This window comes from Copadichromis virginalis, linkage group LG3 (genome assembly GCF_057382275.1).
Source record: "Copadichromis virginalis isolate Kocher_CV1m ecotype Utaka linkage group LG3, C_Virginalis_male_GT1.1, whole genome shotgun sequence".
NCBI lineage: Eukaryota > Metazoa > Chordata > Actinopteri > Cichliformes > Cichlidae > Copadichromis > Copadichromis virginalis.
Genome location: NC_140620.1, coordinates 8,256,000 through 8,327,219, shown reverse-complemented (window position 1 = coordinate 8,327,219; position 71,220 = coordinate 8,256,000). Strand labels below are relative to the sequence as shown.

The following is a 71,220-nucleotide window of genomic DNA, read 5'->3' as shown; positions in this document are numbered from 1 at the left end:
GACACAAACATACATCCGCACCCTCATTAACACTTATACAAATACTCAGCACTCGCCCAATGTGGAGACAAACATAAATGGACACTGTACACACAATCACACTCCCCAAACAAACTCTATACCTCAGGTCCAGGCACAACCACCCCCAGAAGGGTGATGGTACCCAGACCTAGGAGATGTTCCCTTTTCCCTGGGGTGGAGACAGACTGCCCTGGTCCTGTAGCTGTTTTTTAAAATAATAAAAGCACCGCATTAAAAATATCACTTTATAAAATACCCTCCCGCATCCCTCTTTTAATCTCCGTATAAGTCTCAGTTAGTTTAATCTCAGAATAAATGGATTCTTCTCTGTTTATCTCAGAGTTATTCCCTTGCAGGTGCAGCTCTCATGCCCTATGACCTCTGTATGACCTCTGTTCCTGACGTTTGTCAGTGTGTTACGTCCCCAGGCTAGTCTAGGGGTTACAAGGAACTACCATAAATTTAAATACTGAAGGAGGAACCGAGATGGTAAGTTAAAAGGTTTATTTCTTGCTAGAAATTCTGGTTGAGTTCTAGTTCAGACTAAGGATTAACTTTAGGGAGAGCCAAGGCCAACATAACAAACCAAACATCCCTGATATGAAAATAAAAGGAACTTACCTAACACTAAGAAAACAAAATATACAACCTATAACCATAACCAACCAAGGTTTAAGAAAACCAACATCCTCCTGGGGGATGTAACACAGTGTTTCAGCAGGTGTCTGTCTCTGAGTAAACCTGTGGTGGGAACAAAGATAGCTCCTGTGACAGAATCCAGTGATTCTGCCGCAGATGCCTGAAAGCTCACCATTTCAATATTCAAATACAGCAAAAATATACTGTATGCAAAAACCACTCAAACAGAACTTTATTTATATAACACATTGCAGCTCAAAGTGCTTTACAGGAAAACAACAACAACATATGCCACATGGTTCTAGGTCCAGTCTGAGTTCTGGATTTTGTTTTTCTCTTTATTTCATTCATATTTGTGACGCAAGGTTTGTTTAATGTTTTATGTTATGTATTCTTTGGGGTGTTTAGTTTTGCTTCCTGTTCTCAGTTGTGTTACAGTTAATTCATTCCTTAGTGATCGGTCCTCTCATGTCAAGTCCTCCGTTTGTAGTCCATTCATATTTTCCTTCTTTTGACTTGTCTGCCATCATTTTGCCCACCTGTGTCTCATTCTCCCCTCCAGCTGTCTCCACTTCCCCTAATTGCCCTTCTCTGTGTATGTAGTTGTGGTCTCCTCATGCTTTGTGTTAGAGTGTGAGCAAACAATCCACCAGGGTCTTTTATTCCTCGTATGGTTCAAGTTTGAGGTTTTCCATCCTTTTTATGTTGCATGTCTGTATCTTTGCAGTCAGCAACTAAAACGTTATCTTTTTTATCCCCTCGGTCAGCCTCTGCATATCTGCATGTGGCTATTCACATGTGACACAACCATTGTCTCTCTCTCGCAATCACTCAAACACACACACACACCACTAATGAGCTCACCATATGAAACATTAAATTGGTTTTTAACTGAAGAAACACTATTTGGACTAGATTTGGACAGCCAAGTTTCAGAAACAACAATTACATCAGCACCTGTGGAGTGGGCCCCCCTTCCAGTCATATCCATGTTAGGAAGCACACTTAAGGATGTGTAACCTATGAAATACCAGCTATGTGTTAATAATTTCATAAATTAAGCATCTGCATTTTAATAGAGCAGAAATGAGAAATAAGGAAAGTTTTTCCTGTTGAAATGGCTGCTGTGACACGTTGGTGCTCGGATGTAGTCATTAAAATGAGCCGGCTCTCGTGCGTGGTTGTCTCTGCTGTTGGTCATATCTAATGTTTGTTTCCTCAAAACAGCACAGATATGCGATTGATTCAATCTATTTTGCATCAACAAACAAATTATCAAGGTGCTGAAAGCAGAAACACTGAAATCTGCATGACTCACTGACTTCTCACGCTCACCTTCCATTCATTTCATACTTGCAAAGGTCAAGTCTTTATTAGTGTTACATGAGCTTTGTTCACATAAAATGGAAACTTTTTACAGTGTAAACAGGAACACTTTGACTGGCTCAGACACTGAGTGTGAGCAGCGTCACTGATTCATACGGTGAGACAGTAAAGTGGTCTGAATAAAGTTTTATTTTAGGTTTGTGAGAACAGCAGGGTGATGTGTAGAATGTATTCACATTTTTCTTCTTCTTTTTTGACGGATTTTGGCTGGAGGGGAAACCTGAACTAAGCATTGCTCACAAACTAAATTAAATGATCTTAAAATGATAACTTATGTGAGCGATGTTTGAAACATCACCTTTAATACAGAAACATTTAATACAGAAAAAATGCTGTTTGCGAGCTGAACTGGTGGTCGGCGGTGCTGACGGTCCGGGCCGACTCCCTCTCTCACAGAGAAGGCTGATGCACCTGCGCGACATATGCAATTACGCCCGCCGACTTAAATAAGGGGAATTAGGGTTGTGGGGAGTTGTTGTGGTGTGAAGTATGTGTGGCTGGTAGCTCGTTACCTGCCACCGCGTCAAATAAAATGGTTCTGAAATCCGACATGTGGACCGGCCATGCCTCATTCATGCCACACTGACTTTTTTTTTTTTAAATTATCTCCTTATATGGTTACATTAAATAGTATTTTAAATGTTCTGGACATGCTATATAGCTCAACGTGTTCAGTGAAAAGGTGTTTATAGCCTTTAAACTTGTACATATTGATTATGTTACCACCACAACCTTAATTGTGTTTAAATGTGTGATAGACCATCATAAATTATCTCAGGATTGTGAAGTGGAAGGAAAATTATCCATGGTGTTCAAAGGGTTTTACAAATAAAAGTCTGAAATGTTTGGCATGCATTTGCAGTCACCCTCCTTTACTCTGCAGAAGATGGTCTGGTCAAACCATAACTGAACTTCATGGCCTATATGCAAAACACTACGAGTGGTGGAAACCTAACACTCCACAGGAACCTGACCTCACTATCCCCACAGTGGAGCATGGTGGTGGCAGCATTTCTTCAGCAGGGACAGGGCTGGTGCTCAGAGCTGATGGGAGGAAGGATGGAGATAAATATACTGAGAACAAACCTGTAGAGGCTGAAAAAGACTGCAGACTGTGGTAGAGGTTCACCTTCCAACAGGAAAATGACCCTAATAGAACTAGAACTCCAATGGAGTGCTTTCAGATCAGAGTATATTCATGTGTTAGAACAGCCCAGTCAAAGTCCAGATTATAATACTGCTGAAAAACTGTGGGAAGACCAACACTCTCCATCCGAACTGACTGAACTGGAGAGGTTATGTAAAGAAGAATGGCCAGAAACTTCAGTCTGTAGCTCTGAAAAGGTGGAAAACAAATCACAAAGACCTGCTGTTACGGCCCTGGGTCAGTTAGCCAGGTTTATGTTTTGGACTGTCTGTTAATGATATTCTCAGTTTGGTTAGATTCTTTGAGAGGTTTATGTCTGATTTTAGTGTACATAGGACTTCTTATGGGATCGTTTAGTTTCCAGCTCTGAGGTTCTTAGTTCTTTCATGAAGTTTAATACCCTTCAGTTCTGAGTGATCGTAGTTTGTCCCTACCTCGGTGTCTAATCTTCTCCTGTGTTTACTCTACCGTGATCATAATCTTTCTTTTAGTTAACTAAAACTAAATGTAAGATGATGGCAGAGCAATCAACCGCAGCCCAAACTGTGAACCTGCAAATTGATTTAGTATTTTTGGCTTTTTCTCTGTTCATTGTTGCCATACTAGACGATTAATTAAGGAGGATTTGGGGTTACATCACACTTGCTTTCCTGTTGGGTGACTATCATCAACTAGTCAAATATCATCGACACAGAGATAAGAACATCCTTGGATCCTGTTGTGCTTTATCTTCTTCAGCCTTCCTCCTCCATAAATGAACAAAATCAACATCAGCTCAAAGTAGATTAAGTTGATTAGTGTAATTCAGGTGATTTATTAAACTGTGACTTTTATTTATTTGCTTTTTCTTTTGCTTTGCTCGTCCTAAATGGCTTGAATAAAATATCCTGCAGCTAAAGTCTAAATCATCATCACTTTTAACCCTTTGAGAAACAGTAAAGGTAAAAACCAGAGTATTAATCCATTTTAGTGTAAATAACAGACGTCCAGTCTCAGGGTCCTGGGACCTGACAATCAAAACCTGTGTTTCTGCAAGGCTTTACTGTGAACCATCAGAAATAAATTTACCCGAAAGGTTGCAGGGTCCATAGAAACGTCATCTGATGAGAGGTGAAACATCTTCAAGAAACTCAAAGAGGTCCTTTCCAAGCTTCTTTAAATTTGTATGAGTGGGTTTTAAACCGAAAGCATGCTGTGCCAAAAACTGGTCCACCCCAAGGATAGGGGGTCCTCAGACACAGACAGAGTAATGCAGTGTTAAGTGCCAGGACTCTGCAGTCTAGTTACACCTACAGGTGTAAGACTGGAGACTCTTTCAATGATGTAATATAAAGTTAGAAGGAAAGGTTGATAATTTAATTATTTCTTCAGAATTTACTGAAAACCAAATGTGATATTGACATGTACTTTCATACATGCTTAATTTTCAAATGTAGGGACTGGTATTTAAAACCTGAGATGTAAAATCGAGTCATAGGCTGCTGTCACATCTCACTTGGTGGCGCTGTCACTTGGTGTTCGGTCGCTCTGTGGTAGAGTATCACTTCCTGTTCCTGCTGAAACACAGCGGTGTTTCTGAGTAGCTTATTTGCTTAGCAATTTAATTAACAACTTTTAAATACATTCTTCTTTCATGGTATAATCTTCACGTGCTTCATCCGAAGCACACTTTCTGTGTACTCACTACCTAATTTATAGCCAAAGTATTCACTCACTGTCTCTGTACTGTTTCGCTAGCTTAGCTTAGCTCGTAGCCGACTCGTTAGCACCATGGCTACTTAACCTGTCCCTCCTGCACTTTCTTGCTCATTGTGTCAGATGTTTAGTTACTCCTCGGCCTCCTTTGGCAGTAATGATACCTGTAACAAATTTAAAAAAACATATTTGCAGCTCTGGAGGCCAGGATTACTGAATTGGAGACTCGGCTTCGCACCCTTCATTCACCCGTAGCTAGGCAGGCCCCTGTAGCTGGTGCAGCCGAAGATAGCGTAGGCCCCGCTAGCTGTTCCCCGGCAGACCCCAAGCAGCTGGGGAAAGAGGGCGGCTGGGTCACGGTGAGGAGGAAGCATAGTCCTAAACAGAAGCCCCAGGTACACCACCAACCCGTTCATGTGTCTAACCGTTTTTCCCCACTCGGCGACACACCCGCCGAGGGTCAAACTCTGGTAATTGGCGATTCTGTTCTCAGACATGTGAAGCTAGAGACACCGGCAACCATAGTCAATTGTCTTCCAGGGGCCAGAGCAGGTGACATTGAAGGAAATTTAAAACTGCTGGCTAAGGGTAAACGTAAATTCAGTAAAATCATAATTCACGTCGGCAGTAATGACACCCGGTTACGCCAATCGGAGGTCACTAAAATCAATATTGAATCAGTGTGCAACTTGTCGGACTCTGTAGTTTTCTCTGGTCCCCTCCCCAATCAGACCAGGAGTGACATGTTTAGCCGCATGTTCTCCTTAAATTGCTGGCTGTCTGAGTGGTGTCCCAGAAACGATGTGGGCTTCATAGATAATTGGCAAACCTTCTGGAGGAAACCTGGTCTTGTTAGGAGAGACGGCATCCATCCCACTTTGGATGGAGCAGCTCTCATTTCTAGAAATATGGACAAATTTATTAAACCCCCCAAAATATGACTATCCAGAGTTGGGACCAGGAAGCAGAGTTGCAGTCTTACACGCCTCTCTGCAGCTTCTCTCCTCCTGCTACCCCCCAAAAACCCATCTCCATAGAGACTGTGTCAGCTCCCAAACAGACAAAAAACAAACTAAAAACCAGCAACAAACAACTTAAACATAAAAAATCACAAAGAAAGAACAATACAGTATCCACATCTGAACCAAAGAGTAAAACAGTGAAATGTGGATTATTAAATATTAGGTCTCTCTCCTCCAAGTCTCTGTTAGTACATGACTTAATAATTGATCAACAAATTGATTTACTCTGCCTTACAGAAACCTGGTTGCAGCAGGATGATTATGTTAGTTTAAATGAATCAACACCTCCGAGTCATTCTAACTACCAGAAATCTCGAAGCACAGGCCGAGGGGGTGGTGTGGCAGCAATTTTTCACACCAGCCTATTAATTAATGAAAGACCAAGACAGACTTTTAATTCATTTGAAAGCCTGATGCTTAACATTGTCCACCCCAGCTGTGAAACTCAGAAACCAGTCTTACTTGTTATCATATATCGTCCACCTGGGCCTTACACAGAGTTTCTGTCTGATTTCTCAGACTTTATATCTAATTTAGTTCTGAGCTCAGATAAAATAATTATTGTGGGTGATTTTAACATCCATGTAGATGCTAAAAATGACAGCCTCAACATGGCATTTAGTCTGTTATTAGACTCAATTGGTTTCTCTCAAAATGTAAAAGAACCCACCCACCACTTTAATCACACTCTAGATCTTGTTTTAACATATGGCATCGAACCTGAACATTTAACAGTGTTTCCTGAAAACCCTCTCCTGTCTGATCATTTCCTGATAACATTTACATTTACAATAATTGATTACACAGCGGTGGAGAGCAGACTTTATCACAGTAGATGTCTTAATGAAAGCGCTGTAACTAAGTTTAAGAATATAATCCACCCACTGTTATCATCTCCAATGCCCTGTACCAACACAGAGCAGAGCAGCTATCTGAACACTACCCCAACAGAGGTCGATTATCTTGTTAATAATTTCACCTCCTCACTACGTACGACTCTGGATACTGTAGCTCCTGTGAAAACTAAGGTCTCTAATCAGAAGTACCTGACTCCGTGGTATAATTCTCAAACACGTACCCTAAAGCAGATGACTCGTAAGCTGGAGAGGAAATGACGTGTCACAAATTTAGAGGATCATTATTTAGCCTGGAGAAATAGTTTGTTGCTTTATAAGAAAGCCCTCCGCAAAGCCAGAACATCTTACTATTCATCACTGATTGAAGAAAATAAGAACAACCCCAGGTTTCTCTTCAGCACTGTAGCCAGGCTGACAAACAGTCAGAGCTCTTTTGAGCCAACCATCCCTTTAACATTAACTAGTAATGACTTCATGAACTTCTTCACAAATAAAATTTTTATCATTAGAGAAGAAATTACCAATAATCATCCCACAGATGTAATATTATCTACAGCTACTCTTAGTACCATTGATGTTAAGTTAGACTCTTTTTCTCCAATTGATCTTTCTGAGTGAACTTCAATAATTACTTCCTCCAAACCATCAACGTGTCTTTTAGACCACATTCCTACAGTATCATTAGAAGACATAGCATACATTTTCACTGCTATGCAGATGACACCCAGCTCTATCTGTCCATGAAGCCAGATAACACACACCAATTAGTTAAACTGCAGGAATGTCTTAAAGACATAAAGACCTGGATGGCCGCTAACTTTCTGCTTCTTAATTCAGATAAAACTGAGGTTATTGTACTCGGCCCTGAAAAGCTTAGAAATATGGTATCTAACCAGATTCTTACTCTGGATGGCATTACCTTGGCCTCCAGTAACGCTGTGAGGAACCTTGGAGTCATTTTTGACCAGGACATGTCCTTCAACGCACATATTAAACAAATATGTAAGACTGCTTTCTTCCATTTGCGCAACATCTCTAAAATTAGAAATATCCTGTCTCAGAGTGACGCTGAAAAACTAGTTCATGCATTTATTACTTCCAGGCTGGACTACTGTAATTCTTTATTATCAGGATGTCCAAAAAACTCCCTGAAAAGCCTTCAGCTAATCCAAAATGCTGCAGCAAGAGTCCTGACAGGGACTAGAAAGAGAGAGCATATTTCTCCTGTTTTGGCTTCCCTTCATTGGCTTCCTGTTAAGTCCAGAATTGAATTCAAAATCCTGCTCCTCACATACAAGGTCTTAAATAATCAGGACCCATCTTATCTTAATGACCTTGTAGTACCATATCACCCTATTAGAGCACTTCGCTCTCGCTCTGCAGGCCTACTTGTTGTTCCTAGAGTATTTAAAAGTAGAATGGGAGGCAGAGCCTTCAGTTTTCAGGCCCCTCTTCTGTGGAACCAGCTTCCAGTTTGGATTCAGGAGACAGACACTATCTCTACTTTTAAGATTAGGCTTCAAACTTTCCTTTTTGCTAAAGCATATAGTTAGGGCTGGACCAGGTGACCCTGAATCCTCCCTTAGTTATGCTGCAATAGACGTAGGCTGCCGGGGGATTCCCATGATGCATTGAGTTTTTCCTTTCCAGTCACCTTTCTCACTCACTATGTATATAAACAAGTCCTTTCATAACCCCATATCTACACTGTGTCTTTGTGTCATGGGGGGGAAGTCTGTATCTTAATATTGAAATACTGTGATAATAATAATAATAATAATAATAATAATAATAATGTGGAAAAGTTCAAGAGGGCCGAATACTTTTGCAAGCCACTGTATTAAAAACAATTGCATATCCAGAGGAAATATTTTTGACAATGAATGAGTCACGTTTTAAACACAGTTTGAATAATCAGCACTGACAGACATTTATTGAGCTCTACAAACTCATCGATGGACGACAACCTGATGATGGGTGAATTTGGAGGGCGAGCTTGAACAGGATTGACTGCTGCGTCAGTACATGCAAAAAGTCTTTGATAGGTTTATAAGATCATGTCAGCGTCAGAGCGATCCAGCAATATTGATCAGTACAGGCAGCGTTATGTTTATATTCTCAAAAATCAACAGACTCATATTCATGTTTCTGTCACAGAGTGGTGACCTGTTCAGGTGCACCTCTGCTGTCACAGCCCTCCCCTGCACCTGCTCCACTCCTTCTTCTTTCTCCTTTCCGTAGCAATATGTAAATGAGTCTGTATATAACTCATATTAACAGTGTGTCTTTGAGTCAGGGGTAAAAACTGTATGTTCATATTGAAATACTCAGTACAAAGAGAGAGTGTGTTAGTACAGATGGTTATTTACTGCACAGCTGTCTGCATGAACACCAGAGAAGAACCAGATGTAAGTTTCAAACCTGCAGGCTCATTTCATGTCTGTGTACAGAGGTGCTGTGTGGACCACATTTGAACTGTTGCTTTTTTCTTCATGGACAATTTTAAACAGATGATCATTTATTAAGAACAATCATATATTTCTTACAGCAGTGTGTGACAAACTAGATATCTGAGTTTAATATAAAGTGCTGCATGTCCATCAAACACTGAAGAGCTGCTGGATTCATTGTTTCCTCCAAATGACAGAAAAGTCATTTTCATGTGACAGAGCGACGATGCAGTGGAGTCTGTTTCTGCTTCTTCTGATGGGTGAGTGATCATTTTACCAGGGCTCCTGATTGTTTCCACCTGAAATCCTTTAGTTTGATCAGGACTCATTAAACAAATGAACCCTTACTGAGAAAATCAAGGATTGACCTGTAAACTGGACAGTTTGATGGGAACATGCGTTTCCTGCTTGTATCAGCAGATATTCAACAGTATTTCTTCTGTTTCAGGTCAGTGTGTCTTCATCACATGTCAGCTGTATGAGTACCACTTTATTAAAGAAGAGATGAGCTGGGATGAAGCACGGGCATACTGCAGAGAGAAGTACACAGACCTGGCCAAAGTGTTTGACCTGACAGACATGAGAAGACTTCAAGACTCTGCACAGAATCAAACACAAGCCTGGATTGGACTGTACAGCGAGCCAGGAAGAGACAACAGGAGGTGGCACTGGTCTCTGCCGGGGGAGGAATACACTGAAAATAAGACCTGTTGGGCAGCTGGAGAGCCAAATGATTATGGTGGCACCCCTGAGAACTGTGTGATAATAGAAGACAAATGGGCTGATTACCCATGTACTCACACATCTCAGTTCATCTGCTATGACGGTGAGGATATGTGGACAGTGATATAATAAAATATTTAATAATGTTATAATTTAGTTTATAATCTGTGTTGTATCATATGTTCCTGAAAGAGACAGTTTGAAGAATGAGGCAAATTAGCTATCCACAAACTTCCAGAAGCTTGTGTTATAACTAAGGATGTACAATCATCAGTGTTTCCACTGCAAAGAGCTACGAGGCAGGGTTGTCCTCTGTCCCATCTCCTCTTTGCATTAGCACTTGAACCTCTAGCTGAGGCCATTCGGCAGCACCAAGATGTGCACAGTACAACAGTGGGTGAAACAAATCATAAGATAGCATTGCTGATGTTATTCTGTTGTTCTTTTCAAAACCAGAACTACCAATACCAGCCATTATGCCCATTATATATGAGTTCAGCTCATTCTCTGGTTACAGAATTAATTTTGGGAAATCAGAAGTCTTGCCGCTGGGTGATCAGATTAACTCTTTGCCAGATATTTCTAATCCCTTTCAATGTTCCCCCAGTGGCTTCACATACCTTGGGCTAAACATTACACCAGTTCTTAAAGAATTATGGAAACTGAACTTATGGCCTCTTTCTCTTATGGGGCGTTTGAGCCTAATAAAAAGGAATATTGTCCCGCGTTTATTATATCCCCTACAAAGGTTACCTCTATGGATAACCCAGAAGGTTTCTTGTGATATAGAAGAAGTCTTTTTAAAATGTATCTGGGATGGCAAGAAACCTAGATTAAGAATTAGAATTTTACAACTGCCTACTGATAGGGGAGGCTAATGGTCAATGGTCAATGGTAACTTTATTGTCCCTGACGGGAAATTGATTCGCAGTATGTCAAAACGAACAACAAACATACAACCAACACATCACATACACTCAATAGAAATATAATATAATATAATATAAGCCTGATAAAACAACCTAGATTATCCATCGGAAAAAAGTGCAATGTGCAATGGCTTAGGGTTACCAAATTAAAGTTTTTATAATTGGGCATGTCATGGCTGTGTTTTATGGGAGTGGCTACATGCTTATCTAAATTCTCATTCCCACCTAGACTCTTGGTCTACTTCACCTTCTTCCCTTTGGAGCTTAGCTGTCTGTGACAAAACAAATTACAAACTGAGATTAAGAGTGTTCCCAATTATTTATGATACAATAAGGGTTTGGATGGAAATGCATAACAGGTTGGGTAGAGAAGACTGCACTTCATTCGTGACTCCTTTATTGAGAAACAAAGACTTTGTTCCATGAATGTCTTGCAGTATGTTCGATGCATGGTGTAGAATATATATACTGGAAGTGCTGGGTATACAAGTCTGGCCTAAGTCTTCGGTCTGAAAGACTGCAGCAGTGCAGGACTTTAACCCTTTAAGACCTACCATAGAACCAAGTCCGCCAGAGCTTATATTATATTTTTACATGCTGTGGAGCCATTTTTTGGAGCATTTCAAGTTGCTATACATCAATACAACCATTATAGCCCAAATTTTAATAATATGTCTGCATTAAGTGCATAGTAATTACATAAATTGCAAAAAAGTGCAATAAACTACAAAAAAATTGAAAATCGTTTTTGATTTTTTAACATATATTTCTAGTTAGAGAAATTTAAGAGGCTTATCCCTCAAAACTGTAAACACAAAAAAGTTGCACAAACTAGTTTCAGGAAATTTATTTTAAGTGTCTTCATAGTTTTATTTTTGAGATACACCAATTTTCATATACTGCAGGAAAAATGAAAAAATATATTATAGTGGAAATTTGCAAAATAACAGCATATGCATCAAAATAAAATATTTCCAGCAGTGCAATATGAGTCCTAAGCATCCCAGAAACGACACAGAAAGTCATAAAGTCAAACATAACTTTTAAAAACACAAGTATAGGCTCATAAGGTCACGATGGTAAAAAACTACATTTCCGCAAAATGACGTCACTTCCGGTTTCGGGCAGATCGTGCAGTCATGTGATAGTTCACGCTGATGGACGTAGGAAGTGTTACAAACAGCTGATCAGATCGGCAATGCGTGTTTCTGGAATATTATGTTTTTGTTGCTGCAAGTGCTTTTTATGCAGTTTTTGCAAAGCTTTATGTGGAAGGAAACTGTGACTGAGGACAAGCTGATGGCATAAGATGTAAGTACAACTCCTCCGGTTTCATATGCAAAAAAAATTATTGCGCTAGCTTACGTGGTTGCAGTGCTACCGGGATTTAAAAATAGTTATGCAAAATGGAGCGTGTCTGCTCCGACCGGCTTTAAAGGGTTAATTAAGCTCCATAGAGGAAGTTACATCAGAGCTTAACATGTTTAAACCAAATGTGATGCAGCCAGATGTGAACTTATAGTTGTAGCAGATGCAGTATATATATGAGAAACAGGTAATACTATAATCAGTGTTGGGTAAGTTACTTTAAAATAGTAACTTAGTTACATTACTAGTTACTTCTCTCAAAAGTAACTCAGTTACTTCAAGTTACTCGTTACTTTCAAAGTAACTAGTTACTAGGGAAAGTAACTTTGGTTTTACTCAGAATTCTCTTGTTAATGTGTTGCTTCCATAACTTTGCAGTCTTCTAGCTTGCTTTCTTGCCACAAGTGCACTGTGCCACCTACCAATAGAAAGGAAAAGATAATGTGCATATTTCCACGAGAGAAATCCCACGCCTGGACTGTCATTGACTACTGCCATGATTCTAGCCTACGTCACAGTGTCATGTGCGCCTTTTACATCCAACACAAAAACTGCAGTCGTGGTGCTTTCGATTGTACTCAGAACTCGGAAATTCTGCCTTCTGAATAGGAAGATGTAGGTAACACCAGACTGCAGATGAGCTGCATACAGGGCTGGACTGGGACAAATAAATCGTCCCGGGCATTTTGACTAGAGACCGGCCCACCATTATAGGAAAAATCAAAGCCTTTGAATGAAAACAAACGCTGTTGTGACAGTGATGTGCACTGTTTTGATGGTATATATGCATCAGTCTATCAATCGTTTGTTGTAAGATTCAGATAATTATTTATTAAAAGCGAGATATTTTAAATGAGAATAAGAAAGAAAAGTATTTCTTTGTGCCCCCCTCTCCCTGTTAATGCCCTACCTGGCCCCCTGGCAACACTTTGCTAGACCCGCCCCTGCACAGTTACCAGCTGTCAGCTACTTAGAAAAGCATCCTGGTGTTATTTGTCTCTCAGAAACAGTTCATAACTTCAACTCATTCATGTCACCTAAAAGGTAAACCTGTTTCTCCATCACAGCTCTGATGATCCAGTAAGGACATCTCCTGGTTTCATCTTCATGTTTCCCTCTCACCAGATATACAAACCGACATCATGACCAGCAGCTTTTTTGCAGCTGTGGCTCCAGCAAACATCAGCTGATACTAGAAATTAATATTAAATAAATTCTAACAACAGCTGATCAAGCTTAAACATGCTGCTGTTTTTTAGCGCGACATCCGCTGGTTTCCTCTTTCGGCGCAAAGTGAGTGATAAACAAACAAGAGAGCCGATCAGCTGATCACTGATCAGTTTTCATGATTGAAGTAGAAACGGGAGAGGGAGGGGGGAGAATGAGAGAAGAAGAGGCAGCTGTGCAGCGTAAAGACAAAGAATAACTCCAGCTTTGTGTCTTTTCCATTGTAGCTGAATTACGGGACAAACTGTTCCTTTTCACCTCAATAAGAAACGCGTAATATTTTCTCTGAATACCAGACGGGACGGTTGGCAACTCTAATAACTTATGAACAAAATAAAGTTCAACATCAGTAACATAGCACCCACCCAGCTGTATAGAAACTCCATCATGCTAGCTAGCACGCAGTATGAAAAAGTCAGCACAACGAAAATAAACTCCACCTAAACTTTGTTTATATCTGACCCAGAGAGACTGCAGGTCATAACTTCTTACCTGAAGTTCAGTTCACACTTGGACCGGCGGCTGCCTCGGGTCTCTTTTCCTTCTGCGTCCCCTTTCCTTCATCCACCTGCTGGCCTCCACCACTTGCTAATGTTACTGAATCTGTGGAAGCTCCACCATAGCCACCACACGAAGTAACGAATAACGACCCTATCTAAATCCCAGTAACGACTAACGCGTTCCTGATTTTGGCATAATAACTAGTTACCGTGCTCGTTACCACAATAATAACGTAGTTACTGTAATGCGTTACTTAATAACGCGTTAGTCCCAACACTGACTATAATTAGTAGGGCCAAAGATAACTAAGAAACAATCATAACCCATCATCTACTACGACACAGCAACATTTTACAATGTCCACAAGGGGTCATTGTAAAATCATAAGTTGGCTAAATAGCTTTAACAGGCACAATCTGTGGCACAAACAACTACAGCTATTATCATACCAGTTAACTTGTCAAACATAATAACACTTACAGGTTCATTAACGCTCACGTAATCACGCGTTACAACTAATAATGATAATGGACTGCATTTATATAGCGCTTTTCAAGGCACCTTACAATTCCACTATTCATTCACTGGTGAAGGCTACAGTTGTAGCCACAGCTGCCCTGGGGCAGACTTACAGAAGCCAGGCTGCCATATCGCGCCATCGGCCCCTCTGGCCAACACCAGTAGGCGGTAGGTGAAGTGTTTTGACCAAGGACACAACGACCGAGACGGTCCGAGCTGGGGCTCGAACCGGCAACCTTCCGACTACAAGACAAACTGCCAACTCTTGAGCCACGACCGTCCTGCCATGCTCTGCCGCCTTTTGCCTCTCACTCTGCCTCTGCGTGATGCGCACATGACCACTGATGCGCTTCCCTTTGGGTGCGCTTTATTCTTGCCTTTGGACATCCTGAGGCTGAGTCAGCAGGGAATTTGCATATGTGGCATAAAAACGGATGAAGGGTAACTGGCGACTTGTTTCAAAACAACACACTGATGAACTTTGAGCAATTACAGTCAGATTTTAATATTCCTAGAGACCATTTTCATTTTATATGATGATAAGGAGACATTTCTCATTAAGTGAAAAGACAGAACCCATTTCATTTCCGCTTTTTATTCTCTTCTATAGACTCTCAGTAGCAGCACACTGAGCGCTATTCATAAATGGGAGAGAGATCTTAATATTCAAGATACCAAAGAGGAGTGGAAAGGATCCATTAACATAGTTAGATCCACTTTTACTTGCAACTGCTTGCAAGAAACCCAATACAAAATCCTATTCTGCCTATACATAGATGCCATGTTTTCCATAAAATCACACCTCATATTTCCCCCTTCTGTAGTCAATGTCAGAAATAAACTTTTTTTCATTACTTTTGGGAATGCCAAACTCATCAAAAGATTTTCGAGATCCAAGAACTAACTAATATTTTTAAGAATCAGATCCAAGGGGACCCCTCCTATTTTCTTCTCGGCTTACCCTCTTGCTTTTAAGATGTCCTCAATAGGACAATAGGTAAATAGGAAGTGAGCGTAAAGAACAACAGTTCACTGTTTTTTCTAAATCTGTGGGTAAATGGATGAAAAATATATTTTTTATTTTTCTCTTCTTTTTTTAAATTTTCTTTTCTTTCCTCCCCTCCCCCTATTTTCATTTGTAAAGGTATCTAATCACTTTAATGTATGTAATTTCCTTTGGGTGTTTTTTCATTTCTTGTTTGTCTGTGTTGTTATGTTTTTATGCTTTTCGTAATAATGAATAAAAACTGTTAAAAGATAAAGTTTGAATAGATATAGAGACAAGAAAATGTTTGTTTTTGCTGAGAAAGAAAAAGACAAATTAGTTGATAAAGATGTTTTTTTGTTTTTCTGTTGACAGCAACAATGAAAGACAACAAAACCTTTCATTTGATTATTATGGCGATTATGGCGAAGAAGACCTGGACTCAGGCTCAGAGCTACTGCAGACAGCATCACACTGACCTGGCCAGTGGACTCGATCAGATATACAGTGAAGAGTTTAAGACGCTGCTGAACTCTAAAGCCCCTAAGGTGAACTCGTGGATCGGCCTGTTCAGAGACAGCTGGAGGTGGTCAGATGGGAGTAACTTCTCTTTCAGATACTGGGACATGGACTCATTTAATGATGGACTAAACAACAGGACATGTGCTACGACTCTGTTAGAGAGATCAGGAAGATGGAGCTCTGCTGGATGTGACCAAAGAAAGCCTTTCTTCTGCTATGATGGTGAGTTTACACAGATTTATCTCAGCTGTTTCTCCAATAGATGAACTGCTGGAGTCTCTGAGAGGATTTAGGTCAGTATGTTTCTTCAGCCACTTATTTCTGCAGGTGAAGATGTTTAGCTGATGGTTGGAACAGAGATTTCTCTGTAGAGCGACTGATTCATCTGAAGAATCACTGAAATGTTTTCTTTTGTTCTTCCAGTGAAACTAGACCAAACATCCAGAGACTCGAAGTCCAGATTCAACTGATTTCATGTTTTCTTTGATTTTATGGCAGATAAACTGATTCTGATCAGGGAAAACAAAACCTGGGAGGAAGCCTTGAATTACTGCAGACAGACACATCATGACCTGGTTTCAATCAGCAACCCTCATCAGCAGCGATGGGTCCAGGAAAGAGCCAAAAACGCCTCGACTCCTTTCGTGTGGCTGGGACTGCAGTACGGCTGTGCTGCACGTTTGTGGCTTTGGGTCACTGATTATGTAGTGTGCTATGAGAGGTGGGCTTCAGGGGGAAGGACTGAAGCCTGTGGCATGTCTGCAGCCATGACCACAGGAGGGCAGCACGAGTGGGTCAGTCAGAGGAAAAATGAGACATTTAATTTTATTTGTATAAAACACTAAAGTTTAAACCTAAAGTCACTTCTTAGCTGCACATGTAGATTTTCTGGGGTGAACTCTGTGTTTCTGCTCAGTGTTTACAGTCTCTGGGTTTGAAAATGACCAACAGATTTTTACCTGCAGCTTAGACATTTGCAGAGAGCAGTCTGTGTTTCATGTCCTCTCCTTTACCAGAGTCAGGAGCATCTTGGTTTCTTCCTTCATTGTTGCTGGATTGGTTCATTATTAAACTGTAGCAGGATGTTTGTTGTATTTAGTTCAGATAAGATGATGGTTTTAATGTTTCTGCTTCATGTGCTGTAAATCTTTGCATCGCTCCATTGTATCCTCAGCTTGAATTACAAAGCCTGTCACTAAAAGCAGGTAAAACCATGTTTGTGTCATGACTCCATATGAGCTCCATAATCTGATCATGTTTGTTAATGTAGCCAAATAAACCTTCTGTGGCGGAGGTGTGGTCCCGGGCTCGGCTGCAGGGGAGGAGTGGTGCAGCAAGCTCAACGGGAGGGTGCTGGAGAGGCAGGTGAGAGCACAGCTGATGGCGTTTGGCCTGATGACGGTTTCCTTTTTTAGTGAGACAGGAGAGGAGCAAAGGGGAAGCTGGGAACAGCTGAGACCGGAGCTGTCCAGACTGTGGACTGTCACAACAAACGAAAACTCAAAATAAATGTGGCATCTGGCTATAAAGAACTCTGTGTGTGTGTGTGTGTGAAGTGAATTTCACACCTTCATCTAACCAAGTCAATCACTTTTACAGCTTTCACAGGAACAAATACAAACAGCACCACCTAATGATAACATAAGTTAACATCAAACTAACATGTATTTCCACAGATGATACCGAGCCAGTCCCTGACTGTCCACAGCAAACCATACACTACATGTCACACTAAAACCACTTTACAGGTACGCACAACACATACCACAAATATATGGAAGTATCTGCAGTTCGTGTAATGACAGTATTAATCAGAATCAGAATTCTGATTCTGATGAGAAAACTGTGCTGCACTGCAATCTGCACACTGGAGAGTTTCTCCAACACACTAACCACTATTTGATATAAAGCTGGAACATCTGCTTAGCAGACATATTAAAATACATCCCAGTACTTAGATTTGAAATTATTTTGATGAATTATCTAAACGTCAAAAGTCAACAGGACAAAAAAAAATTGATGTTCAGAGTATTCACCCAAATCCCCGCTAAGAACGTGACTTTAAAAGCTTTTCCCCTGATAGTTCAACCTCCACCACGACCTTTATGTCTAAAAAAAATAGTGCCATCTCTGTCTCCTTCAATGCTTCTGCTGCTACACAGGAACGTACCCCGTTTAGCCTGCACTTACTGCCCAGTGTTAACTTTGAATAATATACAATTATTGCGTCAGAGCTCTGTCTACATTTCCAGGGCATGAGTATAATCTCTATGAAGAGTTAAGATGTGGTGCCCAAATAGCCTGTGTGGGTTCAGGAAGGTGTGTCCAGAACAAAAGGAGTCTCTCGTGTGCTTCTGAGTGGGTGAGTGCGATGAAGGCACACACACAAAAAAAAAGCCAGCCATATGTGGAGCAGCTTCCGTATGTTAGCATTTAGCAGCTGGCTACTGACAAAAAAGCAGTTCTATCCAACTGAAGAGCAAACTTAAGAGTTCAGCTGCCTGAAAATCTGTGACTGTAGGATCTTTTGGCCCTATGGTAGTGTCAGGTCTTTACCTTACAATATAAAGCACACTGAAAAAAACTGTGGTTGTGATTTGGTTCTCTAAAAATGAACTGAATTGAGTAAATGGGGAATATTGATGCAGCTGCTTCTGTTGCACTAACATACATTTGAAGATTGTTTATGGAGTTTTCTCAGAAGTCTGAAGAGATTTTTCCAATTTATTGTGATTCAGTGTTTTATTATGAAGGGAAATCCTTTGAAATCTATATGAGTGACAAACAGGACGTGTGCTCTGTGAATGGTGTGATAGAATCAGAGGTTTTCTCAGGCTGCACTCATTCATATAGAAACAAATCTGAAAGCACAAACCTCCAACAGTTGATTCTGTTCATCTGGACGTAGCGTTTTCAGTGGGAGAAACATTTCGTCATTCATCCAAGTGACGTCTTCAGTCTCAGCTGACTGCAGGTTTCCACAATCTTATAAACAGTACATTTGCATTATGACCTCCCAGCCCACTGATGGAACAATGGGCTGGGAGGTCAGTTCCTTAATCTTAATTATACAAATTCTCATGACCATTGATCAACAACCCTTAGGCCCCCTCCTCGACTCAGAGATGGTCTTTCCCTTTTCACGTAAACGTAAACCAGCGTTCCTCCCTGTCCTGGACAGGGAGGAACGCTGGTTTGAGCGCGGAGTCAAGGAGGCCACTGTCATCGGTGCAACAAATCATAATTTGACAGGCGCAAATCAACAGAAGAAAAATAAAGGCTAGGTTTGTACTAAGTTAGAATATTTCTTTACTGATGATGTTAGACATTTAATGACTTAAATAACCTACAGGACTGAACTTTTGATAAGTTGACAGATCAGCTCTCAACGACTAAAGGCTGCTGTTGTTCTTCTTCTCTTGGATTCATTCATTAACCTGCATCACGGCCAGACATTCCACTGATTAGCTCCCCCTGCTGGTTCAAATATCTGTCCTTTCATAAATGGTAAATGGTCTGTATTTGTATAGCACTTTACTTGGTCCTAAGTACCCCAAAGCGCTTTACACTATACACAATCATCCACCCATTCACACATACATTCACACACTGGTGATAGCAAGCTACAGTGTAAAGGACGCTCCAGCTTCTCCTCAGCTAAAGGAGACATTAAAGGGAGCACTGAAGCTCCTTTCCCTCATGTTGGCAGATTGCACTGGCCCTGATTTTGGCTGCAGACACTCAGACACTTCCTGTCACATCTGTCACTGTGGAGCTCTCCTAAGCAACACCATCCAACCTCCACCCGCAGCAGCTTGCACTGTAAGCAGGAGAAGCTGGACAAAGTGTTACAGAGGGGCTGTGAACGCAGCAGCAGCTCTTCATTCTGCCTGCACATGTATCTGCTCCTGCTGGATTCCTCTTGATTTTATGATAAACATATATTTCTGAAATATTTCCTCATATCCTAACATGCTGACGCTCGTCCTCTGTGAGCGGTTGGTGTCTTGGCTCAGGTGATCAGTTTCTGTTTCAGGTCACTTTCTACATGCTGATCATAACATGCAGGTGACCTCAATCAGAAGGATGATCCAGGTGTTGTGTTTACCTGTCTGCTGTGGTTTCTTACAGATACCAGACTGTATCCGCTTGGAGCTTTTCTCCACAGCTGTTGGCTGGACACTCAGATAAACACTAACTCAAAACTACACTCAGATGTTATGTTTGACCTTTGTAGTAAAGCCCCAGAACTCTCTTGCTCTTCCTCACTTTGCAGAAGACCAATTAGTGATCAGAGTGCATCACACCTGTAGTCTTCACATGCCTGAAGCAGAGGAAGGGCCATGATGAGACAAATCACTGTTTCTGGATCCTTTATTCCTTTTCATTAGGACTGGATCTGTGTGTGCAGATGAAACATGTAGTTCCTGCTTTTCCTTATTTGTCATGGATTTGCAGTGTTAGTGAGTGATGGTTGTACTTGTAAGCTCAGGTCTGCAGGTTTCTGCAGGTGTTAGCATGTCTGGTGCTGGCAGTCACGCTTTGCTTCATAAGCTGAGGCTAAGTTGTTGTTTCTTGCTGTTTGTTATGATCTACTTTATTCATCACTTTTCCAGAACCACAAGCAACTCCATGTCCCTGTGTGACCTCAGTCAACACTCCTGCCATTAGAATCAGACATCATGTTCTGGTCAGTCATCCTGCTCCTGCTGGTTTCTTCTTGATATTAAAATAAACATACGCTACAAAAAAAGAGGGGAACACTTGAACAACACAATGTAACTCCAACACAAACACACCTCTGTGAAATCAAACTTCCATTACACAACATCAGTTGTGTAGCTGTGTTGGTCACATTTGATCAGTGATTTCACTCTAGTGGTGGCATGAGACGGAGTCTACACAAGTGGCTCAGGTAGTGCAGCTCATCCAGGATGGCACATCAATGTGAGCTGTGTCAAGAAGGTTTGCTGTGTCTGTCTGTATAGTGTCCAGATCATGGATGCACTACCAGGAGACAGACCAGTACATCAGCATACGTGGAGGGGGCCGTAGGCGAGGAACAACCCAGCAACTAGACCGCTACCTGCACCTTTGTGCAGGAGGAGCACTGCCAGAGCCCTGCACAATGACCTCCAGCAGGCCACAAATGAGCAGGTGTCTTCTCAAACAGTCAGAAACAGACTCCATGAGGTTGGCATGAGAGCCTGACATCCACAGGTGGGGCTGTGCTTACAGCCCAACACTGTGCAGGACACAAGATTGGCAACTTCGCCACTGGTGCCTTGTGCTCTTCATAGATGAAAGTAGGTTCACGTTGAGTAGATGTGACAGACGTGACAGTCTGGAGATGCCATGGAGAACGTTCTGCTGCCTGCAACATCCTCCAGCATGGCCAGTTAGGCAGTGGGTCAGTAATGGTGTGGGGTGGCATTTCTTTGGGGGGGCGCACAGCCCTCCATGTGCTTGCCAGAGGTAGCCTGATGCCCATTAGGTACCAAGCTGAGATTCTCAGACCCTCAGTGAGACCGTGTTTGGTACAGTTGGCCCTGGGTTCCTCCTAATGCAAGACAATGCTAGACCTCATGTGGCTGGAGTGGAGACATCTTGTCTTGTTCCATCCACCTACAACACGTTGCACCACAGACTGCTGAGGGGTTGGTGAATGCTTTAGTCCAGGTCTGGGAGGACATCACTCAGGAGACTATCTGCCACCTCATCAGGAGCATGCCCAGGCGTTGTAGGGAGGTCATACAGGCACATGGAGGCCACACACACTGAGCCTAATTTTGACTGGACATTGGACATTACATCAAAGTTGGATCAGCCTGTGTTTTTTTTTTTACTTTAATTTTGAATGTGTCTCCAAATCCATATCTTCATGTGTTTGATTTCTGTCGATAATTCTTGTGTGTTGTTTTTTGGTTTTTGTCAGCACATTCAACTATGTACGAACAAAGTATTAAGATTATTTCATTCATTCAGATCTGGGATGTCTTATTTTTGTGTTCCCTTTATTTTTCTTGAGCAGTGTATGTTTCTGACATATGCTGACTTATTTCCTCAGATACTAACGTTGTTAGATTTTGTATTGTTGATTGTCATTTATGCTTAGAAATATTTAACCATATATGCTTAGAGGTGTATAATCAATTGTGTAGTGATAGGACTGTGATCTTTAACAGGCTACAAAGCCTTGGTGTGTATTCCACACTAGAATGCACACCCACAGCCTAGGAACATAAGAGAGGTCCTATCTTCTCTTTATTGATATATGGTATAGCAAACACACGTATATCTCTTTAAGTATAAGAGCCTTTTGTTCAGATGGACCTGCTAGACTCCTGGCACCAGCTTTGGGGAGTCTTCACAGGGTCACATCTTGACCTCACACAAATCATACCACACACACACACACACACACACACACACAAAGGCAAGGTACTCTTTGTTTGTATGTAGACATCGTATGTTAATGAACCTATGCATATTCATGTAACCTCAATAAAAGAGCAGTGTTACGGGGGAACGGTCGAGAGCAACTGGGGCCAAGCGAAGGAACGGCGTTTGTCCGGTTCTCTCCCGTGCACGAGAAACATGAAGAACTTTGCCTACTTCGTGTCTTGCTTGTGGTGTAATTATATTGTCTTCAACGTTCCAGCGAATAGGTTCAAGCTACAAACCTATCAAACGTGCTTCAGCTCGTCCTCTGTGAGCAGTTGGTGTCTTGGCTCAGGTGATCAGTTTCTGTTTCAGGTCACTTTCTACATGCTGATCATAACATGCAGGTGACCTCAGTCAGGAGGATTATCCAAGTGTTCTGTTTACCTGTCTGCTGTGGTTTCTTACAGATACCAGACTGCATCAGCTTGGAGCCTCTGTCCAGAGCTGTTGGCTGGTCACACAGATGAATAAGAAAAGTTCAAGGTAAAATGAGGAGAGAACTATCCCTGCAGTAGACAGCTCTGTGGCGATGTGTTTCAGTACAGTAGTTAACTTATAGGTTATAACAGTCTTCCCTGGGTTAATGCACAGTTTTCACTATTCAACATCTGACTAAAAATAGTTGATGTTGTGCTTTGATGATGAAGGTCCAAGAAAAGGAAAATCAACAAGTCCTGTACAGCGTAACACCCGCCTGTACACACGGCATCAAAAATAATAATCTGTTTGTGTTTTTTTTTTAAGCCAAATAACTGTTTAAAGTGCAAACAAGAATAAACATGACATACAAGAACCAGTAGACTAAACACGTGGCCCCTCTACAGCAAACGTACATCACACACTTTATATGTCACAATAAATGGAAAGAACTGCAGTTCATAATGCTGTGACAAAGGATTCACATCTTTTCTCTTTTCTCATTTTTTCATGTTTCAGATCATCAAACAAATGTTAATATTAGACAACGATCACCTGGATTTCCAATTTTTAGTGACTTTTATTCCGTGACGGAGCCACTGGATGTTTAATGTGTTGTTTTAATGAATTTTTTTGTGTTGTTCCCCCTGGCCAGGGTTGTTTTAATTCATTTTATATTTTTAACTGTTTAAGTATAATAAATTATATTTCAGTCACACAGTTTTTTAATTCGGTGCATTCCCTTGGCTGCTTCACTGCTCCGTCCATTTTTGAGGAGGGTTTCCCTCCTTCAATAACACCTGTGTTAAATCAAAATCACATTCCCACCGTTACATAACTGGCGTTGTCGACAGAATATGGAGTTAAGAGCAGTTGGTGGTAGCTGGGGGAATAACAAATATGATGATGTATGTGTATTCCAGTGCCCCAGTATTGCTGTGGTTTAAAGGGATAGGCCAAATAAGAAGATGGAGGATTAACTGTTTGGAGTTTTAGCCAAGGGCCCCCTGACAGTGTGCGCAGACATGAGTGTTTGGCCACAAGAAGAGGAAATGAGGAACGTCTCGCCTATGTTGTCGTTGCGGGATGTGGGGGAATGATTTGCTGCTAGTGCTTGGGATTAAGCACAAAGCCAGGAAGGCTGGAAGTATCCCCACAGTAGCAGCTAGGTGCAGCTTAGGACCTTAAGGCTTCTGGGTAGCTATGCTATGGTAAATGGCCTGTATTTGTATAGCGTTTTACTAGTCCCGCCTAGGGACCCCAAAGCGCTTTACACACCCAGTCATCCACCCATTCACACACACATTCACTGGTGGACGCAGCTACAGTTGTAGCCACAGCCACCCTGGGGCAGACTGACAGAAGCGAGGCTGCCATATCGTGCCATCAGCCCTTCTGGCCAACACCAGTAGGCGGTAGGTGAAGTGTCTTGCTAAAGCTGTCCGAGCCGGGGATCAAACCGGCAACCTTCCAATTACAAGGCAAACTCCCAACTCTTGAGCCACGGTCGCTCCAATAACATAAGTGCTGCATCAGCAAGGCCTCCTGCATCGTGCTTGACCCTTCTCTCCTTCCATGTGGCAGACGGTATCACAGCATCGGGGCCCAATCCTTCAGACTGCAGATAGCTTTTCCAACAAGCCATCAGACTCTTGAACTCATTATCTGCTCTCCCACTCCCCCTCACCATACGTACCCACACAGACTGTTAACTGACTCTATTACACTCAATACCACTGCATTTATAATGCAGATGCTGCTCTATCGACAATTCTCATTCTAAAGAATTCTACTCATGTTTACAATCTGCTCTGTTTCCCGGTCACTTTAAATCACTTCAAAATGAATGTAACATTCATAGTCATAGTTTGGTCCCACCTTCGCTGTTGTGATTGGTGTGGGGATAGGGACAGGCTTAGGGCGTCGGGGGGTTCCCCAGGAGCATCTTCCTTGGAGGATTCAACCCGGGTTAGCGGTCATGGCCTATTAAATTAAGGGCTCTGTTCACTCTTAGGTGACGGTTTCCTTGTGGCTGCGTGCAGCGGGGCTAGGGGAGGGTCTGTGCTGATGGACGTGGGTTACTGACCTGGTAGCCTGGCTGCCCCGGGGTGGGTCCGGGATGGGCGTGGGGTTGTGGGAGTGATCCGTCTCCGGGCTGGGGCCCTGGCTGGGGCCTGGGTCCTAGTTGGTGTGTTGCCAGGGTTGTGGGTGTATGGGGCCCAGCCCTGGCGCAGGGTGCTGCCAGTGCATCGAGCCACCTGGGGGGCTCTTCGACTGGTGGGGGAGGTTGTTACATCTTGCAGGAGCTTTCCTCTCTTCAGCAACTCACTCTGCAGGAGGGGGAGATACAGGAGAGGTGGAGGAAGATCTCAGCCTGGGCATCTATTGTCTCGTGTAGTCTGGAAGACGAGTGGATGATGGGGTGGGTGCAGTTTTCTCTGTGGTGGGGTCGGGTGGGCTGTCCCGGGCTCTGTGGGGCCGGGCGGCGCTGCTGTTCTGCGCCCCGGTCCGGATGGGTCTGGGCCCCCTTTCCCTGGCAGGTTGCGGAGTATGGGGGTACCTAATAGGGTCAGCGGGGGAGCTGGCCCCAGGGAGGGGTCACTTGCCCCTCCCTTCCTTCCCTCCCCATCTCCAGCTGCGTCCCTCATCTCGCTCCACCACAATCACCCACACATGGAGGGCCTTGGAGTAGGGGTATGTCACCAGGGTGCAGAGGAGGCTACCCCCCCCCCCCCTCTGTCCCCTTCTGGCTGCCTCTGCCTCAATTTTATCTCACAACTTAGACATTCACATTACTCACACCCTCATTACACATACATATAGGATCTTGGGGTTGGGCACGCTACACGGACTCCAAATTACCATCAGGGTGTACAACCTCACCCCTCGCGTCGTTGCCCACCTCTCAATTTTAAATACACGTAGACATTGAGGGCTAGCAGGAGGGGCTATGCGCTTACCTGCTGCTCTCTGGCAGGTAGCTCCATGCCCTCCTGGGTTTTAATTGCACCTTAGAACACACATGCATCAACACTACGGAGGGAGGTTTGGAGTCTTCACACAGCCCCGTTCTCTGCTGGCTGTTGGAGCAGGGGGGCTAGGACGAGGAGTTGGCCGTCCGACTGGGGTCTGGAGTGTGGGGCCTCCCTGCTGCTGCGGAGTCGGGGCGGTCTGTTTTTCCCCACCGCAGGTAAAAGGGTAACACCACCTGGGTCTGGGTGCAGTTCCCCCCTCCAGGGGCAAGAGTACCTAGACCCGGTTTGTAGAGTACGCTTGGGGAGTGTGATCGTGTGTACAGCGTCTCTTTATGTCTGTCTCCACGTTGGTTGAGTGTGGTATAAGTGCATATGAGAGCATGAGGGGGGGAATGGATGTTTGTGTCTGTGTGTGCCTGTATGTCTGTGTCTATATGTCAGGTTGGGTATCAGACGCCACCTCTCTGGGGACATCTCAGGCCCTCCAAGGTTTGGAGGCCTATCTCCCCCCACCACTTCCCCTGCCGATGGTGGACTCCCTCAGACATCGGTGCGTTGGTGGTTCTTTGTGTCCGGGGGTGGGCGTCCAGGTACACACCGGCTCACTCCTTGGCGACTGCTTATCGGGGCCTGGAGCCTGGGGCTCGCTTGGGCCACTTAGGGGGTGGGGTGCCCTCGACCTCCATTCCTGGGGCTCGGTCACTCTGGCACAGCTGGCTGCCGGCGGAGCTCACGGGCGCGTCACTGCAACTCCCCCTGGCTTCTGCTCCGCGGCTGCTGAGTGAGCCCTCATCTGGGACTCTCCTCAGCTCTTACTGGGACAGTGGCGCGGCTGCCCCTCTGTGGGTCTTCCTTGGTCTCTTGTGTTCTGGGGGCCTCTGGATGTCTGGAGTTTTGATCTCCTCCATACCTGCTTGATACCATAGAGGACGGGGCTGTGACCCCCCCCACACCCTCTAGCAGATCATTACATGAAGGAACCTTTTAAAAAGAAGCGCGTCCATGCTCACAGGTGTACACACGGGTGATCACACCCACAAACTACACCCTTTTTGGCTCCTACTTCAAAGCACACTGCGCTGTCGATCTTACGTGCCGCACAATAATGTTTAACAATTAGTATTTACTCTTCATACAGGTGATCCAGGTGTTTTGTTTGTTTTTCTTTTTTTTTCTTCCCCCCTTTCTCACCATCTCTTCTCCCCTCTATTTTTCTTTCTCTCCCTCTCTTTCTTTCATTCTTTCTCCCTGTCCTATCCCCCAGTCATGTCTGTCCCGTCTTTAAAAAACGAAAATAAAATAAATACATAATTATAATAAAGGTCAATCAAATGGACCAATATGGCAAGGCCATGATGATCCACTTGGTAAAGTAAATCCACTTGGCATCTTTCTTGGCCTTCAGACAACAATTCTGATGGCTAAAGATCCAAACGGGACAGTCAAAAAGAAAGAAAACAAAAAAACAAACAAAACCACCGCTATTGGTCTGACACTAACCCACATTGGATGGATCCCTCCAAGACTATTGGAGCAACAAAAGCGATGGTTTGGTGTGGTATATGGGGTACAACGATAGTGGGTCGAGATGTGCAGCACCTGAAACTACAGATACTGGATGCCTGTGCTGGCATTTCTCCTGCGGTGTTGCTATCAGTGTGTGAAGAGTGGGAGAAGAGGGTTGCATTGACAATCCAACACAATGGGCAGCACATTGAACACATTTTATAAGTGACCCGGTTACTGCGTTCACCTGATATCAAAACAATTTCGATCCGCTCCTCACATGTTAACCTCTTCGACATGTCAATGGCTGAGAACAAAGAGAAACTTGTAAATAACTCATGAAAGAATAAAGTTACGTTGAAACCAAGCACACCATTGTTGTTCTTGTGACATTACCAATAAGTTTGATGTGTCACATGGACCTCTTCCTATTGAAAAAACAAAAGTTGTATCCAAGATGGCCGACTTCTAAATGGCCACCATGGTCACCACCCATCTCGAGGAGTTTGCCCCCTCACATATACTAATGTGCCACAAACAGGACTTTAATATCACCAACCATTCCCATGTTATTACGGTGTATCCATATAAATGGCCCACCCTGTAGATTTCCTAACATGCAAGTTACATAGTAGGGACAAAACGTTTCATAAAATATGGGACCCATTAATGGCGTATGCCGGTTTGGATATCTCTACTATTTTCTCACAGGCCCTGGTATAATGCAAGCATGTCACTGCTATTTTACTTATGTGTATTGTTAATTGTATCATATAATCAAAAAGTCTGGATTTTCCATTTATTTATTTGTATTCTTGAGCCGGGTTGTTTGTTTTGTTTTGTCTGTTTTGTTTTGTCCTGTCATGTTGGTTTTGCTTTGTTTAATGATGGTGTCAGTGTAAAGTTTAAAACTCAATAAATACATGGAAGGAAAATAACAAAACAAAACAAACAAACAAAAAATGGCAACACTTTTTAAGGTTCTTTGTTCAAATTGTATTTAATACATGCCAGTCTGCTGATGAGCCTTGTGTCAGCACTGAGGTGGAAGTTGTGGGCTGTAAAGAGTGTTTGTCACAGTGGGCAGTTTCATGTCACATGGCTGACTTCCTCTTAAAAACAAAAGTGAAATTTTCTTTGTGTGTTTATAGCTGGAGAGTGTTTGTTTCTTTGTTCAGTCAGCAGCAGATTTAAAGGACTTTTAAATTTGTTGCTTGTTTGTTTGTTGTTTGTTTGAGGATTTTTACAGGAGGATGAAGACGTTGCTGGTGATCCTGCTCCTCATAAATGGTAAGAAACTGAATGCAGATCAATCTGCACTCACACCACAGTTTAAAGCAGATAATCTCACTGTGTGGTGTGTGTGTGATGATTTAAATTAATGCACTGTACAAAATACAAATGTAATGAAATGCGCCCCTGTGAGAGTCGTAACAGTAAGACCTACTTTACATTTACAGAGTAAAGCTTTGTGTTTCATGCCTTGGTTTAGGTCACATATACACCTTATTGTATTTGACTTTGACTGTACTTGAGATTAATTACATATTTTTGCATTTAAGGAAATGATTTATTTAAAACTCATAAACATGTAAATACAACAATGGGTGTTGTTGGGTTTTTGGACAGATGTATGTTTTAGTTAAACTTTAAAGTAATTTCTAAAATGGAAACCAGTTCATTCTGAAAGACCTGTGTTTCTTCTCTTTTTAAGATTTATTATTTTTCATTAATTAGACAAAAGCATTTCATAACTGATTGCTTCATTAATTGGTGGAATAATCAAAGGCTTACTCAGTTACTAATGGCTGTATAATTTTGGTGTTCTGTGGATTAGGTTGTGGTCAGGATGGAGGTCCTAGTTGTCAATTTTAGTTTTATTTATATAGCACTAAATAACAACAATCGCCTCAAGGTGCTTTATATCGAAAGGTAGACCCTACAATAATACATACAGAGAAAAGCAGGACCGTTCTCACTCCCGACACGTAACATACCCATGATTTGTCACGTCCTGATGCGTCCCATGGCAACGTGAAAGGAAACTATAACAGAGTGGCTTTCATCGCTGCCTGCAGAATAACATAAGAACAGGGTGGTGAAATATGGCTAGCATGTGTGTGTGGTGGAGCAGCGGGTTAGCAGACCCTGCTCCCCCGTCAGCTCATTTTTTCTCTGACTTAGGTATCACCTAAAAAGCTGCCTTTTTCTCTCTCTGTTTCTTCTTCTATCTCTTTTCATCAATAATCCTTCACACATCAGCGAAGGATTTAACCGATTTAACTCTTTTTTCCACAACATTTCTTTTTCCCTCAAGTGCACTTCCACCTTTTTCAACACTAAGTGAGCCCATTTCAGGAAAACTATTCTCTTTTCAGCCAACGTTGACAATGCAAGCATGTCACTGCTATTTTACATATGTGTATTGTTAATTGTATCATATAATCAAAAAGTCTGGATTTTCCATTTATTTATTTGTATTCTTGAGCCGGGTTGTTTGTTTTGTTTTGTCTGTTTTGTTTTGTCCTGTCATGTTGGTTTTGCTTTGTTTAATGATGGTGTCAGTGTAAAGTTTAAAACTCAATAAATACATGGAAGGAAAATAACAAAACAAAACAAACAAACAAAAAATGGCAACACTTTTTAAGGTTCTTTGTTCAAATTGTATTTAATACATGCCAGTCTGCTGATGAGCCTTGTGTCAGCACTGAGGTGGAAGTTGTGGGCTGTAAAGAGTGTTTGTCACAGTGGGCAGTTTCATGTCACATGGCTGACTTCCTCTTAAAAACAAAAGTGAAAGTGAAACGTCTATATGCTAAACGAAAGGAAGGAGGCCAGGGACTAGTGAGTGTCAGCACCACACTCCAGGACAGGGCAACGAACATACACAATGGTAAATGGCCTGCATTTGTATAGCGCTTTTCTAGTCCATAGGACCCCAAAGCGCTTCACACTACATCCAGTCATCCACCCATTCACACACACATTCACACACTGGTGATGGCAGCTACATTGTAGCCACAGCTGCCCTGGGGCGCACTGACAGAGGCGAGGCTGCCGGACACTGGCGCCACCGGGCCAGTGTCCGGCAAACATGGGGTTAGTATCTTGCCCAAGGATATTTGGCATGCAGCCAGGATGCAGCCTGGGATCGAACCACCAACCTTCTGATTAGTGGCTGACCCGCTCTGCCACCTCAGCTACAGCCACCCACACAAATACATCAGGCAGATCTATGTTTCGCTGTGTTAATGCAAGTGGGATGAAACTTCCCAATGGTCTAGAATTTTTTCTAATTTTTTACAATTTTCAACATCAGCTCCTTAATAATATCAATAATTTACACTATACACAAAATTGTTCCTCTTGGCTCTATCCTGTTAAACGCATTAGAACCACTATTTTTAATTCCTTGTTATTAACAATCTTAAATCATGCAATTTAGGTAAAATTGCTTTCTTTCTAAACTCAACACATAAAGATTGTAGCTTTTAATGTTTTGTACCAAATTACATAATTTCCGTATTTTTGGCCAAACAAGCAATTTCATGTAATATTCTTAGTTTCCAAAAGGGGCATTTCATGGCTTACTGCACTCCAGAACCAAAACAATGACACAGTTTTGACATAGGTTTTAAGGATATTATATATTATAGGATATAATATAGGATATTATAGTTTGTGTTTGTGCATGACATTGCAGCACAAACACAAGATAAACTGGAATAAATTATAATGCATTAAATATTACATAGGCTGCAGTGAATTTCTGTCGATGCAGGCTATTGAGCTTTGAGGTTCCCAATCAAGCTTAGCTTTGAAGCACATCCTAAAAGCACTTCTACTCTTGTACTAGATGTTACAATCCTTGATTGTTGTAACGTCCTGTTACTGAATCATGAAAAGATACCATACCCAACAATATAACTCTTAAAAAAAGTCATAGGAAATTTTGGCAGAGTTCACAGCTGCAGCTGTGGTGCAAACAACAAAAAACAAACACAGTTTGTAAATGTGTCTTGGAGTTTATGCAGGTGCAGTCAGTCCTATTTCTGTAAGTACGTGTCATGATCCGGAGTCTGTGACTCCGTGTTTATGTTTTAGTTTATTATTATTCTGTGGTTTTGGTTACCTTGGGTGTTATGTCATTACGTGTATGTGTTTCCTGTTTTACTTTGAAGGTCCGTGTCTGATCTCAGTGTGTTCAGATTACTTTTCCCCTGTCTCGTCAGGTCGGATTACTCCCAGCTGTGCCCTCCTTTTGTGTCTCATTCCCTCGTTATCCTTCTGTGTATTTAAACCTCGTGTCTGCCTCTGTTAGTTGCTGGTTTGTCTGTGTTGGTCCCTCAAGTGCCCAGGCCTCTGGTAGAGGACTCAAGCTTGAAGGATTGACTGCCTGCAGGGGCATTTATATATATATATATATATATATATATATATATATATATATATATATATATATATATATATATATATATATATATATATATAAATTTGCTCTTCTTTGAATTCATCTTTACCATCTTTTCCTTTTTGTGTAACTCCTCATAGTTTCCACCTTGGCTTTGGTTTTGGTGGTGGAGGTGAACGAGGGAGAAAGGTCTGTCCCATTGCCCTGCCAGTACTCAGGTGTTATACCTGAGATTAATCCCACAGTGATCTGGAATCACAATGATTTTGACCCAAAATCTGTCCACATACGACGAGAAGGAGGAGATGATCTCAGAGGACAAAACCAGCGCTACAGCGGGCGCACATCAATGAGGCCTGATGCTTTGGATACTTTAGACTTCACCCTCACTCTAAGAAAACCAGAACTGACTGACAGTGGAAACTACACCTGCTCCATCAGTGATGGAAGAACAGAACGGAGACTGAGAGATATACAGCTGCAGGTCAAAGGTCAGCAACAATCTACATAGCCTCTGTAAATATGGGTGAAAGATCAGTACTGTAGACAGGTCAGATGTTAGACTGATGGATGTATTGAATATTGATATGATAATGATATGTTGGAAAAACAGTTTCTTGACTTGACCCCTCTCAAAACAAACAAAAAACCAAAATGTGGATGATTAGACTCCTGACATTTTACATCCTGTATGAAACTCCTAAACCTAAAAGGCTCTCACATGAAGCAACACCATAAACGCTTAAATACTGAGTAGAAATCTTGTGGGCACCACAGTAAGTTGCTTGCAGAAATATGAGCTTCCTTCAAACTTTTCCCCTTTTTGGGAAACAAACCAAGTCAAATTTAATTTATGCAGCACTAAAACACAAAAACAATCACAAAATATTCAAAAAGAGATAAGATACAAACTGCATGGTTGAGATTTACATGAACATCTTTTTTACCAGGCTTGATCCTGTCTATAATCTCTCCAGACGAGCTTTTGGTTTGAAATTTACTGCATGCTAAAAGGGCAATTGCTACTGTACATCACTAATATCACCTAATGAAACAGTAAAGGTACAAGGGGACTAACTGTTCCTCCTACCACATAAGTGTGCATGCATTCAGTGCATTAATATGTTTTTCATGTTGATCCTAATTAGCTGCACTAAGGTTGTCAGTTTTGTGCTAAAGATAAATTAAAATATCCACCAATTGCCCCTGGGCAAACACAAATCCCAGAGTAGGCCACCACTTTAATTTTTAGTGCTACTGCTTCTTTATGATTACTCTATGATTAATCTTCTTTATGATTTTGTTGTTTATTGTCCTCTCAGACCACCAGATAGAGGTGAATGTGGAGAAGGACTCAGACTCTGTCATACTTCCTTGCAAAACAAAACCTGACCTGCCTGAGGACACCACAGTGGAGTGGACTCACTCTGATACTGAACTCATGATAGTCCATGTATATTCAAACAGAAGTGACCAACTTAAAAAACAGGATGGCCTTTACAGAGACCGAACAAAGATGAATGAAGACCTGCTGAGAACTGGAGACCTCAGTCTGACCCTGAAATACCCCACAGAGAGAGACAGTGGAGGATACATCTGCACCATCTACAGGGACAAAGACATCCTGAGACAGAAAGTAGTGCTGCAGGTCAAAGGTCAGACATGTAGATGCAAGTCAGAGGTTAGTGCTATAGATTTAGTTCAGGATTCATAATTTAAAAAAAAAATGCTGTCTCTACAGAACCATTTCCATCCTCGGCCAAAGCGCTCCTCATTCTCCTTGTTGTGGTTTTGGTTCTTGGGGGTGTTTTATTTCATTTCCGACACATTTTCAGAACAGGTGAGCATCTTCTGTAGTATTGAAGCTGAAGTAATAAAGAGTTACAGACAGCTGATAGAGCTGTAGAGAAATTTTCAGTTTTGTTCAAGAAATCAGAAACACCCCCTTGAGACTTAGTCACTGATCAGTGAAGAAGCTCCACAACATGACTTTGACTTTATTAAGGAGTGTATGTGCTTCACTTGATTGATCTGACACTGGGGTTGCATGTGTTGAACTTGCTTTACCTTGATTAACTTTGCCAAATAGCTGAAGATGGCACTAGCAAGCTCTCCTTTACAAGGTCACAGAAGCCTCCTCCAACCACTGAGAACCTACATACAAATTACTGACATGAGGTTAACACATAGTGAGTGAGAAAGGTGACTGGAAAGGAAGAACTCAATGCATCATGGGAATCCCCCGGCAGCCTACGTCTATTGCAGCATAACTAAGGGAGGATTCAGGGTCACCTGGTCCAGCCCTAACTATATGCTTTAGCAAAAAGGAAAGTTTGAAACCTAATCTTAAAAGTAGAGATAGTGTCTGTCTCCCGAATCCAAACTGGAAGCTGGTTCCACAGAAGAGGGGCCTGAAAACTGAAGGCTCTGCCTCCCATTCTACTTTTAAATACTCTAGGAACAACAAGTAGGCCTGCAGAGCGAGAGCGAAGTGCTCTAATAGGGTGATATGGTACTACAAGGTCATTAAGATAAGATGGGGCCTGATTATTTAAGACCTTGTATGTGAGGAGCAGGATTTTGAATTCTGGATTTAACAGGAAGCCAATGAAGGGAAGCCAAAACAGGAGAAATATGCTCTCTCTTTCTAGTCCCTGTCAGGACTCTTGCTGCAGCATTTTGGATCAGCTGAAGGCTTTTCAGGGAGTTTTTTGGACATCCTGATAATAATGAATTACAGTCGTCCAGCCTGGAAGTAATAAATGCATGAACTAGTTTTTCAGTGTCACTCTGAGACAGGATATTTCTAACTTTAGAGATGTTGCACAAATGGAAGAACCCAGTCTTACATATTTGTTTAATATGTGCGTTGAAGGACATGTCCTGGTCAAAAATGACTCCAAGGTTCCTCACAGCGTTACTGGAGGCCAAGGTAATGCCATCCAGAGTAAGAATCTGGTTAGATACCATATTTCTAAGATTTTCAGGGCCGAGTACAATAACCTCAGTTTGATCTGGATTAAGAAGCAGAAGGTTAGCGGCCATCCAGGTCTTTATGTCTTTAAGATGTTCCTTTAGTTCAACTAATAAATGGCATTATCTGGCTCATTGATGGGTAAAGTTGGGTGCCATCTGCATTGCGGTTAAAATGTATGCTATGCTTTCTAATGAAACAAAGAAAATGTGCTCATTGCTGCTGCTACCTCTATCTTTACAGCTCATATTGTCCTTTGTAGTCTTCTTGGTTCACCAGGTTCAAGTGGAGTCAGGGAAGGAGTTTGTCCTGCTGCCCTGCAAAACCACATTTTATTTATTGGAAGACTCTAAAGTGGAATGGACAGATAGAGACAACAGGAAGATTCATGTGTATCATAGTGGCTCTGAGCAGCCTGATGAACAGGACTGGCTTTTCAAAGACCGAACAAGGATGAATGAAGACCCGCTGAAAACTGGAGACCTCAGTTTGACTGTGAAATACCCCATAGAGTGGAACGGAGACATCTGCACCTGCACCGTCTACAGCAGGGAGGGAAGGATCCTGGTGAAGAAGCAAGTGGAGCTGAAAGTCAAAGGTCAGTGCTGTAACAGGTTATTTTGTGTTTCAAGGAACACACATGCACTTCTTTTACAGCATAATACAAACTAATGATTCACACATGTGGCCCTGGGTTTTGAACTGGACCACAAACAGTGTGATTAAGCTCACTGTTGATTCTCAGCCAAATATTAGCAAGGGATGCAGTTTTGAGAGAAAAAGAAATTACTGTTAAGCAGCATATTAAACAGCCCCCCACCAAAAGAACAAACAAATAAACAAAAACAAAACAAAACTGTGCAATCAGACTCTGATCATCTCTAAAAGCTTGAAAGGTGCTTTTATTTCCCATATTTTTGTCATCTGTTGCAATTTCATCCAGTTCCTTCCTTTAGTTTTGTCTGCAACTATGTGTGTGCAGACAGCAGCAGGTTTTCAATTTTTTTTTTCTCCTCTCAGATTGTCAGGTGGAGGTGGTGGAAGGGATAGATTCTGTCCAGCTACCCTTCAAAACCACCGGTGATCTACCTGGTGACACTAAAGTGGAGTGGAGACGCATTGAACCCAAAACACTGATGACTGTCCATATGTATCAGAATGGATCTGACCAGGTTGGAGAACAGAACCAGGATTACAGAGACCGAACAAACATGAATGAAGACCTGCTGAAAACTGGAGACCTCAGTCTGACCTTGAAATACCCCACAGAGAGAGACAGTGGGAGATACAGATGTGAAGCTTACAGAAGGGAGAGTAACATATGGAGGGAGAAAACAGTGCTACTTAGGGTCAAAGGTATGGTTGGTTGGTTAATTGATTGGTTGATTGATTGAGTCTGATCGTGTCTTGTGTCTCTTCTGCAGGCAGAGTTCAAGTCGGAAATCAAAGAGGGGACATCTAGCCAGCTGATGCAAGTCATCTGATAGCTGATCAATCAGTTTGATGCATGACTGATTTGATCAATAATCAAACAAGAAATTATGAAGAGAGGAGGACATTCTGAATGTTATTTTTTTTTCAAAACCTAGACTAAAAGTGCTAGATGAAAAAGTTACTTTAACAATGAAAGAGATTGTGATGTATACAGATTAAGCAGTTCAGTGTGTTCTCCTTTTCTGTGGTGCTTTGATTTTCTGTTTGTGTCTGAGTTGTCACTTGCCCTGACAATATCCCACTGGACAAACAACATCCGCAGCTGGCACTATTATATGTGCACACACACACACACACACACACACACACACACACACACACACACACACACACACACAGTTCCTTAGATGCTCCTTAGAAAGTTGAATCTTGACAAGACATTTCTGGTAGTTTTTATTGAAAAAAATGACTCAAGGTCTCATCAACCCGAGACTGTCTAATTAAGAAACTGGAGCCTAACCCAGCTGTCATAGGGCAAGAGGTGAGGTACACCCTAGACAGGTCACCAGTCTGTTGCAGGGCTAACACACAGAGACAGACAACCATTCGCGTTCACATTCACACCTATGGGGAATTTGGACTAAATTGAACAATTCAATTCAATTTTATTTATAAAGCGCCAAATCACAACAACAGTCGCCTCAAGGCGCTCTATATTGTACAGTAGATCGTACAATAATAGATACAGAGAAAAACCCAACAATCATATGACCCCCTATGAGCAGCACTTTGGCAACAGTGGGAAGGAAAAACTCCCTTTTAACAGGAAGAAACCTCTGGCAGAACCAGGCTCAGGGAGGGGCGGGGCCATCTGCTGTGATTGGTTGGTGTGAGAGAAGGAAGACAGGATAAAGACATGCTGTGAAAGAGAGACAGAGGTTAATAACAGATATGATTCAATGCAGAGAGGTCTGTTAATACATAGTGAGTGAGAATTAAGTGAAAATAATCGTAGTTATGTGATGTGGTTTTGGATTTTAGGTCGCAGGCCACCCAAAACTTGATCCCAAACTTGTCAGGTTTACTTGCAATATTCTGCAGGAAACAGCACCGAGTCTTTGATGGGAAAAGCTGTTCATCAACGGTGATATGTAGACCAGGGTTGTAGCACATGATGCAGTTGGTGACAAATGATCCCCACACACTGGAAATTGCAGCGAACTTATCAGTCTTTGCTCGATTTGCTCCATTGTGGCATCAATCAGACCACTGGTATAATGTTGAAATGTACTCACTCACTTTTTATTATTATTTGTAAATATGTGTACAAATGGTTGGTTTTTTGTACTGTTTTTATCAATAAATCTCAGCAACAAAGGACATACACCCATGTGTGTTGATTTCTCCCTAAGATGGCAAACTGAAACACTCCAAGTTGGTGACTTTTGGAGATTTATTTCCCTGGATGATTGAGAATGCATCAAGATGAAACACAAAAGGAAGTTCACAGCTTTTAGCAGCTCCCCCACCCCCTCAATCACACACCCCCACTCCCCTCCCTCCAGAATTCCCAGGTAACAACCTAATTTACATATGAATGACTAGCCAATTTAGCTTCCACTTGGCTGAAGCTAAAGCTTAGCTAAAAGCCTACCAGCCATTTGGCTGCTCTCCGGGTTTTAAAGGTAGAAAGGTAGAAGCCTGGGACTCCTAGTGTTAAGCGGTTTGTTTTTGTCTACCTAGACGACATCCTGATTGTTTTCCAGGAACCAGCCCGAACACGAGAACCATGTCAGACAGGTCCTGCAACGCCTCCTCGAAAACCAATTGTTCGTCTAAGAGAGATGTGTGAATTTCATGTCTCCACCATTGCATTCCTGGGGTGCATAATCAACCGAGGAGATCTCCGCCTGGACCCTGTGAAGGTAAAAGCCGTTGTTGAGTGGCCGGAACCACCAAACTGGCGCCAACTGCAACGTTTCCTTGGGTTTGCCAACTTCTACCGGCGATTCATTCGGGACTTCAGCCGAGTTGCCTTGCCGCTGACCCAGCTAACTTCTCCCAAGCTTCCTTTTCAGTGGAACAAAGAAGCTCAGTTGGCCTTCCAAGTGCTCAAGACATGGTTTGCCGCGGCCCCCACCCTGATTCAACCTGACCTCACGCAACCATTCGTGGTTGAGGTTGACGCCTCCAACTCGGTCCTATCATAACAGAAGGAAGGTAAGCTCCATCCTTATGCCTTCTTCTCTTGCCGTCTGTCCCCTGCAGAGAGAAACTACAATGTTGGAGATCGGGAACTGCTGGCGATAAAACTAGCCTTGGAGGAGTGGCGGCATTGGTTGGAGGGCACGGCTCAGCCCTTCCTTGTTTGGACGGACCACAAGAACCAGATCCCGGAATATCAAATCTGACGCCCTGTCACCTCAGTTCTCAGCCTCGGAGGAGCACACTGAGCCCGCCTCCATTCTCCCCGCCACCTGCGTCGTGGGCGCCATCTCCTGGGAGATCAAAGCAGCTGTTTGGGAGGCTCAGGTGTCGGAACCGGATCCGGGAGGTGGACCAGCCCAACGGCTCTTTGTTCCTCAATCGGTACGTTCTCAAGTACTACACTAGGCCCACACTGCCCGCTTTACTTGCCACCCAGGGGTCCACCACAGTATCAATTTCCTCCAGCGCTACTTCTGGTGGCCCTCACTGAACAAAGATGCTCGGGAGTACGTCTCCACCTGTGCGACCTGCGCCTGGAATAAACCATCTCATCAGCCACCCGCCGGACAGCTCAATCCTCTGTCTACTCCCTCCAGGCCTTGGTCCCATATAGCTTTGGACTTTGTGACCAAACTGCCACCATCAGCAGGTAACACTGTCATACTTACCATCGTAGATCGTTTTTCTAAAGCCCACTTCATAGCTCTGCCCAAGCTTCTCACAGCCCTGGAGACTGCACGGCTGCTCACACTCCACGTGTTTCGTTTGCACGGGATCCCATTTCTGACAGGGGTCCCCAGTTGGGACTGGTGTCTGGAAGTAATTCTGTGCCTCTTTGGGGGCAAAGGTCAGTCTAACCTTTGGTTATCATCCCCAGAGCAACGGTCAGTGTGAGCGAGCCAACCAAGAGCTTGAGACAGTGCTACGGTGCATAGCATCCACCAACCAGTCCATCTGGAGTGATGAGCTGCTCTGGATTGAGTATGCCCATAATAGTCTGACCTTCTCCACCACCGTTCGGTCCCCCTTCGAGGTCTCTTTGGGTTTCCAGCTGCCTCTCTTCCCCTCTGTCGAAGGTGAGCTTTCTGTACCATCTGTTCAGGTTCATCTGAGTAGGTGCCGACGAGCTTGGCGGGCAGCACTGGCAGCGTTGCTGCGCACCAAGGACCGTAACAAACAGATTGCGGATCCCCACTGCACACCAGCTCAGGCATACACCGTGGGACAAAAGGTATGACTGTCCACACGCTTTGTCCCTCTCAGGACCAAATCAAAAAAACTCACCCCAAACTTCATTGGTCCGTTTGAGATTTCGGCGCTGGTTAACCCTGTCTCTGAAACTCAAGCTGCCAGGCAACATGAGGATTCACGATTTGTTCCACGTCTCCCAAATTAAACTTGTCCGGAGTAGCTCTCTGTGCCCTCCTTCCAGGCCCCCTCCTCCCACCCGGCTCGTGGATGGCTTGCCCGCCTATTCCATCTCATGGATTATGGACTCTCGCCGCCGCGGGCGTGGCTTCCAGTGGACTGGGAGTGCTATGGCATTGAGTAGAGATGGACCGATCCGATATTACGTATCGGTATTGGTCTGATACTGACCTAAATTACTGGATCAGATATCGGAGAAAAATAAAAAATGTAATCCGATCCATTAAATGTCACGAAAGCACCTCACAAAACTTGCAACACGGCGTAACTCACCTCAGAACGTTAGCACGTCAGAGCAGTATGCATCACGTGATAGAGCGGCTGTGGCATGCGGGACCTGTCGGTGGTCTGGATAGCATGTGGAGCTTCGCTAGCAACCTGGCATTTCATCTCCGACAAAGTTATCCCCGAGAGAAGTAAAGCAACTGTGTGAGTCCATCTCTGAATGTTTGTAAAGCATTCCCACGTTAAGCTTAACAAGCAACTGCGTCTCGCTCTGCGGCTGCTACTTCAATCGTGAAACTGCTTAATGATCAGCTGATCGGCTTTTCTGTCACGAGTCCGTCTCTCTAGTTTGTTTTTGGCCCACTTTGCACCAGAAAGAGGAAACCAGCGGCTGAACAACAGCAGAACGTTTAAGCTTGATAAGCTGTTGTCAGAATTTATTTAATATTACTTTCTACACCAGGATCTTTTTCTACGCAGCTGACGGCTGTAACTGTGCAGGGGCGGATCTAGCAAAGTTTAGCCAGGGGGGCCAATAGGGCATGAACAGGGAAAAGGGGGCACAAAGACATACTTTTCTTTCTTATTCTCATTTAAAATGTCTAGCTTTTAATAAATAATTATCTGACACCCAAAGTTTTAATTTGATGTAAAATGAATAGAAGTCAATTACTGTATATAGTGACTATTAAGTCTAATATATACCCTAGTAAGCTATAGTACTTTTTACTTTGGGAAGGTACCATCTGTGCAGTCTGCAATTTTGTTGAAGAAAGATGTTGAATCTATTTAATATTTCTTGAAAAATAATTGATTTCTGTGCATTTTTTTTCACACTGCATCAAATTAAGGTTGATTACGTCGATTAAGCATCATGAGGTGGCGCGTAAGGGGTGGTTCCTTATTTTTTATTTATTTATCTTTGTTGTTGCTGGGAGTTGGAACCCTATTAGTTAGGTTGCTTAATATTTACGCTAAGTACTCTTTAAAATACCAGAATAGGGAGGATGGTGTAGGTTTAAGTTTATTAGATTGATCAGTATTGCTGAACTATGAAATATCTTTTTTGTATACAGATATAACAGAATAGCTTTAGTGTAGTTGTTGTTTTAAACTTGAGTATGAACTTACAGACTTGCAAAATGCAGCAAGATATTTTAAAAAACAGTTTTGTTGATTAAAAAACACTATATCGGATTCATATCGGTATCGGCAGATATCCAAATTTATGATATCGGTATCGGTATCGGACATAAAAAAGTGGTATCGTGCCATCTCTAGCATTGAGGAACGCTCCTGGGTTCCGCAGGCCGCCACCTGGACAAGCATATGCTACTGGCCTTCCACCGGTCTCATCCTGGTAAGCCTGGTGGGTCCCGTTGAGGAGGGGGGGGGGTACTGTCATGGTCCCTGAGCCTCGCTTGCCGATCCTCTATTAGGCAATATGTTTGTTTTGGTTTTTTGCTCTCTCCCTCCTCCCTCTCTCGCTCACTGCCACTTGGTGATTGTGTCCACTGTAAATAAATGCACTGTCTTTCGCATAATGGAAAACCTGGTCTGCGCTTGAGTCCCTTTCAGAATCCTTATCACTATGCGATTTTCCAAAAGTGTGTGGAGTACAACGTTGTGACCAAGAATCATTCAGGATTAACAACACAAACTGTTTTGATATCAGAAAAAGTCAGTTTACGTGGTTTTTATGAAACAGATTTTCAATAGTACAACTAGCGTCTGACTTTTCTTTGCTCACCAGTATAAATGCAAGAATTTTGCAGGCTTTATTGAAACTGACACAATTTAACACTCAATGCCATAAACAGAGTTGATCCATGTTTCTATGGACAGTGTTTAATACATCAACAGCTCTGAAAATCACTTAAAGCAATGTAGAACAAGCTTAGAGTCTCTAAAAACCCAGCAATCTGACAATCACCTCTAAACAAGGGGGTTAGTTTACGTGGTTTTTTTTGGGGTTTTTTTTGTTTTTTTTTCTTTTCTTTTCTATCAGCTGCAACACCATGTAACGCCTGGATGTTAGACTCTTTTACCAGACAATGTTGCTAGCCCAACCACTAGGCTCCGGGTCTCTGAGCTCTAACCCTGGCAGCCAAATGTGCCTCTGAGCCTCTTGGGCCTTTTTACCACCAGAGTATGGTTTGTAGTATCACCTACTAATAGTATTTTATTATAGCACAATATTCAGTTAGGTTACTACTTTGACTTTCTTACTTTGAGCACATTTCTGAGCCCATACATTATAAAAACTTTTACTCGAGTATTTCTCCCACTAGCAGCTATACTTCTACTTAAGTAAAAAATGCCTGCACTACCGGTATAAAGCTGTCTGTAATTCCTGACCAGTTCATGCAACAATTATAAATTAAACCTGCACCACGGCTAACTCTTTTTAATAACCAATAACAGGTGTATTTCTTAGATCTACTAATACAGTCAAAACACTCTGCTTGTATAATGCCATATTCACTCCCAGCGTACCCTTGTCTCACAACAGGGTGATTTCTAAATTATGGCTTAATAAACAGAGACTCTAAAACCATAACAGAAAAATAAAGTTGGAAGATCAAAGATTAAGGTTTCCATTTTTTATAGCACGAAGTAAACTGTCCCCTTGTCTTCTAGGCCTTGGCGTGCATACCTTAGAAATTGGATTATACATTAGTCATACTTGCTTGGCCTTCAGACAACAATTCTGATTGCTCAAGATCCAAACGGGAGAGGCAAAAAAAACCAAAACAAAACAAAAAACTTCTCTTCAAAGCCACTTCAAATCATTAAACTGTAAATTGTAGATTTCAAATTCTAATTTCTTTTGATCCTTTAATCCTTAGTCTTAAGTGTATATTTATTTTCTTATTCCTTTTCTATCTATTTGTTTGGTTTTTTTGTACTGATGTAACTGGAGCCTTGTCATCTCATATCTCTATATACTTCACTGTATATAGCTGAGCTCACAATAAAGTTTACTTTGACTTGACTTGTTTAGGAACAGGAGTAAGTTTTAGGAGTGATGGCAGTGTAAACGCTGTCTCCAGGTGGAAAACAGGAGGAGTGATACACCTCCTGCTTTCAGGCCTGCAGGTATCAGGCTGTGATGTTCCCCTTTATCTGATAGACAGGAACTATTTTTTGCAGTGGCACAAATAATTTGTGTGAAATCCAATTTGAAAAAGCACACTGTGTGCTGTCGATCTTATGTGCTGTACAATAATATTTAATATTTAGTATTTACTGTCATATTCCCATATATCATTGTGATGTTGTTTATTCTATTACTCTTGTTCTCTTCTGCTTGTTTTCTTTTTTCTTTCTCAACAGGTGATCCAGGTGATCGATAGATGCATTTTTTTCTCTGCTTATTCTGTTGGTTTTTGTTTTTTGCCCTTCTCCCCCGTCCCTCTTCTTAGCTGTTTTTCTTTCCCTCTTTCTTTCTCCCCTTCTTTCCTCCAGTCAAGTCTGTCCCGTATTCAGCAAGTGAAAATAAAATAAACAATAAAAGGTGAATCAAATGGACCATTACGGCAAGGCTGGGATGGTCAATTTTGTAAAGTAAATCCGTTGGGCATCTTTCTTCGCCTTTAGACAATAATTCTGATGCAAAAGAGCCAAACGGGACAGGCAAAAAAAAAAAAAAAAAAAAAATCCTATTTGATGCAGAACACCTGATTGTTCTGTAAACAGTTTTAAATGGTTATCAAAATTTACCTTAGCTGTGTATAGGAATTTCTTTTACTTATGTATTAATCACAGTATTTTATTGTACATTAAGACAAATGGTGGGGGTCTGGTAAGGAAGTTGGGGGAAGCAGACAGCTCCACAGGAAGAAACTTTTGTCTCTTCGAGGACTCTGGGAGGTAGCAAGGGAGTGTGAAACAGCTGTGTACTGCCTTTTGTTCCTGAAGAAAGTATTTAACTGAGAGCCATGCTAGGCTCAGGGAGACTCTGCTGACCTGCCCTGCGGTCATGCAGGGTCTCCACAAGCTTGGTTTTCTTTTCTTTGTGTGTTTTGATTAAAGAATGTTAGCTACCACTCGCTGCTCGTCTGCAGGCTTTATTCAATGGAAAACTTCCACAACAGCTGCATTTTTAGGTAAATAGCTGAAAATATTTTTGTTATTTACAAAACTTGTGCATAGGTTTTTAAAATGTACAATTTATATTTTAATTTCAAGTTGAAAATAAAATATAATTCATTAAACATGTTTGTGCTTGTTACCTTAAAAAAAAAAAAACTTTTTTCTACGCAGAATTTTTTTGTCTGATTTTAGATCAATTGTGTTAATACATTATGCCAATGAAGTAATAACAGTAAATTCAGACATGTGAGGTTGTGCTGAAAAGAATGATACCAAACAAGGCAAAGTAAATAGTTTTTAAAGTTGAAATGTAGAGGAAACATCAAAAGCAGTCAAAAACGGCTGATTATACCCTGGACCCCAGAGGGTTAAAGTTATTTTTTTTAAGAAACGCAATAGTTACTTTTCCTAGTAATTAGTTAGGTTTAAAATATTGTAACTCAGTTACTAACTCAGTTACTTTGTTAAAGAAGTAACTACTAAGTGTAACTAATTACTTTTTGAAAGTAACTTGGCCAACACTGCTTATGCTGACCTCTCCCAGTTTGAGTTCTGACTCACTGTCCAACCAAAGCTCTTTGTTTCTCTCCTCACTTTCTTCCAGCAAAGTTTAAGAACGGCTCATGTTGAACCATCTATAAATTTGTCAGTAATTTTGTCTCCAGTTTTATTCATATTGTGCCAAATCACAACCTCAAGGTGCTTTATATTGTAAGGTGAATACAGTATTACAACAACAGAAAGAAAACTTGAAGACGAATCCAGTGTTGGCTGTGGCTGGGAGGCCTAACTTAGCTTATTAAGTTAACTTGTACGTGTCTGAAACACATGAACAGGAAGCGACTGGCACAGGTGTTTATCTAGGACAGCTTTTATTGTGGCGGTGCCTCCTGTCAGAGTGCTACAGCTTCCTGTTGAGAGTCTCCTGAGAGGAGGGTGAGGTCGGAGGCAGTGAGGAGCTCTGTAATGGGACTGTGAGGATGAAAATGAGACTGCTGTCTGTGATCCTGCTGCACGGTAAGAAGAATTTCCAACCTCTGATCCAACACACACTCTGAAGGAGCTGCTTTTTCAGTGTGTGTGTCTCCTTTACACAAACACACAGAGATGTTTACAGGGTTTATGTTCAGCCTCTGTGTGCTTGGACTTTCTGAAAGTTTCTAAAATACCACAGGTGTGGTGGACAGCGGGTTTGTTCCTTTGGGTTTCTAACCTGGATCAGAGTGTGTGTGCATGAACTTCAGTTGACTCTAAACTCTGTTAGAGAGTCTGTAAACTTTGAGCTCATCCACATGTAAATGCTCGTTTAGAGCAGTGAGCACAGAGTTTGGAAAAACGTCTTCCAGAGAGAAGGTTGTCATAAACTCTGCTTCTGTGCTCACAAGTCTTTATGCATCAGAGCTGTGTGCCTTTATTTGGCTTCATGCTACATGTGCTTTGTTACCGTTTACAGGCTTTATTGATCAGCACCTCCTGTGACAGTGCTGGAGATCGATTTTGTGCATTTTATGTAAAAAGACTGTTTTTTTTTTTAGTTTTTCCAATGGAAAGTCTGCACGTTCATGTGGACACAAGCCTGTTCATGATACGAGTCAGGGTGATGCGGGGGTGGGATTGACAGTTTCTAATGTAAAGGACACAGAAAGAGAAAGAGAAGGATGAGACCGTTACACTGATAATCCAGACGACTCTCCGCTAGTCTGTACTTGTCAAAACTGGCATCTTACACCATGAAACTGTTCTTACACTGTTGTTTTATAACCTGTTCAAAACACTGACATGAGTCCACTATCAGATAAGATCATTAGTAACCTTCACTAAAGCTGTTTCTGTGCTGTGATGAAACCTGACTGAAACTCTTCAAATAAACCATTCCTCTGTAGATGATCTGTTAGCTGTGTGACAACTACTCTTTGATATAAAAGGAAGGTTGGATACTGGCGTATAATTGGCTAAGGCTCTAGAGCAGCGGTCCCCAACCCCTGGGCCACAGACTGATACCAGCTTCGAGAGTTGAGGCTCAGGTGTGAAATTTATGGTTTTCAGGGTTTTTATCTCTATATTTTTATCATTTTTATCAGTAACTCGGTTTCCATGGCCCTTTTCTCGCGTGAGTTATGACCAAATCTTCTATTTTAGGTACTGGTACTGGTTTTATTTTGTTGTATTTATCCACAACACCTTAAAGGGTGGCCCGTAAAAACATTGTCGGACAGAAACCGCTCCGTGGCCCAAAAAAGGTTGGGGACCGCTGGTCTAGAGAGTAAAGGTTTAACTACAGCCAACTTGAAGGCCTGTGGTGCTTAGTCGATTATTAGAGATAGGTTAATGGTTACCCTGGGTAACGAAATTCTAATAATCAAACTGGAAAAATGTGGGTTTAGGGGTGTAGTATTGGATTGGATAAAAAGCTATGTGATGGATCGACAGCAATATGTAGAAATAAATGAGTTTAAATCTAAAGTGGTGAATATTGAATGTGGAGTACCTCAAGGATCAGTATTGGGTCCAAAAATATTTATTGTGTATATAAATGATATTTGTAAAATATCGAAGTTACTAAAATATTTGCAGATGATACCAATATACTTTGTTGAGGTGTGGAATTGCAAGAGGTTTTGGACGTGATCGCACAGGAGTTAAACACATTAAAGAAGGGGTTAGATAAAAAGAAAATGTCATTAAATTTAAATAAAACAAAATTTATGTTATTTGGAAATTATAAGAAAACATTAACATTGAAATTTGTGTTGATAATGTATATCTAGAAAGGGTTAATACCATAACATTTCTTGGTGTGATCATTGGTCATAAGGCCTGTTGGAAATCACACATCACTTATGTGAGGGTAAAGTTAGCTCGGGGCATTGCTTTCTCTGGGAACAAAACAATTTCTGGATAGGAAAGCATTGTACATGCTATATTATGCTTTACTAATACCATATATGAGTTATTGTGTAGAGGTTTGGGGAAATACATATAAAAGTAATATTCAGACTATAATCATAATGCAGAAAAGGGCTATTAGATTAATAAATCAGGAGGGGTATAGGGCTCACACAAACGTACTCTTTATTAAGACGCAAGCTATAAAATTCCAGGATCTGGTGAAGTTTAAAACAGTGCAAATAATATATAAGGCAAGGAAAGGTTTATATCACTACTGACCTTTATTTCTTCTTTTAACTCATTCTAGAATTTAACTCCCGCTGCTGAAATAGACATCCTTTTCAAAGTTGTTCTTCCTCTTTGTATTTCTAAATTCCACTTCCCTCTAAACTCAAAAAATAAATTTTAAATAAGTATAAGAATGAAGAAAATGCAAGTAACCCAACACTGTAAACCCCAACAGTCCACCTGACTTATAAAGTTTGTGGATACAACAATTAAAATGCGTCACAAAGTTGAAAAAACTTAAAACTTTTCTGTTCTCTTAACGATTCAAACAGTTATAATTGTACATGGCTTAGAAGTTAAGAGTAAATACTGCTTTTTTAATTATGATTTTTGAGTAAATGTTTTTTTTTTCGAGCTCCGCATTTGTACGTCATGACGTCATGGCGTTTTCTCTCTAACCTGAACGACGTTGACAGAAAATTCTGTTCAATATGGCTGCCCTTCTCGAGCGACCGGAGAGCACATTTGGAGAAACTTGTAAGTAAAACGGAACCTTCGTTATGTTTATTTTTTCCGTAAAAAAGCTAGTATATTAATATGTTGCAGCCATTAACTTGTTTTTGAATGTGCTGTTGTGTTAAACAGCACAGACCCAGGTAGTGAATTGTTGTTCGCTGTTGTTCGCGCTCTTTTTCAAACCGATGATATCGTCAGTTTTACAGTTTTAACCGATTAAAACACAGTTTTAATAAGAATTGCATATAAAGAAAGTGTCTTAGTGATATTTTAACGACCCATTGCCAACGCAAGAAAGTTGGCGTTTTTACAACAGCAGCCTCATTATTTGGCCGGGTTTTTTTCTTCTTCTCATTAGCATCATTCAAAAGTGACTTAGCTAGCAGTGGCAACTTCAATCTTAAGCAGCAGCCTGTAAAAGAAGTAGTTTGTAAGTAGAAGTTCTGTGTAATATTACAAGTATCTCACTGATGTATTATGTACTATTGCATAACAATGTGTCTTTGCAAAGATTTATCCCGCAGTTTGGCTTGGTTTTTTAAAATAACTGCAGTGTAAATTCATATGTTTTCTTTGCTTTTTTTTTTTTTCTTTTTTTTTTTCCAACTTAACAGAATTTATACATGGTGAGACAATGTTGATTATATGGTAAAAACTTAAAACTAAAAGAGGGTTACTGTTTACCATGACTAAATGGAATGATGGCCTGTGACTTTGTAACATCTGAAATTCTTACCTATGTTTTGGACTGTTGGATGATCGGCCATAGAATTCAAGACTGCACTCAAAGTAAACAGCAGTAATTGTAAGTTTTTTTTTTACCATGCTAAGTGTTTATTTTGTCATGAAATGTACAGTGTACTTTTGAAATTTTTGAAAGCTGTAATGATGGCTGAGTATATAATTATCACTGACCAGTTCTACGCTGAACTTGACAGACACACACCACGACTTATGGCTCTATACAGACAGAAGGCTGCACGGACTGGCAAGATATCAGAGGCTCTGCGAACCATCCTGAATCATTATGATCTTCAGGTGAATATTGATAATGATAAAATTAACACAAATTAAAAGTTTCACTGATAAAAACTCAATTTTTCCTTGCTTTGAACATCTGTGTTTTATACAGATTACAGCTCTGATCTGGTATGTTACTTTAAAATACTGTGTAGGATTTTTGTCAAATGAGTAAGATACAGACTCTTTGTCATAAGAGACAGAAAGGTTGTGTCTTAAAAGAAATGTCTCCAAAATTATGTAGAGTCACATGTCATGCAGTTTCATAAACATGTATTCTCCCCAAAAGAATGACACCTGAAAACTTTGCGTTAAATGAACTTTTCTTTTCCCTTTTTAGGAGGCGCCTGATATCAACGTGAAACGCACTGCAGTACTTCGTGCCCTTCCTGTATACCTGCGGGAGGAGGACCCAGAATTCTTTAAGACATGTAATGTAAGTGTATTTTTGCATCACTTAAATTCTGCCAGTGAGATAAAACACCATGGATTTTTTTAAATACAATTTAATACCCTAGCAGCTACCAAATTGTACAAACAAAATACCCTCTCTTTAGAAAACCCTCACACACACACACAGGGTCAGGAGCAGGGCACAGGCGTATCACAGCAGTTCGGCTACGCTGCAGGTGGCCCCAAAAACAAGGCTGAAGTCAAGATTTAGTTTCTTTTTGAGATAAAGTCATAAAATAAAAAATGACTTCTTTTTTTTTTTTTTTTTTTTAGAAAAATAACAAACATACTAATTATGTAATGCAAGAAGCTAACGCATTAATGTACATTTTTCAAAAAAGTAGAGTACCCTAACCCGTTACAACCCACTACACTGCTGAATTTTTTGCTAGATTACAGGTCTTGCTTGTCACATTCTCTCAAACCAACCTTACTTATTGATACTGTGTCTATTCCAGGCGGACACATTGGATGAGTCGACCCTCATTGACACTCCAGTTGCCCTTCTCACAGTGGTTACCGACGGCGCTTCCCAGACCAGTCCAGTCCATTTTACTTCCTCAAGCATGGCCATTGTGGTGGAAGGCGACTTGGTGATGCGTGATATTCCCAGATTTGCAGATGCATTTGCCTTATTGTTTGGCTTGATCTATGCTCTGCATTTAGACTACCCCAGGAAGCTCATTCACACATTTACCTTTGTCCAAAAAATCTTCATGGGGCTTGTTGACGGCAAACCTCTGAAACCCTGCCTACATGCTCTTAAAAATGATTTGTTGCTGAAAGAGTAGTTCTGGAAGGAATATAAGGCAATGTTTGTTAGGACATGCACTCTGTTACTGAGCACTTTGTTTTAAGCACTTTATTTAAAGCACTTTAAGTTTACTACAGACTTTGGGTGGATTTAACTCCATCAGTTTACCTAACTTTGCTCTGGTTATTTGGAAGATGATCATCTTTATTTGTACCCATTTTATAAAATTGTTTTTCATTTCTTTTTCAAACAAAAGTGATTAGTATTTGACTTTTTATTTTGAATTTATGTATTTTGAGAAAGATTCAATTAGGACTGATGTTGTCCTTTGTGATTTTATAAAAAGATACATGTTCTACATTGAATTTATAATGCTCACTTTATGGTGCCAATGTCCATGTTAGTGGTTTTATAAAAACACTAAGTGATGTTTTTACATTTCCATAAAAAATGTTAAATAAACAAAATGTAAAGTAAATGAATTTCTCTAATTTTTTTTTACTAGTCTACACTCAAACATTTAAAAATAAATATCTTTTAATTAATAATCATATAATTTGCGTTTAGTTTGTAATATAATTGCATTGTGTTGGATCAAAATAGTAAACTACAAAAAACACAAAAATATTAAAATTAAAGTATATAGTTTTTAAGTAAAGCTCAATTAATAAAATAAAAATATAATTTAAAATTTTTAAGTTAACAATAAATACAAATTTTGAGTACCCCATACTTAGAAAAGATGAGTTTGTGTACTTAAAACTTTTGAGGTAATCAGTTTCCACAAATGTTTTAAGTTCAGTCAACTGATTCGGGTTTACAGTGAACACAGTAGTCAAAGTGATGTTTATTTTCTTTTGCAAATCAGTAAATCTAAATATATTTTTACTTGAATATGAGAAAACAATTGTGTGTGTGTGTGTGTTTAGATAGAATGATGAAGAAATGATTAAGATGTCAACCTAAGGGGTCAGAGTTAAATAAGTATATACTTCTGCCTACTCCCTTTCAAACAACTGCATGGGATGATATTATGAAATGTTGGTGAATGTATGTGTTTGAAATAAAAATGAACTGAACTAAAATATTATCACTTCTGTAGTTGGGTAAATATCTGCTGTATCACCAATAATGATTGAAATTATAAACTAACACCCTTTTCAAATGCTATCTGCTCTACATCATCATAATGTTGGCCAAGAGGAATCTAATCTGTCACCATGCCTGTTCACTAAGAGATGAGCAGCTTTATGATGGCGCTGTCTGTGATGACAGGAGATTATGATGGTCCATTTTATGTCTAATGTCTTTTCAGATTTAATAATAATAATAATGGATTGCATTTATATGGCGCTTTTCTAGGCACCCAAGGCACTTTACAATTCCACTGTTCATTCACTGGTGGTGGCTACAGTTTTAGCCACAGCTGTCCTGGGGCAGACTGACAGAAGCGAGGCTGCCATATCGCGCCATCGGCCCCTCTGGCCAACACCAGTAGGCAGTAGGTGAAGTGTCTTCCCCAAGGACTCAACGACCAGGACAGAGAGAGGGGGATCAAACCGGCAACCTTCCAGTTACAGATACGCTTCCCAACCCCCTGAGTCACGGTCGCCCCATATGTAGATTAAAGCACTGCTTGCCTTACCCATCCAGACAGAGCACACAACACTCCATGGATGGAGTGTGGAGCATAAGTCCTTCCCTTAAATCTAAGCTCTCTACGTCCTCTCATGTGCTTCTTTCTTATCTTCTTATCTTTCTCCATCTCTGAGTGACGTTAGCTCTCTTTCTTTCCTCTCTTTGAAATACAGCAGCTGGACCTTTAACTGTAACACACTGTGAGACAAACTGCACACAAACAGTTTGTGTGTTTGCTGATGTTTGTTGTGCTCATAGAAACGCTGCATTTGAAATGACCTGACTTATAATAAACTGTTAATCCCTTTATGCTCGCTCCTCTTCAGCAGGGCTAGCTAGATGCTGAAGTAGTGTGACTTATTGCCCCGCCCACTTTTACCCGAGTGCACTTAATTACAGTAACGAAGTATTTTTACTTTGGTAATGCCCACCTCTGTTGATGAATCATGTAGGATTTAAGAGAATGAAGCTCGTACACCAGGGGTGTCAAACTCCAGGCCTCGAGGGCCTGGAGTTTGATATCTCAGGTTTGATATCTGCAGGTTTTATATCTCACCCTGGGTCAACACACCTGACTCCAATGATTATTTTATTACCAGGTCTCTGCAGAACTTCAAGACATGTTGAGGATGTTTTAGCTATTTAAATCAGCTGTGTTAGATCAAGGACACATGTGAAACCTGCAGAACACAAGGCTTGGAGTTCCCCACCCCTGTAGTACACAGTCACACTTTCTCTGACCCTCAGTGACCTCTGACCTTCAGTGACCTCTGTCCTCCTGTTGCAGGTGTGTGTGTGCTGCATCTCTCTGCACTGACTGTTTCTGGAGGTGAGTAGATGGAAGTGAAAACCATCAGTGAGACTCCAACAAGAACACAAATACATTTAGTCTGTCTGTGTATCTGTCTGCCCTTCAGTCTCTCTGAGTGTAACTCCAGATCACAAGCAGTTCTTCAGTGGTGGTGCTCTAGCGATTCTGTCTTGTGATGATGATGATGAACAAAGAGTTGATGGATGGACAGTGAAGAGGACCAGAGGAGGAGTCACTGAGAGGTGTGGAGCAGCTGAAGGCCTTGTTCTTAAAAATTCTCTGTGTCAACTCAAGTTGCGTAACCCCTCTGATGGAGCTTACTTCTGTGAAAGCTCATCTGGGCAGCGTAGTGATGAAGTCAACATCACTGTTTCAGGTACAGATGTTCCAGCTGTGTCTGTATGACTCTGTGTGTTGGTGGAAGTCTGTCTCTGTATCACTCTGTTTGTGTCTCTGTTGGTCAGCTGGTTCCCTGATCCTGGACATCCCTTCATCTCCTGTGTGGACAGGAAGTAATGTGACTCTGCTCTGTCAAACCAGAGACGGTGAATCGAGGAAGTCTTATTTCTATAAAGATGGGGACATGATTGGATCTGATCTTGAAGGAACGTTGACCCTCACTAATGTTCAGAAGTCTGATGAAGGTCTCTACTCGTGCTCCACTGAGGATCATCCACATACTCATGAAAGCAGGCTGACAGTCAGAGGTCAGTGCAATGATCTTTCTTATTCAACCTCTTTTCCTGTACTTTAGTAGAAATGTCTTAGAGATCAATGAAAGGTGGTAGGTTATATCTTACTTTATCGATACATGTTCTCTTAATGTATTCAGGTCACATAAACAGAGCAGCCAGAGAAAATTATCCCATCATTACAAAGGTTGGAATATTAAAGAAGGAACAAAGAAGTCCATCTTCACTGTGGTGGCACAAAACCTCTATTTGACTTTAAAACTGCTGGATTCACTAAAGAGACTCAGTGTCAGGTTGTGACTGACAGATGTGAACATTAGTTTCTTTTCAGGCCCATGTTTCTCTTTCAAGAGGAGAATATTTGAATGAATCACACAAATGTGAGTCACTAAGGTTTAACCACAGAGAAAAGCACATCTCATTGCTGCTGTGAAAGATGCAGGGAGTCTGTTTGGAATGAGACCATCTCCTCTGCTGATCGGGCCCACCACAGTTGACACACCTGTCCATTGGTATTGTAGGCAGGCTTGCAGTCATGTGTGTGAGTACAGTATAGGAGAGGACTCAGGATAGGCAGAATCCCTCGATCCAATCGTCTGCAGTTGATCCTGATCTAACTCGTTTATTCTATAATGCTGATTTCTGTCTGCGGTCTTGAGATGAATATGAGAGAAGAAGATGGGTACGCCCAGACCGTCACTGCACTCCTCTCCATCCTGTGCCTGATAAAGTCCATAAATAAAGACTTTCATGACAGATAGTCTCAGTGTATCCTCAGTGTAACCTGAAGATCCTTTCTTTAGTCTTTCAAGAATTCAGACAGCTCTGTCTATCAGTGAGGAAGCTTCCACAGACTACTGGAACTGATGAGCTGACCAGATAATAAACTGACTGAACCATCTTTGTCATTGTTCCTGCAGATCCTCCCACAGATCCTCCTCCTACTACCCCTAAAACAACCACTCATGCTCCCAGTACTACAAGCCCCCAAACTACCAAGAAAAAAATCCCTCCTGCTAACAGTAAATCAATAGAGGAAGATGAGGAGGTCGAGTTCGACTACACCTGGTCCCTAACCTATGGCGATTTTGTCCGTGCCTGGTTCTGGTATTAGTTCTGCTCCTTTGGAGGAAGCTAAAAGGTAAGACGTGTGTCAGCTGAGTCACAGAGCACATACATGTGTGTGTTAGGAAAGGTCAAAGGTCACCAGATCTGAGCTGCAATTGCTGATGTTTGTCTCTGAACAGGAAAGTGAGGACGCACTCTGCCTTATGGAGGACCTTCATCCTACTGTCTCTGATTGGCTGCTGTTCTGTGACATCATTGGCCCCTCCTGAAGCTCCAGTAACCAGTATAAAAGCAGGGGGTGTGTCTTCAGAGTGTCAGCTTTGCTGGTGTATCTTTACTGGGATTTTGCATGTTTGGTCTTATTATGCAGCACTTCGTGGGTTTTTAAAAAAAATGCTTTTAAGTAAAATATTTTGGGACATTTAAAGGTTTTCCTGCAGCTCTGCAATGACTTGTATTTTCAGACATGACAGCTGTGACTGTGTGTGTATTACACAGGTTTTGCGCTGTAATAATAAACTATTAAAGTTTCTCACCACAAACACATTAATGTCTGAGTCTTTGTTCAAGACTGCTGGAGAACAGCTGGTCGCCAAGCACAGCACCATGACAGGGTGGCAGTCAGTAGAAAAAACAGAAGATGTTCCTGCTCATCAGTGGGATGATATGTGATTAAGACTGTTAAATGGATGTTAATCCAGCCACTGGCCACGCCCACACTGCCTCAGCTCACCGTCATGTTTGCTGTAAAATGTTTTAAAGGTAAAATATGATTTCTTCAATTAAGAAATTTTTATCTCAACCACACAAGGTGACAGCTTAGAAATCCCCACCTACTCCTCAGTTATAAAGCATCTAAATGGGAGAGGCCGAGTTTCTGCATTGTATAAATTATTTATGAAAAATTCCAAAGAATCAACACAGTCTATGTTAGAGGCATGGAGGAATGATTTGCAAATGGATATATCTTATGACAAGTGGTATAAATCATGCTCCTTGGCCCAGAGTCACACAATTAATGTGCAATCACGACTACTTCAATATAAATGGTTAACAAGACAATATCTTACACTGTCAAAAATGCATTATTTCAATTCAAACCCCCAGACACCTGTATTAAAGGTGGAGTGGACAGGGTCACTGCATATGGGAGTGTCCAATCTTTTGGGAAAAGGTAATAAATCTGTTGAGTCAAATTATTGGTGATGTGATTCCACTTCATCCTAAAATATGTACTTTAAATACATATACCCGAATAATTTTGTACCTGCTGCAAACAACAGAGCTCTGTTAACGACTGGACTTTTGGAAGCCAAGCGCTGTATTGCTATGGGCTGGAAAAATCCAAAAATATGTGGAGTATCTCAGTGGCTTAATGGACTGACATCTATACTATCTATGGAGAAAATAACTTATACATTAAGAAGAAACTCTAACTTGATTTGTATATCTGTCCTTCCCTTCTGTTATGGTTTGCTTTGTTTTCGTTTCTATTACTATGTTCTTTCTGTTGTTGTTGTTGTGGTACTTTTTTATTTATTTATTATTTTTTTAATGTTCACGGTGCACCATGTAAAACCGGTTAAAACCAATAAATAAATGTTTAAAAAAAAAGTAAAATATGACGTCTTTCGATCTGGTTTACTTCCTGGAGGGTGCTAGCTTTCTTCAGTGTCTCTGAGTCATGTTGATGATGGGCAGTGAGGAGGACCGAATAAAAAACATAACACATTGTAAATGTGATACCCGCTAAGATCATGTCCTTTAACTTTGATGATGTTTTCATTTTAAAATCCCTAAATTCACAAGTTTAAACTAGAGGCCTGGTATCATAACTGTAGTGTGAGCGGTGTCTGCCTGTACTGTACGTGAGCTTAAAGCCCCATCTTTCTTCTTCTACTGGAATATTGTGAAATCTACTGCAGCATCATGCTTCCATCTGCAGATGATCAAGCTTGATTTGAACTTTTTTTTAAAGAGGTTCGTGTTTGGGCATTCTGTGAGGAGCTTGCATGTCCTTCCACAGTCCACAGATATGCATCTGAGGTCAACTGCTGACCTGCGTGGATAATTGTGGCTCTGAGTGGGAAAGTTCCACCTATTGTTCTGTGAGCCAGACTCTTTGGGTCACATCAGAGAGGACAGTGCTGATGAACGTCACGAGACCTTTGCACATTCAGTAAGGAAGCATTTTCCTGTGTATGCAGATATCCTTCATTCATCCTTTTCATATAGTCAATGAGATTCTGAGAATTGTGATTTATTTTCAACATATACGTTTTTATTGCAGCTTTTAATGACTTTGTCGTCGGGGGGTTCCCCGGAGGGATCTTCCTTGGGGGGCTCAACCCGGGGTAGCGGTCATGTCCGGTTAGGGGCTCTGTTGGCTCTCCGGTGACTGTTTCCTCGCGGCTGCGTGCAGCGGGGCTAGGGGAGGGTCTGTGCTGACGGACGTGGGTTACTGACCTGGTAGCCTGGCTGCCCCTGGGTGGGTCCGGGATGGGCGTGAGGTTCTGGGGGCGCTCCGTCTCTGGGCTGGGACCCGGACCGGGCCTCGGCTGGGGCTTGGGTCCTGGTTGGTGTGTTGCCGGGGTTGTGGGCGGGTGGGTGCATGGGGGCCCAGCCCTGGAGCAGGGTGCCGCCGGTGCGTCGAGCCACCTGGGGGGGCTCTTCAACTGGTGGGGGAGATTGTCACATCTTGCAGGAGCTTTTCTCTCCTCAGGAGCTCCCTCTGCAGGAGGGGGAGATACAGGAGAGGTGGAGGAAGATCTCAGCCTGGGTGTTTATTGTCTTATGTAGTCTGGAAGATGAGTGGATGGTGGGGTGGGTGCAGTTTTCTCTGTGGTGGGGTTGGGTGGACTGTCCCGGGCTCTTTGTTGCCGGGCGGCGCTGCTGCACTGGGCCCGGTCTGGATGGGCCTGGGCCCCCTTTCCCTGGTGGGTCGCGGAGTATGGGGGTGCCTACTGGGGTCAGCGGGGGAGCTGGCCCCAGGGAGGGGTCACTTGCCCCTCCCTTCCTTCCCTCCCATTCTCCAGCTGCCTCCCTCTTCCCGCTCCACCACAACCACCCACACATGCAGGGCCTTGGAGTGGGGGTATGTCACCAGGGTGCAGAGGAGGCTACCCCCCCCCCCCCCCTTTCTGGCTGCCTGTACCTCAATTTTATCCCACAACTTAGACATTCACATTACTCACACTCTCATTACACATACATATAGGATCTTGGGGGTGGGCACAATCACGGAGTCCAAAGTACCATCAGGGTGTACACCTCACCCCTGGCGTCGTTGCCCACCTCTCAATTTTAAATACACGTAGACATTGAGGGCTAGCAGGAGGGACCATGCGCTTACCTGCTGCTCTCTGGCAGGTAGCTCCATGCCCTCCTGGGTTTTAAATGCACCTTAGAACACACATGCATCAACATTACAATGAGCGGGTGGAGGGAGGTTTGGAGTCTTCTCTCACCCCCGTTCTCTGCGACCTGCTGGAGCAGGGGGGCTAGGACTAGGAGGAGGAGTTGGCCGTCCGACTGCGGTCTGGAGTGTGGAGCCTTCCTGCTGCTGCGGAGTCGGGGCGGTCTGCCTCCCCCCACCACAGGGAAAAGGGAAACACCACCTGGGTCTGGGTGCAGTTCCCCCCTCCAGGGGCGGGGGCACCTAGACCCGGTTTGTAGAGTACGCTTGGGGAGTGTGATCATGTGTACAACGTCTCTTTATGTCTGTCTCCACGTTGGTTGAGTGTGGAGTAAGTGCATATGAGAGCATGAGGGTGGGAATGGATGTTTGTGTCTGTGTGTGTCTGTATGTCTGTGTCTATATGTCAGGTTGGGTGTCAGGCGCCACCTCTCTGGGGACATCTCAGGCCCTCCAAGGTTTGGAGGCCTATCTCCCCCTACCACCACTTCCCCTGCCAGTGGCGGACCCCCTCAGACATCGGTGCGTTGGTGGTTCTTTGTGTCCGGGGATGGGCGTCCAGGTACACACCGGCTCACTCCTTGGCGGCCGCTTATCGGGGCCTGGAGCCTGGGGCTCGCTCGGGCCACTTCGGAGGTGGGGTGCCCCCGGCCTCTCGGCCTGGGGCTCGGTCACTCAGGCGCAGCTGGCTGCCGGCGGAGCTCACGGGCGCATCACTGCAACTCCCCCTGGCTTCTGCTCCGCGGCTGCTGAGTGAGCCCTCATCTGGGACTCTCCTCAGCTCTTTCCGGGACAGTGGCGCAGCTCCCCCTCTGTTGGTCTTCCTTGGTCTCTTGTGTTCTGGGGGCCTCTGGATGTCTGGAGTTTTGATCTCCTCCACACCTGCTTCACGCCCTGGAGGACGGGGCTGCGGCCCCCCCACACCCTCTAGGAGATTATTACATGAAGGAACCTTTTAAAAAAACAAAAAACAAGCGCGTCCATGCTCACAGGTGTACACACGGGTGATCACACCCACAAACTACACCCTTTTTGGCTCCTACCTCAAAGCACACTGTGTTCTGTTGATCTTATGTGCTGCACAATAATGTTTAACATTTAGTATTTACTGTCATATTCCCATATATCATTGTGATGTTGTTTATTCTATTACTCTTGTTCTCTTCTGCTTGTTTTCTTTTTTCTTTCTCAGCAGGTGATCCAGGTGATTGATATATGCATTTTTTTTCTCTGCCCGTTCTGTTGGTTTTTGGTTTTTGCCCTTCTCCCCCGTCCCTCTTCTCAGCTGTTTCTCTTTCCCTCTTTCTTTCTCCCCTTCTTTCCCCCAGTCAAGTCTGTCCCGTATTCAGTAAGTGACAATAAAATAAACAATAAAAGGTGAATCAAATGGACCATTACGGCAAGGCTGGGATGGTCAGTTTGGTAAAGTAAATCCGTTGGGCATCTTTCTTTGCCTTTAGACAACAATTCTGATGGCAAAAGAGCCAAACGGGACAGGCAAAAAAAAAAAAAAAAAAAAAGAAAAAAGAGAGTGGCACTGGGTACTTGGCCTGGAGGATTAAAACCATACAGAGATGCACTGCTAAAGAGAGGCGATTAACTTCTGCAGGTAACATTTATAATTCAGTGGAAATACATAATATAGTTCCAAATTGTGGTTCTGTGTTAATAATGGTTATCAAATGTTGTTATTAGTTTTGATAAAGTTGTATTTCATGTTGTCTAGCGCCAGGAGATGGATCATCGGGTGAAGACCAGTGTGGTGGACCAACTGTCAGATGAGAGTTGCAGTTTGTTACAGAGAGGTTACTGAGTGAGGATGAGTGCAAGGATACAATCTCTCTGATGAAACATTCAGCTGATGAAGACACACTCAAGAAGAAGATGAAAATGACATTTGTTTATCGGCACAACATGGTCCTCGACCCCCTGCTGTCAAGCAACATACTGTCTGTGTTTCCACGTTTCAAAGATATCAAAGGCTTGGTGAATATTTTTCATTATTTTGACAATGTAAACACACTTTAATATTTTGTAGAAAGCAGATATAATTCTCTATCCCTGTTACAGATCGAACAGGATTTTGTACTGATGTTTGGTGAGGATGTATCAGGCAGGTTGCTGGAGAGGTGGCCAACAACATTCAAAAGAAAGATTATCCAACAAGGCAGGAAGCTTCCTTCTACCACTGACCTGAAAGAACTCTTGCTGGCAGCTGACTCTCCTGAGGATGCCACTGAAGTAAATGCTGACATTGGTATATATAATGTTTGTCACAGAACAGCTGTCTTTTTTGTATTTTGGGTCTACTCATACATTTTGTCAATCCAGATGCATTGAAATTTGTTGTTGATGATGATTCAACTTTATTGAAAACAAATATTTTTTTCAGGCTGGGACAGCAATTCTATTGCTATTACATCTGATTCCACCATCTGGTCAGGGTCAGGTTGTGTTTCATCTGTGGAGACACAGCTCGTGTCACTACACTTGTTGCTAATCTACACTTTTTGGTTCATAGGCCAACATAAGGACATCTTTAACCTCACAGAACAGCAAATCAACAGCTTTTTACCAGCTTATATTATCTGAAACAATGATGATCATGCAGCAGTGTTTTTTTTAAATCTACGTAGATTCACAGAGTTAACAAGATTCAGCTCTTTGCGTCACACTAAGATTTACTGATCTTATTAACATTATTTGCCTTCATTATATTAGTCAGCACTGCTCTGTGAAGAGCATCTGTGCCCAGCTGTGATCAGCTGATCATGGAAACAGGAGGTGATGAATGCGTCTCTGCTGCTTGGACTGATGTTCAGCGAGTCACACACAGATCCTACACTCATTCATTCACTGAGTGATTCCAGCTCCCACAGGGACCAGACTGAGTCCAAGTCCAGGTGAATGAATGCTGACTTTCCTGGGTGCTGCAGGAAGTAAGTTTGCTCTTCAGTTGGGCAGAGCTGCCTTTTTGTCAGTAGCCAGCTGCTAAATGCTAACATACAGAAGCTCCAAGGGCGTAGATTTGGCATGGACGGAAGATAACAACAAATAATGATTAGCTCCCCCAGCAGGTTCAAATACCTGTTTGTGTTTTTTCTCTGCTGAACGTGTCCTTTCATAAAGGACGCTCCAGTTTCTCCTCAGCTAAAGGAGACATTAAAGGGAGCACTGAAGCTCCTTTCCTTCATGTTGGGAGATTGCACTGGCCCTGATTTTGGCTGCAGACACTCAGACACTTCCTGTCACATCTGTCACTGTGGAGCTCTCCTAAGCAACTCCATCCAACCTCCACCTGCAGCAGCTTGCACTGTAAGCAGGAGAAGCTGGACAAAGTGTTACAGAGGGGCTGTAAACGCAGCAGCAGCTCTTCATTCTGCCTGCACATGTATCTGCTCCTGCTGGATTCCTCTTGATTTTATGATAAACATATATTTCTGAAATATTTCCTCATATCCTAACATGCTGACGCTCGTCCTCTGTGAGCGGTTGGTGTCTTGGCTCAGGTGATCAGTTTCTGTTTCAGGTCACTTTCTACATGCTGATCATAACATGCAGGTGACCTCAGTCAGGAGGATGATCCAGGTGTTGTGTTTACCTGTCTGCTGTGGTTTCTTACAGATACCAGACTGCATCAGCTTGGAGCTTTTGTCCACAGCTGTTGGCTGGACACTCAGATAAACACTAACTCAAAACTACACTCAGATGTTATGTTTGACCTTTGTAGAAAAGCCCCAGAGCTCTCTCGCTCTTCCTCACTTTGCAGAAGACCAATTAGTGATCAGAGTGCATCACACCTGTAGTCTTCACATGCCTGAAGCAGAGGAAGGGCCATGATGAGACAAATCACTGTTTCTGGATCCTTTATTCCTTTTCATTAGGACTGGATCTGTGTGCAGATGAAACATGTAGTTCCTGCTTTTCCTTATTTGTCATGGATTTGCAGTGTTAGTGAGTGATGGTTGTACTTGTAAGCTCAGGTCTGTAGGTTTCTGCAGGTGTTAGCATGTCTGGTGCTGGCAGTCACGCTTTGCTTCATAAGCTGAGGCTAAGTTGTTGTTTCTTGCTGTTTGTTATGATCTACTTTATTCATCACTTTTCCAGAACCACAAGCAACTCCATGTCCCTGTGTGACCTCAGTCAACACTCCTGCCATTAGAATCAGACATCTTCTTATGTTCTGGTCAGTCATCCTGCTCCTGCTGGTTTCTTCTTGATATTAAAATAAACATATGCTACAAAAAAAGAGGGGAACACTTGAACAACACAATGTAACTCCAAGACAAACACACCTCTGTGAAATCAAACTTCCATTACACAACTGATGTTATTAATGGAATAGACAACAGGTGGAAATTATAGGCAATTAGCAAGACATCCCCAATAAAGGAGAAGTTCTGCAGGTGGTGACCACAGATCACTTCTCAGTACCTTTACTTTCTGGCTGATGTGTTGGTCACATTTGATCAGTGATTTCACTCTAGTGGTGGCATGAGACGGAGTCTACACAAGTGGCTCAGGTAGTGCAGCTCATCCAGGATGGCACATCAATGTGAGCTGTGTCAAGAAGGTTTGCTGTGTCTGTCTGTATAGTGTCCAGAGCATGGATGCACTGCCAGGAGACAGACCAGTACATCAGGTGACGTGGAGGGGGCCGTAGGCGAGGAACAACCCAGCAGCTAGACTGCCACCTCCACCTTTGTGCAGGAGGAGCACTGCCAGAGCCCTGCACAATGACCTCCAGCAGGCCACAAATGAGAAAAAAAAAAAAAAAAAAGAAACAGACTCCATGAGGTTGGCATGAGAGCCTGACATCCACAGGTGGGGCTGTGCTTACAGCCCAACACTGTGCAGGACACAAGATTGGCAACTTCGCCACTGGTGCCTTGTGCTCTTCACAGATGAAAGTAGGTTCACGTTGAGTAGATGTGACAGACGTGACAGTCTGGAGATGCCATGGAGAACGTTCTGCTGCCTGCAACATCCTCCAGCATGGCCAGTTAGGCAGTGGGTCTGTAATGGTGTGGGGTGGCATTTCTTTGGGGGGGCGCACAGCCCTCCATGTGCTTGCCAGAGGTAGCCTGATTCCCATTAGGTACCAAGATGAGATCCTCAGACCCTCAGTGAGACCGTGTGTTGGTACAGTTGGCCCTGGGTTCCTCCTAATGCAAGACAATGCTAGACCTCATGTGGCTGGAGTGTGTCAGCAGCTCCTGCAAGACCAAGGCATTACCGCTCTGGACTGGCCCGCCCATTCCCCAGACCTGAATCCAATTGAGCACATCTGGGACATCTTGTCTTGTTCCATCCACCTACAACACGTTGCACCACAGACTGCTGAGGGGTTGGTGAATGCTTTAGTCCAGGTCTGGGAGGACATCACTCAGGAGACTATCGGCCACCTCATCAGGAGCATGCCCAGGCGTTGTGGGGAGGTCATACAGGCACATGGAGGCCACACACACTGAGCCTAATTTTGACTTGACATTGGACATTACATCAAAGTTGGATCAGCCTGTGTTTTTTTTACTTTAATTTTGAGTGTGTCTCCAAATCCATATCTTCATGTGTTTGATTTCTGTCGATAATTCTTGTGTGTTGTTTTTTGGTTTTTGTCAGCACATTCAACTATGTACGAACAAAGTATTAAGATTATTTCATTCATTCAGATCTGGGATGTCTTATTTTTGTGTTCCCTTTATTTTTTTTGAGCAGTGTATGTTTCTGACATATGCTGACTTATTTCCTCAGATACTAACGTGCTGACGCTCGTCCTCTGTGAGCGGTTGGTGTCTTGGCTCAGGTGATCAGTTTCTGTTTCAGGCCACTTTCTACATGCTGATCATAACATGCAGGTGACCTCAGTCAGAAGGATGATCCAAGTGTTCTGTTTACCTGTCTGCTGTGGTTTCTTACAGATACCAGACTGCATCAGCCTGGAGCCTCTGTCCAGAGCTGTTGGCTGGACACACAGATGAATAAGAAAAGTTCAAGGTCAAATGAGGAGAGAACTATCCCTGCAGTAGACAGCTCTTTGGCGATGTGTTTCAGTACAGTAGTTAACTTATAGGTTATAACAGTCTTGCCTGGGTTAATGCACAGTTTTCACTATTCAACATCTGAGTAAAAATAGTTGATGTTGTGCTTTGATGATGAAGGTCCAAGAAAAGGAAAATCAACAAGTCCTGTACAGCGTAACACCCGCCTGTACACACGGCATCAAAAATAATAATCTGTTTTTTTTTTTTTTTAAGCCAAATAACTGTTTAAAGTGCAAGCAAGAATAAACATGACATACAAGAACCAGTAGACTAAACACGTGGCCCCTCTACAGCAAACGTACATCACACACTATATATGTCACAATAAATGGAAAGAACTGCAGTTCATAATGCTGTGACAAAGGATTCACATCTTTCCTCTTTTATTATTTTTTCATGTTTCAGATCATCAAACAAATGTTAATATTCAGAGATGGGCAGTAACGCGTTACTTTTTTCAAGTAACGAGTAAAGTAAGGGATTACTATTGCAAAAATGGTAATTAGATTACCGTTACTTTCCCGTAGGAACGCTGCGTTACTGCGTTACTAAAACCGTGATTTTTTTTGCGAGAATGTCTCATGACAGTGACGTAAGCGAGTGCGACGTTCGTGACAACAGCTGTGTGCAGATCAACAATGGATCACATATCGAGTACTGGATAGAGTATGAGTGTGCAGCATGGAAGTTTCAGGTTGTAAATCGTGTTTTTAAAAAGTAACTAAGTAACTAAGTAATTAATTACTTTTGAAAATAAGTAATCAGTAAAGTAACGGGATTACTTTTTTGGGGAAGTAATTAGTAATTAGTTACTGATTACTTTTTTCAAGTAACTTGACCAACACTGTTAATATTAGACAACGATCACCCAAAATAAATATGGAATTCACTTTTTAAATGATCCTTGAATTCTTGGGGGAAAGTTTTTCAAACCTACCAGCCAAATGTGAAAAAGTGATTGGTAACAAGAACTGCAATCAAGCTCTTTTGTTAACTAGCAATGAGGAACTTTGGCCCGCTCTTCTTCTTCTTCTGCTTTTTTATAACCTTGTATTTTGTCATTTTCATGACAAAAAAGCACTAGCAAAACAAAAACAAGTACAAGCAGGCAACCAGGATGTTAACATTCTCTGACATAGGACCATGGAAACCAAACAGACCAAGACCAACGAGAGAGAGATTTCATAAGGGGAGTTTATAACCTTATAGTACAGCGTTCCAGGATTCTGTTTCAGTCACTGAGGTATCTAGTCACAAAGCTCCACCTCTGTGGGAAGATGTCCAGTTTCAGTTGCAAACTTGCTGTCACTCTCCTCCTATTGTTTTTTTAGCTATCAATAGGAGTATTGTTAGAATAGTTTCTGTCGGGACTATAGGTCTAGCTAGGTATAGATCCTAAAAGAGATGTGATTGGATTTATTGGAGAAATAAGTTGGAGGATTTTGTCTGTTTCTTTTTTGATTCTTGTCCAGAATCCTTGGATTAATGGACAATCCCAAAATGTATGTGAATAATCTCCTGTTTTCCCACATTTTCACCAACATAGTTCTATATCAGGTTCTTTATAATATGAGGAGATAACAAGAGCTGTATTAAAAATCTGAATTAAAATTTCCAGTCAAATTCTCTCCACAGTTGACTGTTTATTCCTTTGCAACAGCTTTTGGAGAGCTCTTCCCACACATACATCATCAGTAATTTTAACATTTAAGTTTAGTTCCCATTTCTCCTTAATACATCCCTATTTTAGCAGCATTTATTTATAAGCTTTTTGCATACAAATCCATCTAAGTCTTTAGAGGGGAGTTGGAACTGTTTCTGAAGCTGGTTAAATGACTCGAGCTTTGTTCCATTAAATACTTGATATATTGTATGAAGGCCTGGATTGGCCCACGTCTTAAAGCTACTGTCCCACACAGAAGGCTGGAATTCTAGATTGCCTCTCACTGGTACGGCCTTTAAAACAGATAAATGACTACAGATGCTTGTTTTCCACATCTTCAGAGTATGTTTTATCCAATCATGAATGCAAAGTTGGGTTTTTGACCAACTTTGCATTCATGAGAGGTAGTGTTAATAAGACATGTTCTTAGCTGTACTTTCTTCTATCTGGATCAAGATTTCTGATCATTTCTAAGTTCGGCAGCCCCAGGCAGAGTGCCAAGTCTTATTCTGCGTCTCTTTTTCTGCCAAATGAATGTGGAGATTTGTGTATTTAGTATATCAAAGGTGGACAGAGGGACTCTTAAAGGTAATGTTTGGAATAGAAACAAAAGACAAAGAAGGTTCATCCTCACCACTTTGGCTGCTCCAAGTAATGAAAGGGTCAGAATATCCCATTGTGTTATGTCTTTCTTTATTTGTCAAATGAGCTTATTATAACTGGCTTTAAAAAAATCGCTGGGATGTTGGTGTGGGCCCACTCTTCTTTGAAAAATAGCTTTAATTCAAACACATCATTCATTTTCAGCATGAATGGCCCGTTTAAGGTCACGTCAAAGCAGCTCGGTCCAGACTTTGACTGACCAAACCTTCATTTTGCTTATTTGCTGCTGTATTTCACATTGGTCTTTCACACAGGGCAGCTAGGTTTGGATAACTTTCCCCCCTTAATTAATCATGATTTCAAAACTTCTGTATTTACTCGCATCATCTTTGTCTAAAATGACAATCTGTATGCTCGAGCTAGCACCACTCCTGTGCCAGAGGCAGTTCCCAGCATTTGGTCTCTGGCACAGGCTCAGGTGCCTGACAGGTGTACCCATCTGTCAGTAGAGAATGGCGGGGGAGGGGCAGCAGCACATTGCATTATTGGTTACTCTGTTGGCCCTCTGCCTCCATCCTTCAAGTATTGACTTTCCTTTGATATGAATCTAATGTCAACAGGTTTTGTCTGAGGGAACATTTGGAATGAACACTCACTGAATTAAGACATGAAACCAGCTCTTCTCTCTGAGTCCCTGAATACTAGCAGTTCTTGGGAAGCCAAACCTCTCTGATGTATGTAGTATATCATGATCCATAAAGATTATATAGACATATTCATTTTCCTTGTTTCAAATAATATGAACCAATAAAAAACAATTAATCAGTCTGATTGATGCTGAGTCTTCCCTCGGACTGGGGTTGTTGAACTTCAGGACACACATGGACACAATAAGTAGGAGGGAAGCTAGACAGGAAGTTGAAACTTATTTTCCATAATAAACCAGAAAGATGTAGGTTAAAAAAAACCCACACGTATAAGATAGAGGGAAACATGATGCATGAGAAAAACGACATGGATTTACAGTAAAGTCAAAACACAGTGAGGACCCAGAGCAACAACACAAGCTGGCATCTGTCTCACTCCATAGATGAAAAGCGCTGTCATGCCGCTTCACATCACTTATGAATTCATCAACAAAGAAGAAAGCATTTGCAGACACTGAGAATAAAAATGCTAACACCACCATCATCCAGCTGCAGACTCCAGGACAATGTGTCTGCAGAGCCCTCATCGCTCCTCTGTTTGTCTGAGCGTCACATCAGGAGGGAGTGATGAGCTATAATCATGTTCTGCTTTGAAGCTTGAGCTGTCTGGCTGAGGAGACTGTAGGCAGAGCTGTGCTCTCTGGGCTGAAAACATTTTTCATTGACAAGGGAAATAAAGCCCCGCAACAGATTTCAGACCTTTCCAGGGTGTACCCTCCTTTCACACTGTGGTAACTGGCATGGGTTCCAACCCCCCCTGAATTGGATAAGTATAAGAACATGGATGGATGGATAGAATTCAAAGAAAAAAGAGAAATAGTTTTATCAACAGGTCATGAAAGGAGTTTTGTAAACTGGCTCATTTCTGATTAAAGACTGTGCAAAGAGCAGAGGCTCCATTTAAACTGCCCCAGTTGTATTGGTCTGTGGCTCTTTTCTTATCCCTTTAAAACTGCTCAGAGTGTGCACACTTCGTTTTGTGTAACTGTTTTTAAATCACTGTAGGAACCACATAAGCTAGTGCAATAATTTTTTTTGCCTATGAAACAGGAGGAGTTGTACTTACATCTTCCATCAGCTTGTCCTAAGTGACGGTTTCCTTCCACATATAGCTTTGCAAAAATTGCATAAAAAGCACTTCCATCCATCCATCTTCTTCCGCTTTATCCGGGGGGGTCGCGGGGTTAGCAGCCTAAGCAGTGAAGCCAAGACCTCCCTCTACCCAGCCACCTCTTCCAGCTTATCTGGGGAAACACCAAGGCATTCCCAGGCCAGCTGAGAGATATAATCTCTCCAGCGTGTCCTGGGTCTTCCCCGGAGCCTCCGCCTGGGGGAAAATGCCCAGAACACCTGACCTTGCAGCAACAAAAACACAATATTCCAGGAACACGCCTTGCCGATCCGATCAACTGTTTGTAACATTTCCTACATTGGAATAGACGTCAGCGCGAACTATCTCATGTCCGCCATTACCTGCGCCATTACCTGAAACTGGAAGTGACGTCATTTTTGCGGAAAATGTAGTTTTTTGCCTCCAGGGCCTCATTAGTTTAAAAGTTATGTTTGACTTTATGCTTTTCTGTATCGCTTCTGGGATGCCTAGAACTCAAATTGCTCTGCTGGAAAAAAGACATGTTTGCTGGGTATATGTGCTGTTCAGTTGTGCATATTGCAGTTGTGATCAATGACCTTTCACACCGCAGATTTTCCTCAGATAGTTCAGGTTTATTCCCACAGTTGTTGAGTTTTACTGGGAACTTATCTGACCAGCATCATTTTAAACATATAGAATCTTTTTTGACAGCATCAGAGCTCACGGCCGATACACTTGCGTCAGATGTCAACAATCGAATTGCCCCCAAATTTTACAATACTTTTTACAAAAAAAGGTAAATATGAACCTTCTCCCTGTCTCATTAGCTGTCATCCATAGTGATGTTGTTGGTAATGGCAGTTTTACTGATGTTCAACCCAAGACAACTCTGAGTCTGCATGTTTGTGTTAAAGTGTGAACATCAAACTATATGACAGTTTTTAAATTGTGTAAATAGGCCATGTAAAACCAGAGTTAAGATTAAAAACTATGTGCAATTTTTTTTTCCTGAATTGTTCCTATTGGTGGAAAAATATACCATGCCCACCAATCAAAACATTGCCATTGTTGTTCATCAAGAGACTTGTCAAAGCACATATGAAGACTAACCTTCCCCTGCTCATTGGATCTGCTGCAGTCCCTAATGGCGAATTGGTTTGCAGTATGTCCATAAAAAACAAACAGACAACCAAACACATCACATACACACACACGAATAATATAAGCCTGAGAAAACAACCTAGATTTTATCATCAAAAAAGTGCAATGTGCAACGGCAACAACACTCATGGTTTAGTTTTATTAGCTATGATAATAGCAGTAGGTACAAAAGACAGTCTATGTCTCTTTGTCTTCACTGCAGACATTTTATAATGATGATCAAGGAGTTGAAAGTCATTAAAGACAGAATGATCTGAACACAACAAGACAGAGGTTGCCTTCCTCAGCACCTGCCTGTCTTATCAAGAACAACCCCCAAATACTTATAACTGTCCACCAGTTCAATGGCTGCACCATTTACCACTGTTAGCACAGGATGGGGGGATGTCATCCTGAAGTCAATAACCATGTCCTTGGTTTTCAAGGTGTTGATCTTTAAGAAGGACTGATCACACCACGAAACAAACTCATCCACAACAGGCCCATGGGAATCCTCTTCACCATGAAGGAGGCTTACGATGACTGTGTCATCTGCATATTTAATGAAATGCCTGTTGGCCTGTGTACTGCGACACTCATTAGTGTACAAAATATACAGTAGAGGAGAGAGACAACAACCAGTAGAAGAGTGCAGCTGTTTGGAGAAACAGCCGTTTACTCTCACACACTGAGATCTGTCAGTTAAAAAGTCTAAAATCCAACCAACGAGATTAAAATCAAGTTTAAATTGGTTAAGATGTTTATCAACTAAAAGATGTGGCTGGATAGTATTAAAAGCTAAAGAAAAATCAATAAATAAGAGTCGAGCATGAGCTTTGGCGCCATCAAGATGGCGATAAAGGAAGTTCAACAGAGTGACCACTGCATCATCCACACCTCTATGAGGCCTGTATGCAAATTGTAGAGGGTCTATAAGCTTCTCTACTTGCTGCAGGATCTCCTTCCTCACAAGTTTTTCAAAGGACTTCATCACTAAGGATGTTAGAGCGACAGGCCTAAAATCATTTAATGATGTAGGTTTTGTGATCTTAGCAACCAGAGAAATAATTGATTTTTTCCATACCTCCAAGTGATAAAAGAAAAACGTAATAAAAAAAACACTGCATAATTGCTCAGCACATGTTCTAAGCACCTGGCCACATATATTATCCGGACCTGAACTCTTATTAATCTTAGTTTTATTTGGGCTTTTTTTCATTTCTGATCTGATCTCCTTCCTAATTTCTCTGACTTTCAAGATATTCCCTTCAATAAAAGCTTTTTTCCTTTCATGAATCAGCCTCATAAGAGCTTTGGAAGACCATGGTTTGTTATTAGGGAAAAAATGCACAACCTTTGAAGGGATAATCATGTCTTTGCAAAAGGAGATGTAGCTGCAGACAACGTCAGTGAGTTCATTAATGTCTCTACATGATTCTATTAACACTGACCGGTCTATACAGTCAAGGCAGCCCTGCAGGGCTAAAGAGGCGTTCTGACCAGCTGCATATGTGTGTGGTTCAGAAACTGCAATGTTGGCCATCTCAGCCAGTTATAACGGATTAAAGTGGCTGCCTAAATCATCGTAACATCTCTCCCTCTGCTCTAGGGCATCATCCACAAGCACTGCATCAGCAAGGCCTCCTGCATCGTGCTTGACCCCTTGTATGGACTTTTTTCTCTCCTTCCATGTGGACGCTATCGCAGCATCGGGGCCCAATCCTCCAGACTGCAGATAGCTTTTCCAACAAGCCATCAGACTCTTGAACTCCTTACCTGCTCTCCCACTCCCCCTCACCACACATACCCACACAGACTGTTAACTGACTGTATTACACTCAATACCACTGCATTTATAATGCAGATGCTGCTCTATCGACAATTCTCATTCTTTTTTTTTCTTTTTTCTTTTTTTTTTGTGTGTCCCGTTTGGATCTTTAGCCATCAGAATTGTTGTCTTAAGGCCAAGAAAGATGCCAAGTGGATTTATTTTACCAAGTGGATCATCATGGCCTTGCCATATTGGTCCATTTGATTGACCTTTATTATAATTATGAATTTATTTTATTTTCAGTTGCTACAAACGGGACAGACATGACTGGGGGATAGGACAGGGAGAAAGAATGAAAGAAAGAGAGGGAGAGAAAGAAAACCAAAGGGGAGAAGAGACGGTGAGAAGGGGGGAAGAAAGAAAAAGAAACAAAACACCTGGATCACCTGTATGGAGAAAAAAACAGAAGAGAAAGCAAACACAAAAAAAAGAGCAACATATTAAAAACAGCACCATCACAATAAACTAGCTAGCAGTAGATAACAGTAGATACTAAATATTAAACAATATTGTGCAGCACGCAAGATAGACAGCGCACAGTGTGCTT

The 71,220-nt window shown here is 42.1% G+C and overlaps 4 protein-coding genes across 6 annotated transcripts; all 4 read left to right on the top strand.

The window, feature by feature from the left end:
• The first annotated feature begins 9,127 nt into the window (after window positions 1-9,127).
• LOC146712577 (macrophage mannose receptor 1-like) lies at window positions 9,128-17,269 on the top strand. The gene is made up of 4 exons (XM_085452254.1): window positions 9,128-9,477; window positions 9,666-10,043; window positions 15,845-16,213; window positions 16,490-17,269. Exons 1-4 carry the CDS (start codon window positions 9,408-9,410, stop codon window positions 16,834-16,836), a joined length of 1,164 nt encoding a protein of 387 aa, XP_085308380.1. The 5' UTR covers window positions 9,128-9,407; the 3' UTR covers window positions 16,837-17,269.
• An 11,232-nt stretch (window positions 17,270-28,501) lies between these two features.
• On the top strand, window positions 28,502-36,450 carry LOC146712576 (butyrophilin-like protein 2). The gene is made up of 7 exons (XM_085452253.1): window positions 28,502-28,623; window positions 31,885-32,235; window positions 33,067-33,399; window positions 33,486-33,584; window positions 34,981-35,316; window positions 35,739-36,074; window positions 36,143-36,450. Exons 1-7 carry the CDS (start codon window positions 28,587-28,589, stop codon window positions 36,178-36,180), a joined length of 1,530 nt encoding a protein of 509 aa, XP_085308379.1. The 5' UTR covers window positions 28,502-28,586; the 3' UTR covers window positions 36,181-36,450.
• An 8,594-nt stretch (window positions 36,451-45,044) lies between these two features.
• LOC146712574 (uncharacterized) lies at window positions 45,045-54,721 on the top strand. Its single transcript, XM_085452211.1, has 6 exons — window positions 45,045-45,125; window positions 52,394-52,435; window positions 52,524-52,793; window positions 52,882-53,124; window positions 54,030-54,250; window positions 54,357-54,721. The coding sequence occupies exons 1-5, from the start codon at window positions 45,089-45,091 to the stop codon at window positions 54,221-54,223; spliced, it is 786 nt and encodes a 261-aa protein (XP_085308337.1). The 5' UTR covers window positions 45,045-45,088; the 3' UTR covers window positions 54,224-54,250; window positions 54,357-54,721.
• LOC146712575 (uncharacterized) lies at window positions 47,534-50,446 on the top strand. 3 transcript variants are annotated; one of them, XM_085452231.1, is made up of 4 exons: window positions 47,534-47,762; window positions 48,680-48,779; window positions 49,102-49,197; window positions 49,673-50,446. In XM_085452231.1, the coding sequence occupies exons 2-4, from the start codon at window positions 48,696-48,698 to the stop codon at window positions 50,003-50,005; spliced, it is 513 nt and encodes a 170-aa protein (XP_085308357.1). In that variant the 5' UTR covers window positions 47,534-47,762; window positions 48,680-48,695; the 3' UTR covers window positions 50,006-50,446. The 3 variants fall into 3 exon arrangements, with proteins under 3 accessions (XP_085308357.1, XP_085308358.1, XP_085308356.1); XM_085452232.1 differs by lacking the exon at window positions 47,534-47,762 and adding an exon at window positions 48,350-48,546; XM_085452230.1 differs by lacking the exon at window positions 47,534-47,762 and having other exon boundaries at window positions 48,572-48,779.
• Window positions 54,722-71,220: the final 16,499 nt, after the last annotated feature.

Excerpts from the sequence above, each read along its gene's own strand:
- LOC146712576 (XM_085452253.1), top strand. The coding sequence starts at position 28,587 with ATGAAGACGTTGCTGGTGATCCTGCTCCTCATAAATG. Across the intron at positions 33,585-34,980 it reads CCGACACATTTTCAGAACAG|TCTTCTTGGTTCACCAGGTT; the intron begins GTGAGCATCTTC and ends TGTCCTTTGTAG. Across the intron at positions 35,317-35,738 it reads AGTGGAGCTGAAAGTCAAAG|ATTGTCAGGTGGAGGTGGTG; the intron begins GTCAGTGCTGTA and ends TTCTCCTCTCAG.
- LOC146712577 (XM_085452254.1), top strand. The coding sequence starts at position 9,408 with ATGACAGAAAAGTCATTTTCATGTGACAGAGCGACGATGCAGTGGAGT. Across the intron at positions 10,044-15,844 it reads TCAGTTCATCTGCTATGACG|CAACAATGAAAGACAACAAA; the intron begins GTGAGGATATGT and ends TTCTGTTGACAG. Across the intron at positions 16,214-16,489 it reads GCCTTTCTTCTGCTATGATG|ATAAACTGATTCTGATCAGG; the intron begins GTGAGTTTACAC and ends ATTTTATGGCAG.
- LOC146712574 (XM_085452211.1), top strand. The coding sequence starts at position 45,089 with ATGAAAATGAGACTGCTGTCTGTGATCCTGCTGCACG. Across the intron at positions 45,126-52,393 it reads GTCTGTGATCCTGCTGCACG|GTGTGTGTGTGCTGCATCTC; the intron begins GTAAGAAGAATT and ends CTCCTGTTGCAG. Across the intron at positions 53,125-54,029 it reads AAGCAGGCTGACAGTCAGAG|ATCCTCCCACAGATCCTCCT; the intron begins GTCAGTGCAATG and ends TTGTTCCTGCAG.
- LOC146712575 (XM_085452230.1), top strand. The coding sequence starts at position 48,591 with ATGTACAGTGTACTTTTGAAATTTTTGAAAGCTGTAATGATGGCTGAG. Across the intron at positions 48,780-49,101 it reads TGAATCATTATGATCTTCAG|GAGGCGCCTGATATCAACGT; the intron begins GTGAATATTGAT and ends TTCCCTTTTTAG. Across the intron at positions 49,198-49,672 it reads AATTCTTTAAGACATGTAAT|GCGGACACATTGGATGAGTC; the intron begins GTAAGTGTATTT and ends TGTCTATTCCAG.